Raw genomic sequence first — 71087 nt, 5'->3', positions numbered from 1 at the left:
TGCAGCAATGGAATGGGGCCTCTGGATCAAAACAGATCTGATGAAGTCACTCTCAAATCTGAGCTTGAAGCCATGATCAATAGAACGACAGAGCTGGAGGAGGAATTAGAATTAGAGAAGAAGGAAGAAGAAAAGGAGAAGCTAGAGATGGCTCTAAGTCAATGTCAAAAGCAACTTGAAACTTCATGGAGTCAGCTCAATGAGGTTGAGATGAGATTGAAAGAACTCAACAACATGTTGTCTGCAGCACAAAAATCGAAGCAAGCTGCAGAGGAGGAAGCAAGGATTACCATGAGAGGATGGAAGTAACAGAGTCAAGACTGATGGATGTTGAAGAGGAGATGAAAAACTTGCTCCGTAATGTCAAATTACTACAAGAAGAGGTTGAAAGAGAGCATGCTTTGTCTGTTGAAAATGAGGCAAAATGTCGGGAGCTGGAGGATGAAAATCTAAATATGAAAAGGGATGCCGAACTGCAGCATGAGATCAAGCTTCAGCGTGTGGCTGTCTCTGATGAACAGCTAAAAGTAAAGCAGGTTAGTTCTCTATGGCTTGTGGATGTTAGTCTATATCTAATGGAAAGCATGATAACTTGAGTAAATTATTGAGATGGTATTGCTCCTTTTACATAATTTATCAAGTTGGCCAACAAACCCACTACTACATTTTGAGTGGCAATGTTACAGTTGCATGTAGAGTGAGTTCCATCTGCATGAGAAAAGAGAGATGCCTCTCTTGGTACATTCACATCCTGTGTCTGGACATCTTATTTGGGTGCTTTTTTATGAGATATGACTTTAATCTCCCAGGTGAATAGTTATTTATCTATAGCCATCTCAAGGAAGATGAAATGATTATTTTCTAGTAACGCAGCATGGTTTTGATCTTCATATTGACATATAGCTATGTTAGAAACAGGAGGGCCGCATCAGCATCTTGTACTTAATTAGTACAAACCGTATGATTGGGGTACAATCTAAACAAATCTCAAATTTCACTGTAGCATTGAAGACATTCAAAGGTAAATATACAATTTCAAAGCACTTGACCTTTGATGTAATGTAATTTTCGAGCTTAAAAAGCACTAGCAGTGCTGCGATGGAGTGCTTCTAAACTGACTTAACCAGAAAATGCTCATGCTAGGCGGAATTTTTTATTTTTTTTCTGTGTGTTGTGGTGCTTTGAGCAACATTGCGCTTGTTGACACCATCGACTATCTGATAGGATCAGCTTACCAATGTTTTATTCATGCTAAATGGGCGATCATGACTTAGTCTGAATTTAGTTTCCTTCTTAAGTTCTCATTTAGTTTTGTTATGTAAAACAGGAGCGAGAGCTAGCGGTCGCTGCTAGCCGGTTTGCAAAGTGCCGGAAGACTATTTCATCTCTCGCTCAGCAATTAAAATCTCTAGCTGCAGTAGACGACTTCTTCGCCGATTCCAATCCAATGTGCAATCACATGGATGAAGGATTACTAAGCCCCGAAAACGAGTTGCACCATTTAAACCGCCCACCGGTCCTCATTTCTGCTGAACAAAGATGAAATAATCATGGTTTAAGATTTTCATTATTCAACTAGCTGAGGCAAGAAGATGAAATGAGTGAGGTGAGATAGGAAGAGTGTCTACTTTGATTTTTTGCCTTGTGAATAAACAACCACCATTGTAAATGCATTCATGACATCTCTGAAACCGACACTTGTGAATCTCAAGTATAGCGGTACATAGTCAGATTTTTGAATGATATAAGGTTTCAATTCCTTTATAGCATGTGGATGTCTAGATTGCTTAAAGCTGCCAATTGTCTTGTTTGGTGTTAGTGAGTTGTAGCAGAGGTTGTAAAGCTCATCTTGGCCCTTGGCAATCCCATGGCGGGCCACCTAGAAGAGTACACATGCCCCAACTTTCTTCGCCAGACAAAATAATTAGCGACTTTCGTGACCATTTTAGTTTGGTTTTTTATTTTATTTTCTTAGGAAAAACCTTTAGGTAGACCATTTGGCAACTTGGCATTCAGTTTTTCCACTAAATCAAATCAGAGGTGGAAAATAAAATGAAAAGGAGTTGCGTAGGAGCAATACGAAAACTAAACGGAAAAACAGTTTATCCTCTTAAACTTGCCATCCATACAGCTCTTCATCCTGCCATTTATGTATTCTTACTTGTCCTTCTTTGCTTTTACAATATCAAGTCCTTTAAGTGAATTTTTTATTGTGAGTAGTTCATAAACCATTTCATTTTGGCCTAAGACACCATCTATACTGGCAAAATGTGGATGGAACACAATGAGGTTTTAAATCAGATGCGTGCAAAGTTTGATGGATTAATTTTGAGTACGAGAGCACGTACGATTTTATTTCCGAAAGTTTTAAAGAAAAAAAGTTGGAAAAGGGTTGTTGGGCAAGAAATATAAAAAAAAAAAAAATGAGGTATCAAGTTTGGACGTCAATTATTATTTTTTTTTTTGCTCAATTCACAATGAGGTTTTAAACTAGGTGCGTGCAAAGTTTGATGGATTAATTATGAGTACAAGAGCACGTACAAATTTATTTCCAAAAGATTTTAAAAAAAAAGTTGGAAAAAGGTTGTTAGCAAGAAACGGCAAAAAATAATAATTAGGTATTGGGTTTGGACGCCAATTTTTTTTTTTTTTTGCTCAATAACATAATGAGGTTTTAAACTAGGTGTGTGCAAATTTTGATGGATTAATTTTGAGTACAGGAGCACGTACGAATTTATTTCCGAAAGCTTTAAAGAAAAAAAAATTTGGAAAAGGGTTGTTGAGCAAGAAATAGAAAAAAAAAATGAAGTATCGGTTTTGAATGCCAATTTTTTTTTTGCTTAATAACACAATGAGTAAACTAGGTGTGTGCAAAGTTTGATGGATTAATTTTGAGTACGGGAGCACGTACGAATTTATTTTCGAAAGCTTTAAAGAAAAAAAAAAGTTGGAAAATGGTTGTTGGGGAAAAAAATGAGGTATCGAGTTTGGACGCCATTTTTTTTTTTTTTTGCTCAATAACATAATGAGATTTTAAACTAGATGCGTGTAAAGTTTGATGGATTAATTTTAAGTACAGTACCATGAACGAATTTATTTTTGAAAACTTTAAAGAAAAAAAAAAATTGGAAAAGGATGTTGGGCAAGAAATAGAAAAAAAAAATGAAGTATCGGATTTGAACGCTAATTTTTTTTTGTTCAATAACACAATGAGGTTTTAAATTAGGCGCATGCAAAGTTTGATGGATTAATTTTAAGTACGGGAGCACGTACGAATTTATTTCCGAAAGATTAAAGAAAAAAAAGAGTTAGAAATGGGTTGTTGGGCAAGAAAAAAAAAAGAAAAAAAATGAGGTATCGGGTTTGGACTCCAATTTTATTTTATTTCACTCAATATACAATGAAGTTTTAAACTAGGTGCGTGCAAAGTTTGATAGATTAATTATAAGTACGGGAGCACATACGAATTTATTTCCGAAAGCTTTAAAAAAAAAATTAGAAAAAGGTTGTTGGGCAAGAAATAGAAAAAAAAAATAAGGTATCGGGTTTGGACGCCAATTTTTTTTTTGCTCAATAACACAATGAGGTTTCAAATTAGGTGTATGCAAAGTCTAATGGATTAATTTTGAGTACGGAGCACGTATCAATTTATTTTTATTTATTTTTATTTTTTATTTTTTGGTGTCCTAGGAACCTCCGTATGCCGCTTCGCGGTGGAAAGTAAACCCTGGGGACACACGTGGGAAACCACCACCCACGTGCTCCGGGTAAGGCGCGGCTAGCACTGAAGCAACAACGACGCCGTGGATCGAACTTGGGACCTCTCGTGAAAAGTTCCCTTGCTCAACAACCTACGCCACCACCACGGGTGGTCACGTACCAATTTATTTCCAAAAGCTTTAAAGAAAAAAAGTTAGAAAAGAGTTGTTGGGCAAAAATAGAAAAAAAAAAAAGGGTTAATACCCTGAAAAACCCCAAATTGGTACACTTACGACAAATTTACCCCAAACTATTTTTTTGACCATGAAAAATCTCAAACTAGTACACCTGTAACAAATTTACCCCGACTGATCATAAAAACCCTAAATTTGTACATTTATGACAAATTTACCCTAAACTATTTTATTCGACCACAAAACCCCAAACTGATAAATTTGCGACAAATATACTCTTCACTAAATTGAATTAATACCACAAAAAAATCATAAAAATTGTAAACTTTGACAAACGGATTGTAAAATCCCAAATTAGTATACTAGTCAATTGTCACGTGTCATTTAACTTAATAATTTGATAATGAAATTTAACAAAAACTAACATAGGGTAAATTTGTCACAAGTGTACTAGTTTTGGGTAAATTTGTCAAAGATATATCAGTTTGTGGTTTTTTGTGGTCAAAAAAATAGTTTGTGGTAAATTTGTCACAAGTGTACCAGTTTGGGGTTCTTCAGGGTATTAACCCAAAAAAAAAAATGAAGTATCGGGTTTGGACGCCAATTTTTTTTTGCTTAATAACACAATGAGGTTTTAAACTAGGTGTGTACAAAGTTTGATGAATTAATTTTGAATACGGGAGCACGTACAAAATTATTTCCGAAAGCTTTAAAAAAAAAAAGTTGGAAAAGGGTTGTTGGGCAAGAAATAGAAAAAAATGAAATATCGAGTTTGGACACCAATTTTTTTTTTTTTTTTTGCTCAATAACACAATGAGGTTTTAAATTAGGTGTGTGCAAAGTCTAATGAATTAATTTTAAGTACGGGAGCACATATGAATTTATTTACGAAAAATTTAAAGAAAAAAACAAGTTAGAAAATGGTTGTTGGACAAGAAATAGAAAAAAAAAATGGGCTATCGGGTTTGGACGCCAATTTTTTTGTTCAATAACACAATGAGGTTTTAAACTAGGTGCGTACAAAATTTGATGGATTAATTTTAAGTACGAGCACGTACGAATTTATTTCCGAAAGATTTAAAGAAAAAAAGTGAGAAATGGGTTGTTGGGCAAGAAAAAAAGAAAAAAAATGAGGTATCGGGTTTGGGTGCTAATTTTTTTTTTTTTTTGCTCAATACATAATGAGGTTTTAAATTATGTGTGTTTAAAGCTTAATGGATTAATTATGAGTTCGTGAGCACGTAAGAATTTATTTTCGAAAACTTTAAAGAAAAAAAAAGTTGAAAAAGGTTGTTGGGTAAGAAATAAAAAAAAATATGGTATCGGTTTGGATGCCAATTTTTTTTTGCTCAATAACGTAATGATGTTTTAAATTAGGTGTATGCAAAGTCTAATGGATTAATTTTGAGTACGGGAGCACGTATCAATTTATTTCCAAAAGCTTTAAAGAAAAAAAAAAAAAGTTAGAAAAGAGTTGTTGGGCAAAAAATAGAAAAAAAAATGAGATATCGGGTTTGGACGCCAATTTTTTTTTTGCTAAATAACACAAAGATGTTTTAAACTGGGTGCGTACAAAGTTTGATGAATTAATTTTGAGTACGGGAGCACGTACGAATTTATTTCCAAAAGCTTTAAAGAAAAAAAAAAAGTTGGAAAAGGGTTGTTGGGCAAGAAATAGAAAAAAATGAAATATCGAGTTCGGACGCCAATTTTTTTTGCTCAATAACATAATGAGATTTTAAACTAGATGCGTGCAAAGTTTGATGGATTAATTTTGAGTAAATGAGCATGTACGAATTTATTTCCGAAAGTTTTAAAGAAAAAAAAAGTTGGAAAAGAGTTGTTAGGCAAGAGAAATAAAAAAAATGAAGTATCGGGTTTGGAAGCCAATTTTTTTTTTTTTTTGCTCAATAACACAATGAGATTTTAAATTAGGTGCGTGCAAAGTTTGATGAATTAATTTTGAGTACGGGAGTACGCACGAATTTATTTCTGAAAGCTTTAAAGAAAAAAAAAAAGTTGGAAAAGAGTTATTGGGCAAGAAATTAAAAAAATGAGGTATCGGGTTTGGACGCCAAGTTTTTTTTTTGCTCAGTAACACAATGAGATTTTAAACTAGGTACGTGCAAAATTTGATGGATTAATTTTGAGTATGGGAGGATGAACGAATTTATTTCTAAAAGCTTTAAAGAAAAAAAAAAAGTTAGAAAAGAGTTGTTGGACGCCAATTTTTTTTTTGCTAAATAACACAAAGATGTTTTAAACTGGGTGCGTACAAAGTTTGATGAATTAATTTTGAGTACGGGAGCACGTACGAATTTATTTCCAAAAGCTTTAAATAAACAAAAAGTTGGAAAATGGTTGTTGGGCAAGAAATAGAAAAAAAAAATGAAATATCCAGTTTGGATGCCAAATTTTTTTTTGCTCATTAACATAATGAGATTTTAAACTAGGTATGTGCAAAGTTTGATGGATTAATTTTTTAGTATAGGAGCATGTTCAAATTTATTTCCGAAAATTTTAAAGAAAAAAAAAAATTGGAAAAGAGTTGTTGGGTAAGAAATAGAAAAAAAAAAATGAGGTATCGGGTTTGGACGCCAAATTTTTTTTTTTTTTTTGCTCAATAACACAATGAGATTTTAAACTAGGTACGTGAAAAGTTTGATGGATTAATTTTGAGTACGGGAGCACGTACGAATTTATTTCCAAAAGCTTTAAATAAAAAAAAAAAGTTGGAAAAGGGTTGTTGGGCAAGAAATAGAAAAAAAATGAAATATCCAGTTTGGATGCCAAATTTTTTTTTTTTTGCTCATTAACATAATGAGATTTTAAACTAGGTATGTGCAAAGTTTGATGGATTAATTTTTTAGTATAGGAGCATGTTCAAATTTATTTCCGAAAACTTTAAAGAAAAAAAAATTGGAAAAGAGTTGTTGGGTAAGAAATAGAAAAAAAAATGAGGTATCGGGTTTGGACGCCAAATTTTTTTTTTTTTGCTCAATAACACAATCAGATTTTAAACTAGGTACGTGAAAAGTTTGATGGATTAATTTTGAGTACGGGAGTACGTACGAATTTATTTCTGAAAGCTTTAAAGAAAAAAAAAAAGTTGGAAAAGAGTTGTTGGGCAAGAAATTAAAAAAAAAATGAGGTATCGGGTTTGGGCGCCAAGTTTTTTTTTGCTTAGTAACACAATGAGATTTTAAACTAGGTACGTGAAAAGTTTGATGGATTAATTTTGAGTATGGGAGGATGTACGAATTTATTTCTAAAAGCTTTAAAGAAAAAAATAAGTTAGAAAAGAGTTGTTGGGCAAGAAATAAAAAAAAAATGAGGTATCAGGTTTGGATGCCAATTTTTTTTTTTTTGCTAAATAACATAAAGATGTTTTAAACTGGGTGCGTACAAAGTTTGATGAATTAATTTTGAGTACGGGAGCACATACGAATTTATTTCCAAAAGCTTTAAACAAAAAAAAAAGTTGGAAAAGGGTTGTTGGGCAAGAAATAGAAAAAAAAAAATGAAATATCGAGTTTGGATGCCAAATTTTTTTGCTCAATAACATAATGAGATTTTAAACTAGGTATGTGCAAAGTTTGATGGATTAATTTTTTAGTATAGGAGCATGTTCAAATTTATTTCCGAAAATTTTAAAGAAAAAAAAAAAAATTGGAAAAGAGTTGTTGGGTAAGAAATAGAAAAAAATGAGGTATCGGGTTTGGACGCCAATTTTTTTTTTTTTGCTCAATAACACAATCAGATTTTAAACTAGGTGCGTGCAAAGTTTGATGGATTAATTTTGAGTACGGGAGTACGTACGAATTTATTTCTGAAAGCTTTAAAGAAAAAAAAAGTTGGAAAAGAGTTGTTGGGCAAGAAATTAAAAAAAAAAAATGAGGTATCGGGTTTGGACGCCAAGTTTTTTTTTTTTGCTCAGTAACACAATGAGAAGGTACGTGAAAAGTTTGATGGATTAATTTTGAGTATGGGAGGATGTACGAATTTATGTCCAAAAGCTTTAAAGAAAAAAAAAGTTGGAACAGGGTTGTTGGGTAAGAAATAAATAAAAAAAAAATGAGGTATCGGGTTTGGATGCCAAATTTTTTTTTGTTCAATAACATAATGAGATTTTAAACTAGTTATGTGCAAAGTTTGATGGATTCATTTTTTAGTATAGGAGCATGTTCAAATTTATTTCCGAAAACTTTAAAGAAAAAGAAATTGGAAAAGAGTTGTTGGGTAAGAAATAGAAAAAAAAATGAGGTATCGGGTTTGGACGCCAAGTTTTTTTTTGCTCAGTAACACAATGAGAAGGTACGTGAAAAGTTTGATGGATTAATTTTGAGTATGGGAGGATGTACGAATTTATGTCCAAAAGCTTTAAAGAAAAAAAAGTTGGAACAGGGTTGTTGGGTAAGAAATAAATAAAAAAAAAATGAGGTATCGGGTTTGGATGCCAAATTTTTTTTTTTTGTTCAATAACATAATGAGATTTTAAACTAGTTATGTGCAAAGTTTGATGGATTCATTTTTTAGTATAGGAGCATGTTCAAATTTATTTCCGAAAACTTTAAAGAAAAAGAAATTGGAAAAGAGTTGTTGGGTAAGAAATAGAAAAAAAAATGAGGTATCGGGTTTGGACGCCAATTTTTTTTTTTTTTTTGCTCAATAACACAATGAGATTTTAAACTAGGTGCGTGCAAAGTTTGATGGAATAATTTTGAATACGGGAGTACGTACGAATTTATTTCTGAAAGCTTTAAAGAAAAAAAAAAGTTGGAAACCAGTTGTTGGGTAAGAAATAGAAAAAAAAAATTTGAAGTATCGAGTTTGGACGCCAATTTTTTTTTTTTTTGCTCAATAACACAATGAGATTTTAAACTAGGTACGTGCAAAGTTTGATGGATTAATTTTGAGTACGGGAGCACATACGAATTCCGAAAGCTTTAAAGAAAAAAAAAGTTGGAAAAATGTTGTTGGGCAAGAAAAAAAAAAGGGCTAATACCTTAAAAAACTCCAAACTGGTACACATGTGACAAATTTACCCCAAACTATTTTTTTGATCATAAAAAACTCTAAACCGGTATACCTGTGACAAATTTACCCCGACTGACTATAAAAAATCATAAACTGGTACATTTATGACAAATTTACCCCAAACTAATTTATTCGAATGCAAAAATCTCCAAATTAATAAATTTGTGACAAATATACCCTCCGCTAAATTGAAATAATACCACAAAAAAATCACAAAAATTGTAAACAATGACAAATGGAGTGTAAAATCCTAAATTGGTAGACCAGTCAATTGTCACGTGTTATTTAACTTAATAATTTGACGGTAAATTTAACAAAAACTAACAAAGGGTAAATTTGTCAAATGTATACCAGTTTAGGGTTTTTGATGGTCAAAAAAATAGTTTGGGGTAAATTTGTCACAGGTGTACCAGTTTTGGGTTTTTCAGGATATTAACAAAAAAAAAATGAGATATCGAGTTTGGACGCCAATTTTTATTTTTTTTTTCTAAATAACACAATGATGTTTTAAACTGGGTGCGTACAAAGTTTGATGAATTAATTTTGAGTACGGGAACACGTACAAATTTATTTCCAAAAGCTTTAAAGAAAAAAAAAAGTTGGAAAATGGTTGTTTGGCAAGAAATAGAAAAAAAAAATGAAATATCGAGTTTGGACGCTAATTTTTTTTTGCTCAATAACATAATGAGATTTTAAACTAGGTGCGTGCAAAGTTTGATGGATTAATTTTGAGTATAGGAGCACGTACGAATCTATTTCCGAAAACTTGAAAGAAAAAAAAAATGGAAAAGAGTTGTTGGGCAAGAAATAGAAAAAAATGAGATATCGGGTTTGGACGCCAATTTTTTTTTTTTTTTGTTCAATAACACAATGAGATTTTAAACTAAGTGCGTGTAAAGTTTGATGGATTAATTTTATGTATGGGAGCACACACGAATTTATTTCCGAAAAATTTAAAGAAAAAAAAAGTTGGAAATGGGTTGTTATGCAAGAAAAAAAGAAAAAAAAATGAGGTATCGGGTTTTTTGGACGCCAATTTTTTTTTCCTCAATAAGACAATGAGGTTTTAAACTAGGTCTGTGCAAAGTTTGATGGATTAATTTTGAATACGGGAGCACGTACGAATTTATTTCCGAAAGCTTTAAAGAAAAAAAAAAAAAGGTGGAAAAGGGTTGTTGGGCAAAAATAGAAATAAAAAATGAGGTTTCGGGTTTGGAAGCCAATTTTTTTTTTTTTTTGCTCAATAACACAATGAGATTTTAAATTAGGTACGTGCAAAGTTTGATGTATTTATTTTGAGTATAGGAGCATGTACGAATTTATTTCCAAAAGTTTTAAAGAAAAAAAAAAGATGGAAAAGGATTGTTGGGCAAGAAATAGAAAAAAAAAATGCGGTATCGGGTTTGGATACCAATTGTTTTTTTGTTCAATAACACAATGAAGTTTTAAACTAGGTGGCGTGCAAAGTTTGATGGATTAATTTTAAGTACGAGAGCACGTACGAATTTATTTCCGAAAGATTTAAAGAAAAAAAAAGTTGGAAATGGGTTGTTAGGCAAGAAAAAAAAAAAAAAAAGATGAGGTATCAGGTTTTTTGGACGCCAATTTTTTTTTTTTTTGCTCAATAACACAATGAGATTTTAAATTAGGTGCGTACAAAGTTTGATGGATTAATTTTGAGTATGGAAGGATGTACGAATTTATTTCCGAAAGCTTTAAAGAAAAAAATAAGTTGGAAAAGGGTTGTTGGGCAAGAAATTTTAAAAAAAAAATCAGGTATCGGGTTTGGACGCCAATTTTTTTTCCTCAATAACACAATGGGGTTTTAAACTAGGTTCGTGCAAAGTTTGATGGATTAATTTTGAATACAGGAGCACGTACGAATTTATTTCCGAAAGCTTTAAAGAAAAAAAAGTTGGAAAATGGTTGTTGGGCAAGAAATAGAAAAAAAAAATGAGGTATCGGGTTTGGAAGCCAATTTTTTTTTGCTCAATAACACAATGAGATTTTAAATTAGGTGCGTGCAAAGTTTGATGGATTAATTTTGAGTATAGGAGCATGTACGAATTTATTTCCGAAAGTTTTTTAAAAAAAAAGTTGGAAAAAGATTGTTGGGCAAGAAATAGAAAAAAAAAATGCGGTATCGGGTTTGGATGCCAATTTTTTTTTTTTCAATAACACAATGAGGTTTTAAACTAGGTGGCGTGCAAAGTTTGATGAATTAATTTTAAGTACGAGAGCACGTACGAATTTATTTCCGAAAGATTTAAAAAAAAAAAAAGTTGGAAATGAGTTGTTAGGCAAGAAAAAAAAAAAAAATGAGGTATCGGGCTTTTGGACGCCAATTTTTTTTCCTCAATAACACAATGAGATTTTAATTAGGTGCGTACAAAGTTTGATGGATTAATTTTGAGTATGGGAGGATGTACGAATTTATTTCCGAAAGCTTTAAAGAAAAAAATAAGTTGGAAAAGGGTTGTTAGGCAAGAAATTAAAAAAAAAATGAGGTATCGGGTTTGGACGCCAATTTTTTTTTTCCTCAATAACACAATGAGGTTTTAAACTAGGTCCGTGCAAAGTTTGATGGATTAATTTTGAATATGGGAGCACGTACGAATTTATTTCCGAAAGCTTTAAAGAAAAAAAAAAAGTTGGAAAAGGGTTGTTGGGCAAGAAATAGAAAAAAAAAAAAAAAGGTATTGGGTTTGGAAGCCAATTTTTTTGCTCAATAACACAATGAGATTTTAAATTAGGTGCGTGCAAAGTTTGATGGATTAATTTTGAGTATAGGAGCATGTACGAATTTATTTCCAAAAGCTTTAAAGAAAAAAAAAGTTGGAAAATGATTGTTTGGCAAGAAATAGAAAAATAAATGCAGTATCGGGTTTGGATGCCAATTTTTTTTTTTTTGTTCAATAACACGATGATGTTTTAAACTAGGTGGCGTGCAAAGTTTAATGAATTAATTTTAAGTACGAGAGCACGTACGAATTTATTTCCGAAAGATTTAAAGAAAAAAAAGTTGGAAATGGGTTGTTGGGCAAGAAAAAGAGAAAAAAAATGAAGTATCGGGTTTGGACACCAATTTTTTTTCCTCAATAACACATTAAGGTTTTAAACTAGATGCGTACAAAGTTTAATGGATCAATAACCACAGGACAATCGATTATCCTTGTTTTTATTGTCCTGTTCAATATATATAGGCGCTCAATTTAGTATTTATTTACACTATGAAACACGGATTGAAACAACTCATTTTATAAATAAAAAACCAAAAATACCCTTCATAACCCATGAACCCCTTAATGCCATGAACTCCTTAATGCATTGACCTAAAAGAGAAATTATTGCATGGTCTATAAAATATATAGACGAACATTACAAGATCAATTATCCTGATGAACTTGGTCTACATAATTTATATGTCATGCAATGTTTTTTCCTCCGATTTCAGAATGTGTTAATTTCCATTGCCATTATCAACCAGAACGACCATCTTGATATCCTTTGCTTTTCGGGTGAAAGTTACCAAGAAAACAACATAAGAAGAAAAACTGAAGCTCTATAAATATACTGCTGCAGTGATTCTGGACACGGACATATACAGCAAATGAAGTTTTATTTGCAAAAAAAGGTACCTAGATCATGTACCGGTGATCTCTACAGATATCAGAACCAGTAGCTACAAGCATTTAATTAAGAAATTCTACATACAGAGAAAAATTGAAGGAACCATTAGCCAAAAGGAACTCAAATGCTCAAAACTCAGTCCCTAGAGAAGGCCATTTACAGGTGACGTGCTAAAAACTGGCTTGTCTTTGCTAGCTTCATACATTGCGGCGCCATTGCTACTGCTCTTCCTCCGAGGCTTCACCTCTCCAAGCATGGTTATGACATCCCTCATGCAGGGCCTATCTCTCGGTAGCTTTGCAGTACAGAGGAGCACTATTCTGAGCACCAAAAGCATCTCTTCCTGCACATGCTTGCAGTTTCTTACATTGGGGTCTAGAGCTTCTTCCAGAGCTCTGTTGTCCCTGATTTTCCTCCGTATCCACTCGACAATGTCAACGGATTCTCTGAACTTGAGGTCTAGAGGCCTTTTGCCTGCGATGAGCTCCAACACTACGACACGGAAGCTGTATATGTCTATCTTTTCGTCAACCTTCATGGTGTATCCGTACTCTGTCGGCGAACATCAAAAAATTGCAGCATTGTTAGCTAAGGAAAGGTGATGAGCATATGTGATACTTTCATCACTTTTTAGCATTGACCAGTAGCTATTTTGCAAGGGTAATACGGTTATTAACTGGGACACTGGAAAGATCTGATAGTTGATCAATTCGATGGAAGATTATGAGAGTAATAATCAACTTACCAGGCGCAATGTATCCATAGGACCCTGCCACTACCGATACTGTTTCGTTCTTTCGGAGCATCATTGGTGGTCCTTCAAGCAGTCTTTGGCTTGGTCTTAATGCGCTTCACGCGCGAGTACAGAAAGACTCCAGCAAGGGCCACTCCCGTACCTAATAACATCACCACAATGAGAAAGATAACAAAACCATAACCATGAGAGCAAAATAATCTAAATAGCAATACAATAGTAGTACTATGGAACCAAGCTAAACCAGTTGATTAACCAATAAACAGATACCAGATCTCATTTTCCCTAGAAGCAAATGCCATTATATGCTTTCTCGCTAAGGTTTGGGGAGGGAAGGGGAAGAAACAAAAGCCAAAGAAAATAACAAACTTGGAAAAAGGCTGTTCAGATGGTAGCATAAATCACCTAGGGAATTTATGGGTGAAACTGGAGTTCGGAAGAAGAGAACTAAGCTGACAATGACCACAACACGCTTCACGCAGTTTCCTACGGAGTGGGTCACTGGCGATACCCTCTGTAGTATCATGTAAGAGACCTGCACAAATTCAACAATTAAGGTTGGTATTTCCCCATTAAAAAGTGCTATTGAAGACTTGCATGACTGAAAAACAATCAATTCCTTCTCCTGCGTGTACTTCATTGTTCTTGCGGGCACGAACACTATGCACATTAGTGCAGATATTGTGGCATATCGTGATTAATCCGAAGCAGACAGTTATCCAATTCTATAGACATGTAAACAGACAACGTTATAGAGTTTGCTGATCCAATAAGAAGATCAACAATATCAAGGGATAATTGATCCGATGCGAGATGAGTTAAAAATCACTATTGCCCCACAGTGATTTTCAACTGATGTCACAATGATGGAGACAGCTGTTTTGTTTCTCAAAAGTTCCAAAAAATTTTCACTAGTGATGTCACAAATTGATCCTTTCGATTTTCTGCCATCCCGTAAATTTGCTTATCTAAACTCGATGTCCTATAGAGAAGACTCAAGGGGTTCTGAGTGCTTAAAGAAAGGGGTCACAGTAATAGATTTGAAAATGAATGCCAAAAGCAATTATGAATGAGGCACACAACATAGCTAAAGATTTAGATCGTCAAAGAAATGTGTGGCCCGTGACCCCAAAAAAAATGAAAATATTGCATTGGGCAAAAAGCCTCACCTGCTGGTATGCATGGAAGCACAACGCTGCAAGGAAGGACCTGGTTAATACCTGCTGGACATTTAATCCCTGTTGCGCCTGTTGTTAAGATGAGAAAAAAGGCATATCAGAAAAACTTCCATATACATAACCCTTTTGAGCAATTATTAAAGTTTGAAAGAACACTCACTGCGGCTTGTAGGGATGCAGGAGTGAACTTGAGACCTTCCGTGAAAAAAGTCACAGGGAATAATAAAACAAATGACATCACGGTTATAATCGAAAAGAGAGTTATATTGTCCAAGGATTCCTGTACATCAGCAAATTCAACTGCCAAAATAAGAGAACAATCGCATAATGTAGCTTCAAATACTCAATAGTCTGAAGATGAAGACAAAACGATTCATGATACCTCCTTATTGACCATGACATTCTTGCTGAGCACATCACGAGATTGATTACTCAGATTCGAGGCCATTGCGCTCCAAAACCCAGCCCTTAGAAACCATAAAAGCCAAAGTCATGCGCACCGAACAAAAATAAAAGACCTAAACTATGACTCTTCGACCGATGAGCTAGCTAGAATACATAACTGAAATCAAACATAAAGTTTAGGCTATATCCATTTTTCTACTCCTATATCTTTAGTATTTTACTAAAGTTTCTCACCAGTCAAAGGAAGCCTCTGTCATCGATGCAAGTGCAACTCCACCAACGATTGGTAACAACCCAGATGGTCGGAAAATGTAGGGGTCAAAAAAGACAAAAAAGTTAAAATGGGAGGCGGATATTAAATGCTACACCATGAATATCATTAGTCTTTTGAGATCATCAGAAAATTAAGAAACATGAACATTACATGTTAAGTTCAACAGGTAACCATATTAACTCGGCAAACTAAATGGTTGCAAAAAATGATGAGCTCTACAACAACTCACGATAAAATGGTGCATCATTTAGTAACCGAAAAACTACATCAGAAGTGAAAGTTGGAAATAAAGGGCAAGATTTATAAGTATTTGCACCTCCTCAAGAAACATAGCCGATCGATGGACAGAGAAAAATGGCTCCATGCCAACGGATTATCCGAACTCGGGGTCTAGAGGCCTTTTGCCTGCGATGAGCTCCAATAGTATGACACCGAGCGGACTAGAGCTCACGAGAGGGAGGCAGAGGGGCGTTGGTGTCAGAGTCGGGTTCAGGGGAGGAGGCGGCGTCGGAGTCGAGGGCGACGGAGTCAAACGGCGGAGGGGGAGGTGGAGGGCCGTTGGCATCGCGTTTCGCTGGAAGAGAGGCACGACTTCGCGGAGGGGGGAGAGAGAGAGCAAAGCGGACATCGCGAGAGGGAGGCAGAGGAGCGTCGGTGGCGTCAAGCACATTGAAATGAGAAAAGGGTTCTTCGGAATCATTTTTTTTTTCTTTGACGATTTCCGAATCAATTTACGCGAGCATTTTTTCTTCCCCTTTCCTTTGGTAGGGCTTTTCTCTGAGGACTGTATGGTTGCAGACTTTCAGTTGGTGACCATGGATGGACGAAGCAAGAGATATATACTATTTCTTTAATTTATTACTCCTTTAGGAGTTTCCAAGAAACTTCAACTAGTGGCTAGACTGGAACAAGTGTTTTAAATGTTTATTTTCTACTTGCTTAGTATATATTTGTGACAGTTGTTAATTAATGTATTTTAATTCCTAATTATCCGATGCAAAATTTGAGAAAAACGGTCTGGGTCGCGTTCCTTTATTTTTTTATTTTATTGAACAAGGACTACAATATGATTCTTTAGATATTGCGTCTTACCTCTCTTTGAAGGGAGAGCTCATGGAAGTTCTCTATAATGATTTGGGATTTTGGACCTTCAACTAATCACCCATTCAAGTCTATTCTTTGCCCCTACAAGTTATGAGTCGGTTTCACAACAATGATATTTTTGAAGTGATGGGGAATCAACACTTGTAGGATTCGGGAAACTGCGATCGTCCTTGCTAAGCATCTTGTCACCTACAAAGGAAAAGAGTGGTATTAATCAAGCTATGTTCAGGCATGAGATACACTATTTTCTTCAAAAGTCAGGTGATCCTTTTGTCTCAGTTCCTTTATATGTCCTCGTTTGCCGATGGCTTGCCCCACTTTGTTACTGGTCAGTGGCGTGCATGAAGTTTTAAGAGCGAACGCTTCTTAAACACTCTTGAAGATGACATCGTGCCCGATTGATATAAGATTAGCCCCCACATTGACTCTGTCTACCTCTGTAAGTTTCTTTCTCAAGGGCACGTGTGGAGCTGATTGGTCTCTGCCATGCTATTGGGTTTATGTAATCTACATTAAGTACAACATCATACGTTAGCATATGAATGAATAGTGCGGAGTTAGAACAAATGGGACCTGATGGCAATCCTCCCTTATTAAATCATATCTCGAAGGTGTGCTTTATTCCTCCACTAGATCATCGGGATTTGTCTTGCCACTTCATGTGCATTCTGAAGTCACAAGTTTTTATTTTTTATTTTTTGAGATGTATTGAAATTTTTGACTTCAACAAATTTTGGAGGGATAGTGCAGAAGCCCAGCCTTCAAAGAGATTTGATCATAGGGCAAATTTGATGTGCTTTCACATGCTCTCAAAACATGAAAATTTCTCGTGAACTTGCAATTTATTGAAAGGAACGAGTTATATTATTGAGAACGAGAAATCGAAATCTAAAAAAGTAGGAAAGACTCCTATGTAGAGGAATATGCAGATAATTAAACATGCCCCTACTCTGGGCAATTCGAACTCATTCTATCATCCAAATCCTCATCAATGACAATGGCAGTATCATTGGTTGCTTGGACATTTTTATCACCTTGAGCTTTGCCGGTCGAATTAACATTGGTGGGCTTTACCCGGTTCATTGGGTTTGACCTTGGAGGAGGACGTCGAGTCGCAAATACCTTCTCCAGCTTATCCACGCGATCTGACAAACGTTGCATTACATTGTTCAACTCGTTCATTCGACGTCCGAGGGGTGTCATCCCGTCGCTCTGTCCTTCGAGCGCCAACTTCTTGGTCATTTCTTCCACGCAATCTGACAAGTATTGCTTGATCATGATTGGGAGACGATGTAATATATAAGAATGACAAAGAAGATAGAACACTTACAGGGATAGCGAGGGTAGAAAGATACAAAAACATGCACATGCACATGTACATGTGAGGTTTAACTCCTAAAAGTGGATAATTCAATAATCAAAATACTAACAAAATTACTCAGAAGATTGAAGAACCTGAAATGCATGAGCAAGCAGGAATGGATGTGTATTTGACACTCAACTGAGACAAGGATTCTGCAAATTTAGACTTAGAAAACAAACATGTGATGACAAATGCATTTATTAATGAAAATGTTGATGAATTTGACTAATGCATGACCTAAGCTATTTTGAGATAACTAAGATGTAATGTCGATTCATTCTTTGTTGTGTTTTCTTTTAATGAGATGAACTCCTAAATGCAATATGGACACGACTCAGATAATGCTATGATTATATGCACTAATCTAACATGCATCGATGAAGTAACATAAAGTCCTAAATGTCATGCATGCTATGCTATAATGAATTGGCTATATGCAGTGATACGGGATCAATTCCTAAAGCTAGCGATATGATATGCCGAGAATGCTATGACATAAGATAGAATTAATCATGGACTAATCCTAGGATGCAAGTTATATGAAATGCTTTTTCTTTGTATTATATTTATGTTAACGAAAACAGCTAATTATATCCTAGGACCCTACATGTGACATACTGACTTTTGCTCAACGAATATCAACTTAGTGATGCAATGCTGACTTTTTTCATATTTCTCTTTTTACGATGTGCAATATGAATAATGCATGAAATGCAATGACTAATTATTCCAATATTCAACACATAATTATCAAAACTGTGATTTTAATGTGATTTTCTAGATGACGTGAATTACGTGATATAAAACACAAGTAACATTCTTTTTTCTCTTTTGTTTTCGATTAGTAAAAACCATGAACTACCCTAAATCTACGGATACTCTTAACACTAAAATGCCTTGCCCTATGAACTTGTGCAAAACTCTAAATATGTACAAGACAGTGACAAGCAATGTCGATGTATTGAAATACACGTTATGGTTAGAGTTCGATCTTAGTGCTTAAAGGTCCAAAAGGAAAGGATCGGATCAAATCGTGATAGCATAAGCTTCTATTAACTAATTACATGCATTTAAAAACCATATATTAAAATGAATTTAGACAAACCCAGCTTACCTTGAGCAAAGATTAACCTAAGACAATCGAAGCGAGGAAAGGCGCGACGCCTTCTGGTGGGTATTGGCAAGAGAGTGTAGCCGGTGAAGATACGGCAGCGAGGATTGACGACCGTTGTTCAATGCCGGAGTTTGCAAAAGGGGCTTGCCGAGGGAACTAGCGACTCTTGAACGTAATGGCAAGGACGGATGTTAGCTAGAAACGCCACAGACAATCGCCAATGTCGCTAAATGACCACCGGTGCCAAGCTGCTTTGCCAGGAAACCTGAAAGCTTGCAAGGAGGTCTAGAAGACCTACTGGGATAACTGGCCGTGGCTGGATTCGCTGGACTTCTCGGCCTAGCTGCTGTGCGTGATAGTGAGGCTCGTCAGCGACCCGACATCATGTCAGTCACTGCGCCTGGAAGTTGCGGCTGAGCAAGGCGGAGGCGCGGTAGCTGACGTCAGCATTGATGAGATGAATGACCACGTCAGGGCAACGTCGCGGATGGAGAGTAGGATATGGTGGCTTGGCTTACGGAGTGGTGGTGGGCGGCGGAGTGCGGAGGAGAGCAACCGCGGATGAAGATTTGCTCTTGAAATGATGATACCCACGGACGCTAGATGCTGATCACAACTTTTTCAAATAGACCTCTTTAACAACCGGGAGATGATATCGCATTTCTATGGAAAAATTTCCCAACAGCCCGTACGTCAATTGTGGGAAGAGAGATCACATCCGCTGATTTTTATCACCTTCCTTAGGGAAAAATTCAATGGCTCAATCTCTAGTTGCCTTCTGACCAATGATCGATCACCGAAATCTGAGTCTTCATCCCATCTCAAAAATCTCTTCCGTTTTGCTAGCCCATTATCAGATTCCCACCGAATTTATCTCTTTAGCGTTACCAAATTCCGCTGTTTCGTCTCTAACTATAAATATTCTCGCTTTGCCGATCGCGATTGCCTCTCTCTCCTTTTGAATTCTTGACCGAGATAAAGAGGTCGTGACGGCCAGCTATTTATGGGAGATGATCCTTCGTGCGCTTGTCCGTGCATCAGTCCATGGTAGCATCGAAGAGAAGTCACATCATGACTTAAGCAAAAAGAATACAAATGTGAATGATGCAAGTGATATTTTTATTATTTTTAGGAGTTGGATCAACTCTCAATTTTCTTATGTAACCTAAATAACTAAATAGGTTACCAAAATTCAGATGTCAATAGTCTAACTACCTAATTGACACCTAAATTTCCCTTTTACTCAATCTTCTAAAGAGATAAATATGATTTCTTAGAACTAGCCGAAAATAAAGGAATGCGTCGTAGATTTCATTTCATTGAAAGGCAATCAATGACACATGCCATCCGCAAACTGCATTTTGTCAGACGCATGTTTTTGTAATGTAAGCATGATTCTCGAATAATGTGGCAGGTTAGCCACGTCTCACACACGAGGTTGATTATGTACACATGCGTGAGACTTGGAATTAGATGGAGATGATTATTGACACTATTCATTTAAGTTTTAAATTACATAAAAAAATTAGGGATTGATTTTAACCCATAGCAAAAATAATCTTCATTCAACTACAATGCATAACTAGCATCCATTAAAACTTTAATTTAAAAAAATATTTAAAAAAGAAAAAAGGCGGAAGAGGGCCGGGCCTGGGCTGGCCCGGCTCCCTCTTCCTTGTTCATCTTTCCCTCCTTCTTCCCCTCGCGGGCCGGCCCACCTATTCCTTTTGCCAGCCCGGCCCCCTTCTCTTCTTCTCCTTCTCTCTTCCCTGCTCGGCTTGGACGGTAGCTCGGTGACAAGGGCAGAAGGACGACGCAACGAAGGACAGCGTACGTCAAAGGACAACGAGGAATGTCGCGAGTGACGCGGTCAGGACAGGCTGGCCAGCAACGGGCTGGCGTCGGGTACGGGGCTTGGAAGAGAGAGAGAGCCGTGAGAGAAAGGGAGGGAGAACAGAGTCCCGGCCAACTTCTACCCCTCCTCCGCCTCGAAAAAGTGGTAAGACCCGGCTGCTCTTTTTTTCTTATTTTTCCGATTTGGGTCGACTCCTCGAGGATCCCAGCTCGGAGGCGCGCGAGGCGAACGGACGTGGCCCGATCTATGGATCTCGCCCACCATTCGCCGCCGCCGAGCCGGGTAGAGAGCACCACCAACAGCCCCCGTTTGCCCTGCTTTGTGCCCTGTTTCGGCTCGTCGGACCGGGCTTCGTCGTGGTACGGTTTGTGCGAGTCCCAGCCCCCATCTATGTCGTGCTAAGCTGCATTTCGATCTCTGCTTATCGATTGCTAAGCGTCTCGGCACGGTTTGACTCCCAGTTAATTCAATAGTCTCCCTTCAGTCGACGCCCGTCATGTGTTTGTGAAAATGCCAGAACCGAGTTATGTAGATTTTCCGTGATTTTGGTGTGGTTCAAAGCGTTTGTTGGTTATTTGACGCGTTTGTGGACTTTCATTGTCATCTGTGGAGTCGTGCGCTGTTTCTTTTGTGAAAATTACATGAATAACTAACAGGACCGACATGCCTACATGACCTAACGGATGAATAACAATAACACCATCCCATTGATGATCATCGCTAGACCCATTAAACGAACGGGTGGGTCGGGTTGGGTTGGTCCGACTCAAATCGACTCATTTAAACCATTTATGACCTATATCAAACCCGACCTATACTCGACTTATACTCAATCTATTTAACTAAACTTAAAAAAAATTAAAAATAGTATTGCTAAAATATTTTTATACAACACAAATTTAATGGACAATTTTTATAATTTTTAAAATAATTATTTTTAAAAATTCGATTTTTTACTTTTTAAAAATTAATTTTTTTTTTTAAGAATATAGTTTTCTTTTCTTTTTCTCTTTTCTTTTTTGTTCTTCTTCTTTGCCCGACCACCGCCACGAGCGAGCCTCAAGCTTGCCCGGCTCGCCAATGTCTGCGAGCCTCAAGCTTGCTCGTTGGCGAGCTCAAGGCTCCCTAGATTGGTGAGGTTCGAGCCTTGCCAAACGTCGGCGAGGCTCAAGCTCGCCCCTCACCCAACGCCGGCAAGTTCGAGTCTCACCAAATCGGCTTGGCTCGAACCTCGCCCGGATTCGAAGCTCGAGCTCGCCCCTCACCGGATCTAGCGAGACTCAAACTCGCCAAAGCCTCACCCTGGCGTCGGCGAGCTCAAGGCTCACCTGGCTAGTCACCAGCCATCACCGTGCCGACCACCAAAAGGAGGAAGAAGAAAGAAAAAAAAAAAAAAAAAGAAAATTAAAATGAAAAATAATTATAATTTCGATTTTTATAAAAAAAAAAAATTGTAAAGTTAAAGAGAGAAGAGAGAGATTGTGAGGTTTTGGTTGAAAATGGGTTCTAAATCCAACATATTTAAGACCCACTTAAGACTCACCCATCTTAAGTTTTTAATTACTAAACCCATTTAACTAGTTTCTTCCAAAAATAAGTGATCTATTTATGATTTAAATGGGTTATATATGGATCTAAGACCCATTTTGCCACCTCTAATCATCACTAAACTAATAGGAGATTAGGGTTGATGCTAGTGGTACTCCATACTAATGGTAGAGACGTACAAAATACAAGAAAATTATCCATAAAGTTTTAAATTTGCCATGTTACGGCTAATTCAATCCTAAACATTTTGACAACTTGCCAATTCGTTCATAAATATTTCAATTGTGTTGATTTAATTCTAAATCTATTAACGATTTATCAAACTAATCCTAAACATTTTAACGAATTGCTAATTTAATTTTTTAAGCTAATTTTGGCTAGATCTAGCTAATTTTGGCCATTTATCGTTGAAGTAATAATCCATTCATTGTCAGCCAATTTAGGTGACAGTCTTCGAATTATTTATTGATTTTTTCTTCTTCTTTTTTCTTCTTGTTTCCTCTATTTTTACATAGGATTGAAGACCACTATGCGTTCGCCAACAACAGGTGAGTGTCACAACCCTTACAGGTGGCCCATGAGGGCACCGCATCCCGCCGGCCCTAACCGGTCACAATGAGGGCCGCAACGCTCACTATGGCTCGCAATGTGGGCAAAGGCTCACAAGTCACAACTCCCTCGCCAACCACAATGAGGGCTTCATAGCCCTCACACATGGCCATTCGTCTCTTCTGTTTTCATGGGTTTGAGGAATTTGGGCGCAACTAGAATTTGTTAAGTTCGGGTTGATTCCGAGCTATATGTGGACGGGTGATCTTCGGACCCAAGAAACCCGGTCCGAATTCCTTTTTTTAACAATATTAGAACTCATAAAAAGAAAATCATGAAAATTTTTAAAAGATTAATTAATTAATAAAAATCATAAAAAAAATTATAAATAAGAAAATTTTTATAAGATATTAAATAAAATTCATAGAAATTTTAAAAATTCAATAACTGCATAAAAATACAGAAAAATAAAATCAACAAATTTTAAAATTTTGGAAAATTCAAAAATTCATAAAAATTTGGAAAATCCCCAAAAATTCATAAAAAATTTGGAAAATCCCCAAAAAATTCAAAAAAAAAAAAAATAGAATTCCCCAAAAAGCTTTAAAATAGTTTTTGGATGATCTCCTCTTAAAAAGGGGATCCTTTTATATCTAAAATTGTGCCCAATTGTCCTTAGAGATGAATGCCCTTGATTACACACTTTCCTTATGTTAATTATGGTTTCCATTTAGCTTAGTTAGAGGCGGCATGCTCCTTATTTAAAAATGCTAGATTCTTGCTCTCCTAATGTAATTTGTTCAATGTCACTTTAGTTATTGATTGTTATGTTAATAACTGCGTACTCGCATAGTCATCTCACATACTAGTAGATAGATCTAAAATCAATCTAGACTACCTAACAGAAAATCTTTTGAAAGAAATAAGATTAGGTACCCAAATGGTACCGATTGTTTATTAGTGTAATCAAGTCCTTAATCTCAAACTCTCTGATTGTATAGAAAGTGAGGTACACTCACATGCTTCACTTAGTTTTTAAGCCTACTTCAATAGGTGAGTAGTGACTCATCATTGAAACATTTTTACGAACACATTAATATCGCACAAGATATGGATTTGGGAGAGCTCGCTCCTAATTATGCCCTTGGGCCCGTCTTTTAGATAATCTCACTAAACCTATTCTCTCTCCTGAGGGGTAGGTCACGACAAGAACCAAAGCCAAAGGAAGGTGTTTTTGGTGTGTCCTTGAATGAACCGTCTAGAAACATGTACTATTGGATTTCAATTGTCTTGATGGAGTCAAATATGATCCATTACATGCCATTAGTTTAAAGCTTTGTGGAAATAGATATGAATGACTTTGGTTGGTATGTGACTTTTGTTTTACCTAGCTATCCATATGGAAGCCGGACCTCCACATGATGTTATCGTTGCTCTAGCCAAACAACAAAAAAATGAACTTCTGTCAAGATTTCAAAAGAATGTGTTAGTTAATGAAAATGTGACTTCATGAGGTTCCTTGGTCGGAATAAAGATGGTCTATCTCTATCCACACCAGTGAGCTGCATTCAATGACCAATGATATCATCTATTTGTTACATCCAAAAAGTAAAAAGGAAAATAATTAGATAGTGAGAAATCATCGAAGAATTTTCACCATTACTTATCCTGTCTCAATCGATACTTATATATTGAATGAGATTCTTATAACTTATTGAAGCATTAGCAAGATATATATTGGATGATCCGAGAAGATGTTTTCTCCAACATCAAAATTGGTGCAACCCGAAGGAAATGAATCAAGTATTCAACACATAACTTTAACCATGCCTTGCATGTACGTTTCTGAGCATAAGCAGATATTCAGGACAAAAGACGCCCAATCATGAATCAAAATGCAAAATGTAATTTTTTAACTTTTTGGTGGCCGGAGTGCAAAAATGCAATATTGTGATTGACGTACTACATAGAAAACCTCATTTCCTATGTCAAGTTAAATCGAACGGCATATGCTTTTATGGAAATTATAACTAATTTACCTTAAATTCATTTCTTCCCCAAAATTAATTACCTTAAACCCAAACAAATCTTGACGCCGATTATGTTATTTCCTCTAAAATTCGTATCCTAATTCCAACACTAAACTACCTAGTAATGGTTTATAACCTCATGCGGTCCTAGGAGGAGACAAGACTTGTGCGAGGTTTTTCTCAACCGCTAAAGGAAGCAAGACCAACCCTTTCATGCTGAGATGTAATGTGGTTTATAAGTTTGGGCAGGTTTTTATCTTTTAGGTCAAGATTCACCCTAGAAAGTCTGGCATCACTAGGTTGAGAACCATCCGGGAATCGATCACCCATAGCTCAAATTAAAACTTTGACCAAAAACAAACACGTTGATGATCTACACTCCAACAGGTGAGCTGCCTATAAAAGAACATGCAGTTAGTGTAACTTGGATGTGTAGTCCCAGTTGGGGCTTCAAACACAAAAGATTTATAAATGAAATATTTCATTATGAAAATGCTGATCATTCACAAGTTTAATTGCTTTCTTCAGCAACTAATACGTACAATACGACTAATTTTCAACGATGTAAAACATAATCTCTACAGTTAATTTCCAACGACATAATTTTTCCATACCGAAGATTGCAACAATTGTTGATGGGCAGCTCAAGAAAAGATACAAAGCTGAAACCAAAAATAAGTTCGAACTCAATATAGCTCATCTATTTTATAGATAGAACAGAGATAATTGTCAACTGATCTAAAATTTGAACTGTTGAATGTACAAGTGCTTTAATGGTAAGTATTCTGATAGATAACTACCGCTGACTTTATTGTTTAATAGGTTTATAGATCCAACCCATTTGGATTTTTGTACTTTTCATCTTGATGATGATCCCAAGAGTATTATGTACAATCTGACAACTGTACAAGTGAACCGTTTCTGGTGGCCCAAACAATCATAATATTAGGGATAATTAGGCATTATTTCACAATAGCTCCCGAATTTGAAAATGAATCGGAGCTCTGATACCGTTGCACAATAAATCCCGAGCTCTGAAAAATTACGAGTTAATTCTTGAATTTTGATTTTTCTGCAATGGCTAATTTTTTAATCTACATCTCCGTTAAGTTTGTTAATTGAGTATGGATTAAATTATTTTTCTTTACAAACTCAACCGTATCATTGTTAACTTCATTAGTCATACATCATTTCTATTTTCTTAACTTCATTCACCATGTAGTAGAGATTATTCTAGTCAAGAAAAATGAGCAAGTCCCTATTCAGGGACGTTTAATTTGCGATGCAGAGGGAAAAAATAGTGACAAAAACAAAAATCAAAGCCCAAGAGGATAATATGTAACTTCTAAAAATCAGTGCTATTGTGCAACGCAGTCATAGTTTGGGAAAGTAATTTACGCCTAATATATACAAATTACAATACAGCTAATTTCCAACGGCACAAAGCATTCCTCTATGGTTAATTTGCAATGACATGAGTGTTTTCTCTTATTCAATGCATATGTATTGTTAGATTATCGTAGTTGCTATGAAAATATTACCGATAGTCATAAAAACTCATGACTATGTTAAATCGATGCATATACACCACATTGAAATGAATACTAGAAATTTAAGCAAGCGGGAACATATTCAATTGAGAAGAGTAGGTTGACACAATTCTATAATTGCCTGGAGCATAATGTAACCAACCCTACGAACCACATCAAATGACAACAGTCAAACAATCTGATCCAAACTAACACTGTATTACTTATTGCAATAAATGCCACCAACGGCTGAAATTTGAAGATCCTAACATTTTTTGCTTCAAGTCGTGATCGACATCAAGGCTCGTTAGGTTACGGGGAAGCGTAGGCAACTCTTTGAGAAAGTTGCAGTGTAGCAAATCCAGAGTCTGAAGTCTTGGCAAGAACTGTATTTCTGATGGAAGGCTCGATATACGAGTACCTCGAAGCCTCAGTTCTCTGAGAGAATAAAGGCACACAATATCACTTGAAAAGATTCCCTCCAAACTCCTGCACCAGGAGGCATGTACTTCTTCCAGGGAAATCAACTTTCCAATATAAGGAAATTCTCTTATGAAACAAGAATCCATTTTCAACACTTTCAATCTCCGCAGGTTTTTAGTTGAATCGGGCAAACTCGAAACACCCGTACCTGAAATATCCAACTTTTCTAATGAGTGCCCCAATTTGCCAATGGATTCCGGAAGCTTTCCAAGCCCACGACAGTCCTTCAAAGACAAGCGTCTAAGATATCCCAAGTCTCCTATTGACTCGGGGAGTTCAAGAATTTTCGCGTTATCCAAGGCTAGCTCTGAAAGAGCTTTAAGTTCACAAAATGAACCAGGAAAACGAACCAATGACAAGCAATTAGTGGCACTAAGAATTTGCAGTCGAACCAATTTGCCTATCGATGTAGGAAGTTCTCGTACAGAAGTGCCATCAATCAGGAGCTCTTCCAAAGCATTCAGCCCATCCATTTTCACTGGCAACATGCTAAGTTCAGAGCAAAACTTCAAATTCAAGGTAACCAAGGACTTCAAATCATTAATTGAAGAATCTAAATGAACCAATCGAGAACATCGCTTAAGGATCAGTATCTCCAAATTTGGGCAACAAGAGAAGCTGGGGGTAACTAATAGGTCCGTACAACCTTTAAGATTCAAGACTTTCAAACACTCCATCTGCAAAACAGGGGAAAAAAGTTCATATGACGTAGAACTCTCAATGTACTTAAGGGCAAACACGAAGACAACAACAAATGAGCTATAAACCCACCTTTATTCTATTCCAACCTCCCCAGGACTCTGTAACCTTACTCCAGGAAAGATCAAGAATGACTAGGTTCTCATTTTTCTCTAAATGCATGCTGATCGCATCTTGAGGGCACCCTTGCCACTGAAGCCACCGAACGTTCAACAAGGCACCTGCAAATTGTCTACCAATATTGGCACGACCCAAGCTGAGAAAAGTCGTGCTCGGCAGGATCTCACAGCCTGCCTCTTTAGTTTCCAGGTGGTCTCTTTTCTGTATGAAGGACCAAAAAAGTCAACAAAAGAAACGTGAAAGTCATCAGACAATGAAATAGTTACTATGGATGCCTAAACTCCCATGAGGTAAAGAAAATCGAAAAACATATAGAAGCTCAAATGCTACTTTTTTCCCCCAACGTACCCTTTTCCCCTTCTTCCTGTCCTGGGCTATGGCAGGACCGTACAATTCAGCACCTGTTCCTGGATCGTGGAAACGTTCGTGGACAATCTCCCTGGCAAGGCACCTCAGCATGCTGTGCATGCCTAACTTATTCTCGTCGATTTCTATTAGGGACATTTGACAAAGGACACTGACAGGATGATTAAAATGATGAGGCTGAATGATCGGATGAGGAAGATGAGGATGAGAAGGACGAGGAGGACGAGGAAGCTGACACCACACGAGTGAGGCAATCCGACAATCCACATCCGGGGGAAAACTTGCAAGATTAAGATACATCAGCTTTAGACCTTTACCTAAAGTATCATAAATTATACTCAGAATCTTCTGGTAATCTTCCTGAAATTGTTGCATGAGATCTTTGAATTTAATCCATTCTTCCAGTCCTTTATATTGCAAAAAAGAACCAAAAACTTTGACAAGTAGTGGAAGTCCCATCGCAGCCTTCACTATTTCAATTGCAATATTAACATAAGATCGTAGTTCATCGCTCTTTCCAGTTGCAGCATACTGCCAGAAAAAGTTGAAAGCTCGATTACCATCCATCAGATTAACATTGTAAGTATGAGCCAACCCTCGAGCAACAAACCCTTGAAGAACTCTGCTTTCTTTTGAGGTGACAATTACTCTACTTCCACAGCCAAACCAATCAAGCTCAGCTCCTACAAACTCCTTGAGGAGGGATGCCTTCTCCACATCATCAATAACAATAAGAACTTTCATACTCCTAAATATCTCTTTGAAAAATTGTACTCCTTCGAAAGCAGAAGCAACCTCATGCTCTCTTTTTAAAATATTATAGATCAACTTGGTTTGAAGATAGTGAACACCTCCAGGTTGCCGTGTTGTTTCTTCAATCTCAGCAAGAAAACTGCAAGCGTCAAAGCGAAGGGATATTTTATCATATATGATCTTGGCAAGAGCAGTCTTTCCAATGCCATCTCTCCCATGGATTCCAACAATTCGTACATCGCTTACTTCCAGTTCCAATAAATCCATTATTTTCGATTCTTCACTGTCTTCAAGCTCCTATAAAGGTACTTAAGTTTAGGAGAATGTTAGATAAGAGGAGAAATGAAGAAATATACAGATGTGGCACTGTAAGTTCCAGATGAAAATGCCATTCTCTGAGACATGTGCTTTGATTGTGCCTGCCAATCAATTATATGCCTTGCTAGTTGAGATGTTGTAACTAATATTTAGCTGACACAGAAGACAGGTTGTTGAAGATAAACTCCTCTGAAGTTCCTCCACACAATCATTCACTACATGCATCTCATTTAAGCTAAAGTTATGCGCTGTCTCTATTATGGAAAAATCTAGTAAGCAAACTGGCTTACTAAACATAAAAAAAGCCTAATCTGGCTTAACACACACCCGTTTCTTGTCCTTTGCAAAAGGAAGCACAGAAAGGTGATGACCAGCCTTATCAGAGAGCATCTCTGAGTTGCCACAGTGATAAATTAAGCAGGAGTTTACCATGAGATCTCATTTAGATGTTCAAGATCCATAATGGCTAAAATCAAGGGTAATTAGCTACTGAAAAAATTGAAGTATATGCAAGCTACTTCAGAGTTAAGACGATGACTTGCATTATCTTGGAGGTTCACTTCATGCGTTTGCCTTCCTTTTTATATCATATTCTAACTTTACAACGACTGTAAAAATGACGTAAAAATATTTCGTGGTAATTAGACTTTTTATCTATTTGATGTAAAACACACTCGAGCTGAAACTAGCTTCATCAACAGTTACAGTCTTTAGGAGAGAGTACTCGAGACGAGAAGAGAATGTGAGCGAAGAAATATACCAAGGTCCTGTCAGATAACATGGGATTATCACCAGTGGATAGATCCTCAGACACATGATTGTGTGCTATCATCAACTTAAACAAAATTTCTCCAACGATGGCTGTGATAAGTTCCTTTTCACTGCCAAGGCAGAAAAAATCTCAGTTCCAAACCATTAAAAGATCACTGAAACTTCAAATGGCTCATAAAAATGTTAACCCAACGCACTACATAATGAAATGGCAATCAATGAGCTAAAAGATCACTGAAACTTTATGCAGAACATAATTTACCTGATGTAAAGATATAAACATACACACTGATGTGTAGTAATTGTGTGAACGTTGCATAATGCTATTGCAGCAAGTATTTGGTCCAAACAATGGATTATATTCTCACAGTTTGCCATCGAGTGAAAATATCACTCAACCATGGGTTGAATTACAGAATTACACGATTATGTGGCTGAACAGAATGAAGTTTTAAAGATAGTTCACTGAGCCAAACTCAGATATGTAGTGTAAACAGGGTCAATTCGAGAGAAAGATTTGGCCTGAAAAAGGAAGAAGAGGGAATTGAAAATGTTAACCCAGTTAATTCCCATCAATAATTTCCTCTTTTTTTCTCTAGTTTAGTCCCCATAAAGCTTTGAAACAGGCTCGGTAACAATCATAAACCCAAGCAAGTGAGCAAAACAATTTAGAATACACCAGAGTCAACCAATATTTGCTTTTTTTGCTGGGAAAATGTCGTTGGGCTTCCTTTCCTGACATTCTCGACATTACCTCCGTCGATTGAGCAAATAAATCAGAAGAAACCTACAAGAAAAGAAGACAGATTTAATGCAACATACATTTTATATGAGCTTCGTTCCCATCCCTTGATTTTACCAGCCCCCACAAGAGCCGTCTCCCACAGCTTGACTTTCTCTCCCCCAAATTCCTGCTTGTGCTCGTCCAGGACGTCTCTGTAGCGTGATTTTTGGTCCAGCTGCACATCAGACCGTTCCACATGGTAGAAAACGGGCAGGATCTCTTTCTTCCCTCCTGATCTAGACGAATGCTCTACCATGAGTGCGAGCGTCTCAAGGCACTGAGGGCTATTAGCATAGGCTGTTGAAAAGATAGGTATGTAGATGTTGGAGCTGGAGACCGATAGCCGAAGTTCTTCGGGTAGAATAGATGGGATGTCGCCAACTCTGAAAACGCGAATTCCGTCAGCTTCCAAGCAGCGACAGAGGGAACCAACGAATCCAATGGGACTATCCGATCCAATGTAACTCAGGATCACATCATCTTGATTCAGCCTCGCTGGTTTATCTTCGATGAGGTCAGATAATTCAGCAACACTCGATTCTGCCCCTGATTTTAGCTTCTCCTGTTTTCTTGACTCGCCTTCTCGGCCAAAACTGGGCGCGACTTCTCTCCGTTTTCTGCTTCGGGAATCAGCCATAGTAGTTTCCGACTTCAATTCAATCTTTCGTCGTCCAGTTTTCACTCTACCTGGGTTTTTCAGAGAATGGCCAAGTGAACCGTTCGGGTTTGCCTTAACGGTCGTTCCATCCCAGCCTAAGAAGACAAATTCCACCAAAAAAAAAAAAACAAAATGTAATCATTTACGAAAATTCAAGAGAAATAACTGTACACGATATATTTACGAACTACGGAGCAATGGTACGATGATGGACGTAAGTTACTAAGGATAAATAATTTATAATAAATTCAAGTTGTTGACAGTATCCCATAAAAAGTCACAAACGTTAGGAAATTCTAGCACACGAGACTTTGAGGTAAATCACTTGTTATTATTTCGTTTGTTTCGCAAAAAATAACTTCAAGAAAAATATTTTCTGAATTTTTCAAGATTCAGTTTATGGAAAATAAATTGATTAAGGAAAATATTTTCCATTAATGAAAAAAAAAATACTTTCCTCTTTTCAAGTAGGGAAAATATTTTTCATATCTTCTTTCACCAAACAACTTTTCTTTCATTTTTATTTTTCTTTTCTTATTTTCGTTTTTCTTTTTTAATTTGATTTTTAAATTATTTTTCTTTTCTTTTGTTTCCTTTTCTTTTAATTATAATGCAACTTTTCCTTATTTTACAAGAAGATCGAGAAAATTAGTTAATTATCATGAATTGGACAATGAATGCATATAGCTAGTTTTGTCTTTGAAAGATTCCATAGCTTTGGCATGTAAACTTCTTAGACCGGAGCAGGTCTGTTAGCTTCTTCTCTTCCTCGAGCCCGAGGAAATCACCTGGTCTTTACGCCTTTTCTTGAGCTTCTCACTCATGGATATCTGCAATAACCACTTGGGGCTTCCATCAACTAAATGGCCCGATGTTTGCCGTTACGAAGCCTTTCTCAGTTTCAGAGGAGGAGATATTCGGGGGGGCTTCGTTGAATTTCTCTACGAAGGCCTCGCTGATTCAGGGATCATTGCATTTATCGATCATCGTGGGATCGAGGTCGGAGAACATATCATGCCTAAGATCTTACAAGTGATTGGGAAAACGCAGATCTGCATTCCCATCTTCTCCAAAGATTTCGCTTCCAGTAAGAGTTGTCTGAAGGAGGTAGAGAAAATGGTGGAGTGTGACAGGACAATCATGCCCATTTTCTACGACGTCTCCCCTTCGGTGGTCGGTGAACAAAAGGAGAGTTATCGGCAGTCCTTCCGCGACCATGTGGCCGATGGAGTGACGTCAACGACTATAAACAACTGGAAGAAGGCTCTGCATAGTGTTTCAAGAAAACGAGGATGGGAATTGGAGAAATTCCAGCACGGGTAATACGAAATCAAGATTTCTATGCTTCTTTCGACTTTTACAACGGTGGTCATCGAGTATGAAATTAAGAAAAGAAAAAAAGTCAATGCATCCGTTCTTCTGCTTGGTGTATTATCCGAGCTGTTGTTACTTTTCACATCTTACTCTTTCCTCTTTCCCTTTGGCAGGCAGCGTGAACTTATAAATGAGGTTGTTTCCACGGTCCGCCGGTTGTTGAGGAAGGATGACTTATATGTGACGGCACATTTAGTGGGGATGGATCAACCTGTGCAAGAGGTGATGAGAAAACTTGGTGTTGGCTATGAAAATGGAGAAGTAATTAAAGGGCAAATGGTGACAGGAAAACGTGTGGTTGAGATATCGGGCCTTCCAGGAATTGGTAAGTCGACTCTTGCCGCGGTTGTCTACAACAAAATCCATCATCTCTTCGAAGGTAAGAGTTTCCTTAAAGAGGTTGAGCAAACGAGACTCCTGTCTCTCCAAGAAGATTTAGTTAGTGGCCTCCAAAAGAGAGCATACACGTTCAAATCTCCTGCTGAAGGTAACGAATTTATCAAGTACAAATTTGGAGATCTAAGAGTTCTCATTATTCTTGACGATGTTAGTGATTTTAAACAAATCAATTCACTAGCTGGAGATCTAAGTTGGTTTGGTCCAGGAAGCAGAATCATTGTAATATCTAAGAGAAGTAATCTTGTTGACAACCATAATCAGGTGCATGTGACCTCTGCGGCGGCAAAGATGCTTGTAACAGTGTGATGACATCCTCATTGAAAAGTACAAGCTAAAAAGAAATGAATAGTGACCATGCTTTTCAGCTATTTTGTAGTGTTCTTAGAGAAAAACCTCTTAAAAAGGAATTCTCCTCTTTGGTATGTGAAATTATATCGGCTGTTGGAGGAATTCCTCTGGTTATTGAGGTGGTTGGTTCATTTTTACGTGGAAAGCCCATAGAATTTTGGAAGGAGGCAATGGGTAGATTGAAACGAGAGCCTTACACTGCGGAAGTAAAACGAATTCTGAAGAGAAGATATGAAGATTTAGAAAAAAATGCCCAAGAGATATTTCTTGATGTAGCTTGTTTTTTTGTGGGAAAGGACAAAACAATACCATCTTACATGTGGGAAGCTTGTGAATATGATCCTTATAGTGGAATCAACGAGCTTCACGACTTGTCTTTGGTCAAAACCAGAGAAAACAATGAATTGTGGATGAATAATCAACTAAAAGTCCTTGGGAGGGATATTGTCAAGGAGGAAAATCCAAGTGAACCTTTCAAGCGGAGCAGGTTATGGAATGAGGAGGATATCGAACCAGTATTGAATGAAAGGAAGGTAAATTTTGAAGACAAGAAGGTCTCTTTTGTAGTCTGAATTAAAGTACTTCTTTTGAATACTTATTCTATTTTCAGGGATAATTGTCAATGCACTTCTATTTCACTTTCTCATTTTGCCATTTTTCCAGGATTGGCAGGACTCTGCAAGTGAAGCCCTCAGTGCCACATTCGACAAACCCCATTTATTTCCTGAACGTAGATTCTTTTGTGAGTTCTCGAAGCTTAGGTATCTTAAAATGAACCACGCTATTGTCAAAGCATATAAGCAGAGTGCAAAGAGCTCCAGAGAGGATTTTTACCTTCGAAGGTTAAAGTGGCTTGAATGGCAAGGGTGCAACGATATCTCCAGTCTACTTGCTTTAGATATGTCAAAATTGATCGTTCTTGATTTGTCTGGGAGTACCTCCAGCCATTGGCAGTGCTGGACACCAATTATGATGGTATGATGACATAACTGTGCATTTTTTTTGCATCCAGTTTGACAGTAGCTTATATTATTCTCTTGTTTTGCAGCGGGCCAAGAACTTGAAAGTTTTGATCCTAAAAGATTGTCGTTTGCTAATGGAATCTCCATTTTCCCATGCTGCTGTGACCTTAGAGAGACTAAACCTGGAACGTTCAACATTACCTACGTGTGCTGTGAGGTCCATTAGCGAGCTAAGGAACTTAGTTTCTTTGAATATCAAGTTCTGTAGCTTCGTGCAAGAGCTGCCAAAAGATATAGGTTCCTTGGAAGCTTTGAAAGAGCTATACATCGATGGAACTCCCATTAAAGCCATTGATATCGCAGAGGGTTCCTATGGGAAGCTTAAAATTCTGAGTGCTTGCAACTGCGAATTCTTGTCTCTACCCAGTTCAATTGGTAACTTGAAATCTCTTTCGTACCTGGCATTAAACGAGACTAAACTGAGTGAGCTCCCTTGTTCTATCGGATTGTTGGAGAATCTCCAGACGCTATCTCTGAGAAACTGTAGGAGCTTGTGGAAATTGCCGGATTCCATTGGAGACCTCAAAAGCTGCAAGTCATGGATCTTTCAAGCACAATAGTTGACGAAATACCATCCTCTGTCAAGGATTTACAAAACTTGAAAGAACTAAAGATGGCTGGCACTCACATAAGAAAATTTCCTGGAGGCATTAAGAATCTAGAGAGTTTAGAAGAGATAGATTTCTCGGGCTGCAGAAATTTGAGAGGGAGTGCAACATTACGGGATTATCGTCTTTGCGGGTGTTACTTCTAGAACACACTGATATTTCTCGGCTGATTGTCACGGATCGCCAATCCTATAATCCCAAAAACCTCAAACTAGATGGCGATGTCCCCATCTCGATAATTGGAACTATCCAAGGGCATGGCATCGGTTCAACAGATGTGAGACTAGACCACCGTTCAAGGCTGACGGACATCATATCAGCATGCGATGATGAGTCAGAGACCGTAGCAATGTGGCGGTCAGACAGAAGCAAGGAAGTCATCGGTGGATGAGGTTTGGCTACGGAGGAAGTTAGCGCTCCTATCCCATTAAATCAAATTTGTAAATCATCAAGCATGTCAACTGATCTTCCTGCAATAAGGGCTATTAGGGGCATAGCCAAATTCGAATTTTCGCTTCTATTCTGAATTTTCAATTTACATTCTTCTTCCATTTTCTTGACCTTCACACTCGCACACTTTTTATTGTCTTGCACGCATGTCAATTTCCTGCAATTTTGTGCGTACATGTTAGCTTTGGTTTTGACTCGGTGTAAGTATTACACAGTTTATTTGATTGATTTGCAAGATAACTGCAAGGTCGTCAAAGTATGAGTTTTAGTTCCTTTCTCGATCGTTCATCTCATTAGTAGTCTCCTTGATCAATAGTAGAGGATGAAATCTTGTTCTTCTTTCGTCAATTTTAAAACTAGAACAAAAAAATTTGATGTTGCATCTGACCATCTAACAAAAATTCTTCAGAGGTACAATATGTTTGTGAATGTCGCAACTATATTACCCAAAATTGGCAGTGATTGCTTTTTCAAATCAACTTGAAAATGATTATTGCTCGGTTCTCTTAATCATTGATTTTATTTAACTAGTATGAAAACTATATATGCAATATTCTAAATATGGTTAACATAACATTCTGTCAATCAAAAGAATATCCACATGAAAAATTGTGCTTACGTGCACAATAGAAAAGAGAAAACTTTCTGATTCTGACAGAGTATTGTGATTAATCTAACTAACAAAAAATTAGTGTATTTTATTTCCAAGACTTATAATGGAATGTATTTAATGACACTTATAATCAATGAAAATATCTACTATATGATTAATAGGCTGGTTTTCTAAGACATTTTTAATCTTTCTTAATGAGAATTTTTAGGACTATATCTTGTGATATTATGATTCACATATGTATGATATATTATCCTTATCTATTAATCATGTTTCGAGTTTGTGTTATTTACAACATCCATATATGTTGGAAAATTTTAATTTGTTCAAAATCTGATGTTGCTTTTTAGGAATAATAATCTTGGATTATAGTGGATATATATAAATCCAAGGTTCAGCACGAGATATTCGTTGGTTACTTCTGTTATCCTAGTTTGAGTAATTGACCAAGAAGTGAACGTCTCTACCTTGTTCAATGTAAAGTCCCACAAGAAAGACACAGAAAAGGGCAGCTCTTTTTAAATCCGTGCAGCGGACTCAAAAAGGATTAACAACGATCTGAACAGACGACTCTTTCTTGGACGCGCGAAAGAGTCTGTTCTTCGGCCAGGTATAGGAGCAAGACACATGGAATTTAATTTATTGTGAATTTTACATCCAAGTGAGTTATTTATTTATAAAAATTGTGGGTTTGGACTTAATCTAAGGGAAACACTCGTGTGTATGAGCAATTGTAGCTCTAACTCTTCAATTATTGGTGAATTATTTGTTACTGGCTCTCTTTGTAGAATATGTACCAACTCTCGGACAGAACCATAATATCCGATATCATTTATTTTTCCTAGTTTATATCTCTAGTAATTTTGTATTAACTTAGGTTGCAAGTGATAACCATTATTTTTTTTTTCTGTCTTTCAATTTTTTTGTTCCTAAGAACAAGTTTGGAACAAAAATCTGTTTGGTAACGTAATTTTTTTTTATTTTATTTTAGGGACAAATTTTTAGCTTAGAAGTAGGTTTGAAATGAAAATAAGAAGTAGAAATTTTCTATTTTTCTATTTTTGGAAAAAAAAAAAAAAATAAGAAATAAAATTTTACTCATTGCTTACTCTTGACACCAATCGCCTACCGGTCCCTGCCGACCATCTTGGAGGAGATATTTAAGAAGGTCTATAAATAAATTTATGTTCCGAGAATAAAAGCTTTGTGTCGTAATCAAACATTAATTTTATTCAGAAACTCATCCAAATAATAGAAATAGAAAAATCTATTAATTGTCAGAAATAAGACTTGGAGATAGAATGGCATTCGCATTCTTTATTGCAAGATCCTGTCAATTTTCACGTTAATTTTACAACATTGAAGAAAAAGAAATATATTTAAAAAAAAATTGAACAACTAAGTAAATCCAATTCTTTCATAGTGTGAAATGGTATAAGTTACTCGGATTCATGTGACCTAAGCAATTCCACTTTCATCTCAGGAGAAAAGGCCAAAAAAGGTTGGCCCCAGCTGTGTGCGTTCATCGTCATACGGTGGTTGAAAGCATCGCTGCCAGCTTTTCCCTCTGTCCCTCCACCTTGCGTTGCAGGCGGGGGAGAAGACTGCATTTGCTAATCTTTAGATGCTCAATAGACATTAGTTTCTCTAATCTTTTGGAACTTAAAGTTTTGTTCAATGCACATGGGTCATGGAAGGATTGCCACAACGTATATCTTGTTTTCTCTGTGATAAATTAGCGGCTGCTCTGAAAATCTTACACAAACTCGGCCCCCAAATAAGATGACACCATCTCGACTTGCAGTTGTTACGTTGCCTGTGGTGAGCTCGTATACATCGTTTGACTTCCAAACCCGTCAGATTTAAAAATGGGGCGTGTGCACGAGAAATCAAATCATACATTGTAATGAAATACTCGAGTTAAGAATAATTACGTGCAACTGGGGTAAGATCACAGAGAGTGAATGAAAAGGTTAGTGGCATTGTTGGCCTTTGTATCTGCACGATGTGGTGGGCGTGTTGGGGCCGAGCTTTTGCGTACAGCGTAAACATCATAAGTCTTACCATGGTACGCGTGGATGATCGATGAGGAGCGACAGAAGTGCCTCAGCAACCAACGGCCACGACCCCTCATGCTCACTCATCGGCTGAACGAGTCAATGTCATGACTCTCGAATTCAACAAGGCTTTCTCTGTCCATCTTCACTTTTGGCAGAAGAAATTGGTAATCTGCAAGCTGGGCAAAAGCTTAGCTCGGCCAACAAAAAGAGAAATGCACACATCTTTTAGTACATACTCACAACATTTGATATTGATGTTCCAACTTTATTTTTTTTCCAGTAATAATTCAAATTTTTTCCTACTATTTATTATAGAACACGACCACGGTCACTCAACAACTCAATCGAGGTATATGCCATGACTCTTGGTTCACTTTATTCCTTTGCAGATGGAAATTAGTGCTGTCCAAGCTGAGCAAGAGCTTAGCTCAGCTGACAAACAGAGAAAAGCATACACATTTTAGTACATACCATTGACATTTGATGTTAATGCTTGAACTTTGATCTTTTTTTGTGATAATAATGCAACTTTTTTTTTTACAATTTCTTGGAGAACATGACCACAGTGCTCACCAGCTCAATCGAGTCATTGTCCTAATTTTCAGTTGCAACAAAGTTTTCTTTATCCATCTTCAATTTATTCTTTGGCAAATGTAAATTAGTACTGTCCAAGCTGGGCAAGAGTTTAGCTCTACTGACAAAGAGAAAAACATGCACCTTTTAGTACATACCCTTGACATTTGGTGTTGATGCTTAGACTTTGATCCTTTTTTGCGATGATAATTCAAATATTTTTCTATTGTTTCTTGGAGAACACAACCACGATACTCACCAGCTTAATCAAGTCAATGTCGTGTCTCTCGGTTCCAACAAAGCTTTCTTTATCCATCTTTACTTTATTCCTTGATTGATGAAAATTAGGGCTGTCCAAGCAGGGCAAGAGCTTAACTCGGCCGACAAAGAGAGAAAAGCATACACATTTTAGTACATACCCTTGACATTTGATGTTGATGGTCAAACTTTGATCCTTTTTTGCGATAATAATGCAAACTTTTTTTACTATTTCTTGGAGAACATGACCACAGTGCGCACCAGCTCAATCGAGTCAAGGTCGTGAATTTCAGTTGCAACAAAGTTTTCTTATCCATCTTCACTTTATTCTTTGGCAGATGTAAATTAGTACTATCCAAGCTGGGCAAGATTTTAACTCTACTGACAAAGAGAAAAGCATGCACATTTTAGTACATACCCTTAACATTTGGTGTTCATGCTTAGACATTGATCATTTTTTGCGATAATAATTTAAATATTTCTCTATTGCTTCTTTGAGAACACAACCACGGTGCTCACCAGCTTAATCAAGTCAATGTCGTGTCTCTCGGTTCCAACAAAGCTTTCTTTATCCATCTTTACTTTATTCCTTGATTGATGGAAATTAGGCTGTCCAAGCTGGGCAAGAGCTTAACTGGGCCGACACGAGAGAAAAGCATACACATTTTAGTACATACCCTTGACATTTGATGTTGATGGTCAAACTTTGATCATTTTTGCGATAATATTGCAAACTTTTTTTACTATTTCTTGGAGAACATGACAACAGTGCTCACCAGCTCAATCGAGTCAATGTCATGACTTTCAGTTGCAACAAAGTTTTCTTATCCATCTTCACTTTATTCTTTGGCAGATGTAAATTAGTACTATCCAAGCTGGGCAAGATTTTAACTCTACTGACAAAGAGAAAAGCATGCACATTTTAGTACATACCCTTAACATTTGGTGTTCATGCTTAGACATTGATCATTTTTTGCGATAATAATTTAAATATTTCTCTATTGTTTCTTTGAGAACACAACCACGGTGCTCACCAGCTTAATCAAGTCAATGTCGTGTCTCTCGGTTCCAACAAAGCTTTCTTTATCCATCTTTACTTTATTCCTTGATTGATGGAAATTAGGGCTGTCCAAGCTGGGCAAGAGCTTAACTGGGCCGACACAGAGAGAAAAGCATACACATTTTAGTACATACCCTTGACATTTGATGTTGATGGTCAAACTTTGATCATTTTTTGCGATAATATTGCAAACTTTTTTTACTATTTCTTGGAGAACATGACCACAGTGCTCACTAGCTCAATCGAGTCAATGTCGTGACTTTCAGTTGCAACAAAGTTTTCTTTATCCATTTTCATATTATTCTTTGGCAGATGTAAATTAGTACTGTCCAAGTTGAGCAAGAGTTTAGCTCTACTGACAAAGAGAAAAGCATGCACCTTTTTAGAATATACCCTTCACATTTGGTGTTGATGCTTAGACTTTGATCCTTTTTTGCGATGATAATTCAAATATTTTTCTATTGTTTCTTGGAGAACACAACCACGATACTCACCAGCTTAATCAAGTGAATGTCGTGACTCTCGGTTCCAACAAAGCTTTCTTTATCCATCTTCACTTTATTCCTTGATTGATGGAAATTAGTGTTGTCCAAGTTGGACAAGAGCACAACTGAGCCGACAAAAGAGAAAAGCATACACATTTTAGTACATACCCTTGACATTTGATGTTGATGGTCAAACTTTGATCCCTTTTTGCGATAATAATGCAAACTTTTTTTACTATTTCTTGGAGAACACGACCACAGTGCGCACCAGCTCAATCGAGTTAACGTCGTGACTTTCAGTTGCAATAAAGTTTTCTTTATCCATCTTCACTTTATTCTTTGGCAGATGTAAATTAGTACAATCCAAGCTGGGCAAGAGTTTAGCTCTACTGACAAAGAGAAAATCATGCACATTTTATTACATACCCTTAACATTTGGTGTTGATGCTTAGACTTTGATCATTTTCTGCGATAATAATTCAAATATTTCTCTATTGTGTCTTCGAGAACACAACCACGGTGCTCACCAGCTTAATCAAGTGAATGTCGTGTCTCTCGGTTCCAACAAAGCTTTCTTTATCCATCTTTACTTTATTCCTTGATTGATAGAAATTAGTGCTGTCCAAGCTGGACAAGAGCTTAACTGGGGCAACAAAGAGAAAAAATCATACACATTTTAGTACATACCCTTGACATTTGATGTTGATGGTCAAACTTTCATCCCTTTTTAACTTTTTTTACTATTTCTTGGAGAACGTGACAACAGTGCTCACCACCTCAATCGAGTCAATGTCATGACTTTCAGTTGCAAAAAGTTTTCTTTATCCATCTTCACTTTATTCTTTGGCGATGTAAATTAGTACTATCCAAGCTGGGCAAGATTTTAACTCTACTAACGAAGAGAAAAGCATGCACATTTTAGTACATACCCTTAACATTTGGTGTTCAGGCTTAGACATTGATCATTTTTTGCGATAATAATTTAAATATTTCTCTATTGCTTCTTTGAGAACACAACCACGGTGCTCACCAGCTTAATCAAGTGAATGTCGTGTCTCTCGGTTCCAACAAAGCTTTCTTTATCCATCTTTACTTTATTCCTTGATTGATGAAAATTAGGGCTGTCCAAGCAGGGCAAGATCTTAACTGGGCCGACAAAGAGAGAAAAGCATACATATTTTAGTACATACCCTTGACATTTGATGTTGATGGTCAAACTTTGATCTTTTTTTTTTTTAATAATGCAAACTTTTTTACTATTTCTTGGAGAACATGACCACGGTGCGCACCAGCTCAATCGAGTCAAGGTCGTGAATTTCAGTTGCAACAAAGTTTTCTGTATCCATCTTCACTTTATTCTTTGGTAGATGTAAATGAGTACTGTCCAAGCCGGGTAAGAGTTTAGCTCTACTGACAAAGAGAAAAGCATGCACCTTTCAGTACATACCCTTGACATTTGGTGTTGATGCTTAGACTTTGATCATTTTTTGCAATAATAATGTAAATATTTCTCTATTGCTTCTTTGAGAACACAACCACGGTGCTCACCAGATTAATGAAGTCAATGTCATGTCTCTCGGTTCCAACAAAGCTTTCCTTATCCATCTTCACTTTATTCCTTGATTAATGGAAATTAGCGCTGTCCAAGCTAGACAAAAGCATAACTGGGCCGACAAAGAGAGAAAAGCATGAACTTTTTAGTACATACCCTCGACATTTGGTGTTGATGCCTAAACTTTGATCCTTTTTTGCAATAATAATTCAAATACTTTTCTATTGTTTTTTGGAGGGCACAACCGCGGTGCTCACCAGATTAATGAAGTCAATGTCATGTCTCTCGGTTCCAACAAAGCTTTTCTTATCCATCTTCACTTTATTCCTTGATTGATGGAAATTAGCGCTGTCCAGGCTAGACAAGAGCATAACTGGGCCGACAAAGAGAGAAAATCATACACATTTTAGTACATACCCTTGACATTTGATGTTGATGGTCAAACTTTGATCCTTTTTTGCGATAATAATGCAAACTTTTTACTATTTCTTGGAGAACATGACCACAGTGCTCACTAGCTCAATCGAGTCAATGTCGTGACTTTCGGTTGCAACAAAGTTTTCTTTATCCATCTTCACTTTATTCTTTGGCGTATGTAAATTAGTACTTGTGCAAGCTGAGCAAGAGTTTAGCTCTACTGACAAAGAGTAAAGCATGAACTTTTTAGTACATACCCTTGACATTTGGTGTTGATGCTTAGACTTTGATCATTTTTTGCGATTATAATTCAAATACTTTTCTATTGTTTGTTAGAGAACACAATCACGGTTCTCACCAGATTAATGAACTCAATGTCATGTCTCTCAGTTCCAACAAAGCTTTCCTTATCCATCTTCACTTTATTCCTTGATTGATGGAAATTAGCGCTGTCCAAGCTAGACAAGAGCATAACTGGGCTGACAAAGAGAGAAAAGCATACCATTTTAGTACATACCCTTGACATTTGATGTTGATGGTCAAACTTTGATCCTTTTTTGCGATAATAATGCAAACTTTTTTTACTATTTCTTGGAGAACATGACCACAGTGCTCACTAGCTCAATCGAGTCAATGTCGTGACTTTCATTTACAACAAAGTTTTCTTTATCCATCTTCACTTTATTCTTTGGCAAATGTAAATTATTAAACTGTCCAAGCTGAGCAAGAGTTTAGCTCTACTGACAAAGAGTAAAGCATGAACTTTTTAGTACATACCCTTGACATTTGGTGTTGATGCTTAGACTTTGATCCTTTTTTGCGATTATAATTCAAATACTTTTCTATTGTTTGTTAGAGAACACAACCACGGTTCTCACGAGATTAATGAAGTCAATGTCATGTCTCTCGATTCCAACAAAGCTTTCCTTATCCATCTTCACTTTATTCCTTGATTGATGGAAATTAGGGCTGTCCAAGCTGGACAAGAGCTTAACTAGGCCGACAAAGAGAGAAAAACATACACATTTTAGTACATACCCTTGACATTTGATGTTGATGGTCAAACTTTGATCCTTTTTTGCGATAATAATGCAAACTTTTTTTACTATTTCTTGGAGAACATGACCACAGTGCTCACTAGCTCAATCGAGTCAATGTCGTGACTTTCAGTTTCAACAAAGTTTTCTTTATCCACCTTCACTTTATTTTTTGGCAGATGTAAATGAGTACTGTCCAAGCTGGGTAAGAGTTTAGCTCTACTGACAAAGAGAAAAGCATGCACCTTTCAGTACATACCCTTGACATTTGGTGTTGATGCTTAGACTTTGATCATTTTTTGCAATAATAATTTAAATATTTATATATTGCTTCTTTGAGAACACAACCACGGTGCTCACCAGCTTAATCAAGTCAATGCCATGTCTCTCGGATCCAACAAAGCTTTCCTTATCCATCTTCACTTTATTCCTTGATTGATGGAAATTAGCGCTGTCCAAGCTAGACAAGAGTATAACCGGCCGACAAAGAGAGAAAAGCATACACATTTTAGTACATACCCTTGACATTTGATGTTGATGGTCAAACTTTGATCCTTTTTTGCGATAATAATGGAAACTTTTTTTTACTATTTCTTGGAGAACATGACCACAGTGCTCACTAGCTCAATCGAGTCAATGTCGTGACTTTCAATTTCAACAAAGTTTTCTTTATCCACCTTCACTTTATTCTTTGGCATATGTAAATTAGTACTGTCCAAGCTGAGCAAGAGTTTAGCTCTACTGACAAAGAGTAAAGCATGAACTTTTTAGTACATACCCTTGACATTTGGTGTTGATGCTTAGACTTTGATCCTTTTTTTTGCGAATATAATTCAAATACTTTTCTATTGTTTGTTAGAGAACACAGCCACGGTTCTCACCAGATTAATGAAGTCAATGTCATGTCTCTCGGTTCCAACAAAGCTTTCCTTATCCAACTTCACTTTATTCCTTGATTGATGGAAATTAGTGCTGTCCAAGCTGGACAAGAGCATAACCTGGGCCGACAAAAGAGAAAAGCATACACATTTTAGTACATACCCTTGACATTTGATGTTGATGGTCAAACTTTGATCATTTTTGCGATAATAATGCAAACTTTTTTACTATTTCTTGGAGAACATGACCACGGTGCTCACAGCTCAATCGAGTCAATGTCGTGACTTTCAGTTTCAACAAAGTTTTCTTTATCCACCTTCACTTTATTCTTTGGCATATGTAAATTAGTACTGTCCAAGCTGAGCAAGAATTTAGCTCTACTAAGAAAGAGTAAAGCATGAACTTTTTAGTACATACCCTCGACATTTGGTGTTGATACCTAAATTTTGATCCTTTTTTGCAATAATAATTCAAATACTTTTCTATTGTTTTTTGGAGAGCACAACCGTGGTGCTCACCAGATTAATGAAGTCAATGTCATGTCTCTCGGTTCCAACAAAGCTTTCCTTATCCATCTTCACTTTATTCCTTGATTGATGGAAATTAGCGCTGTCCAAGCTAGACAAGAGCATAAGCGTGCCGACAAAGAGAGAAAAGCATACACATTTTAGTACATACCCTTGACATTTGATGTTGATGGTCAAACTTTGATCCTTTTTTGCGATAATAATGCAAACTTTTTTTACTATTTCTTGGAGAACATGACCACAGTGCTCACTGGCTCAATCGAGTCAATGTCGTGACTTTCAGTTTCAACAAAGTTTTCTTTATCCACCTTCACTTTATTCTTTGGCATATGTAAATTAGTACTGTCCAAGCTGAGCAAGAATTTAGCTCTACTAAGAAAGAGTAAAGCATGAACTTTTTAGTACATACCCTCGACATTTGGTGTTGATGCCTAAACTTTGATCCTTTTTTGCAATAATAATTCAAATACTTTTCTATTGTTTTTTGGAGAGCACAACCGTGGTGCTCACCAGATTAATGAAGTCAATGTCATGTCTCTCGGTTCCAACAAAGCTTTCCTTATCCATCTTCACTTTATTCCTTGATTGATGGAAATTAGCGCTGTCCAAGCTAGACAAGAGCATAACTGTGCCGACAAAGAGAGAAAAGCATACACATTTTAGTACATACTCTTGACATTTGATGTTGATGGTCAAACTTTGATCCTTTTTGCGATAATAATGCAAACTTTTTTACTATTTCTTGGAGAACATGACCACGGTGCTCACTAGCTCAATCGAGTCAATGTCGTGACTTTCATTTGCAACAAAGTTTTCTTTATCCATCTTCACTTTATTCTTTGCGTATGTAAATTAGTCTTGTCCAAGGCGAGCAAGAGTTTAGCTCTACTGACAAAGAGTAAAGCATGAACTTTTTAGTACATACCCTTGACATTTGGTGTTGATGCTTAGACTTTGATCCTTTTTTGCGATTATAATTCAAATACTTTTCTATTGTTTGTTAGAGAATACAACCACGGTTCTCACCAGATTAATGAAGTCAATGTCATGTCTCTCGGTTCCAACAAAGCTTTCCTTATCCATCTTCACTTTATTCCTTGATTGATGGAAATTAGCGCTGTCCAAGCTAGACAAGAGCTTAACTGGGTCGACAAAGAGAGAAAAGCATACACATTTTAGTACATACCCTTGACATTTGATGTTGATGGTCAAACTTTGATCCTTTTTTTGCGATAATAATGCAAATTTTTTTTACTATTTCATAGAGAACATGACCACGGTGCTCACCAGCTCAATCGAGTCAATGTCGTGACTTTCAGTTGCAACAAAGTTTTCTTTATCCATCTTCACTTTATTCTTTGGCATATGTAAATTAGTATTGTCCAAGCTGGGCAAGAGTTTAGCTCTCTTGACAAAGAGAAAAGTATGCACCTTTAGCACATACCCTTCACATTTGGTGTTGATGCTTAGACTTTGATCCTTTTTTGCGATAATAATTCAAATATTTTTCTATTGTTTCTTTGAGAACACAACCACGGTGCTCACCAGCTTAATCAAGTCAATGTCGTGTCTCTCGGATCCAACAAAGCTTTCTTTATTCATCTTCACTTTATTCCTTGATTGATGGAAATTAAGGCTGTCCAAGCTGGACAAGAGCTTAACTAGGCCGACAAAGAGAGAAAAAAATACACATTTTAGTACATACCCTTGACATTTGATGTTGATGGTCAAACTTTGATCCTTTTTTTGCGATAATAATGCAAACTTGTTTTACTATTACTTGGAGAACATGACCACAGTGCTCACCAGCTCAATCGAGTCAATGTTGTGACTTTTAGTTGCAACAAAGTTTTCTTTATCCATATTCACTTTATTCTTTGGCAAATGTAAATTAGTACTGTCCAAGCTGGGCAAGAGTTTAGCTGTACTGACAAAGAGAAAAGAATGCACCTTTTAGCACATACACTTGACATTTGGTGTTGATACTTAGACTTTGATCCTTTTTTGCGATAATAATTCAAATATTTTTCTATTGTTTCTGTGATAACACATCCACGGTGCTCACCAGTTTAATCAAGTCAATGTCGTATCTCTCGGTTCCAACAAAGCTTTCTTTATCCATTTTCACTTTATTCCTTGATCGATGGAAATTAGTGCTGTCGAAGCTGGATAGGAGCATAACTGGGCCGACAAAGAGAGAAAAGCATACACATTTTAGTACATAGCCTTGACATTTGATGTTGATGGTCAAACTTTGATCCTTTTTTGTGATAATAATGCAAACTTTTTTTACAATTTCTTGGAGAACATGACCGCAGTGCTCACCAGCTCAATCGAGTCAATGTTGTGACTTTCAATTGCAACAAAGTTTTCTTTATCCATCTTCAATTTATTCTTTGGCAGATGTAAATTAGTACTATCCAAGCTGGGCAAGAGTTTAGCTCTACTGATAAGGAGAAAGGCATACACCTTTTAATACATACCCTTGACATTTGGTGTTGATTCTTAGACTTTGATCCTTTTTTGCGATACTAATTCAAATATTTTTCTATTGTTTCTTTGAGAACACAACCACGGTGCTCACCAGATTAATCAAGTCAATGTCGTGTCTCTCGGTTCCGACAAAGCTTTTATTATCCATCTTCACTTTATTCCTTGATTGATGGAAATTAGGGCTGTCCAAGCTGGACAAGAGCTTAACCCAGGCCGACAAAGAGAGAAAAGCATACACATTTTAGTACATACCCTTGACATTTGATGTTCATGGTCAAACTTTGATCATTTTTTTTGCGATAATAATGCAAACTTTTTTTACTATTTCTTGGAGAACATGACCACAGTGCTCACCAGCTCAATCGAGTCAATGTCGTGACTTTCAGTTGCAACAAAGTTTTCTTTATCCATCTTCACTTTATTCTTTGGCATATGTAAATTAGTATTGTCCAAGCTGGGCAAGAGTTAAGCTCTCTTGACAAAGAGAAAACATGCACCTTTTAGCACATACCCTTCACATTTGGTGTTGATGCTTAGACTTTGATCCTTTTTGCGATAATAATTCAAGTATTTTTCTACTATTTCTTGGAGAACACGACCACATGCTCACCAGCTCAATCGAGTCAATGTTGTGGCTCTCGGTTGCAACAAAGCTTTCTTCATCCATCTTCACTTTATTCCGTGATAGATGGAAATTAGTGTTATCCAAAATGGACAAGAGCTTAGCTCGGCCAACGAAGAGAGAAAAGCATATATCTTTTAGTACGTACCATTGATGTTTGATGTTGATGCTCAAACTTTTATTGTTGTTTTAGATAATAATTCAAATCTTTTTCTACTGTTTCTTGAAGAACACGACTGCGGTGCTCACGAGCTCAATTGAGTCAATGTCAGGACTCTTGGTTGCAACAAAGTTTCTTTATCCATCTTCACTTTATTCCATGACAGATGGAAATTAGTGTTGTCCTAGCTAGGCAAGAGCTTAGCTTGGCTGAGAGAGAGAGAAGCATATAGCTTTTAGTACATTCCCTCAATGTTTGATGTTGATGTTCAAACTTTAATGATTTTTCAATAATAATTCAAACTCTTTTCTTACTGTTTTTGAAGAACACAACCAATTTCATTATTGTAAGTGAGTTTAATGTTTCTTAAGGTTTCCCAAATTTGCTCAATTTATGTTTCTCATTTGTAATTTTATGTTTAACACTACTTAATTCACAAGCTAATGCATTGTTTGTCAAAAAAATGGTGAAGTTGGCATGATTGGACCTAAACGACATCGTCTAACATATTTCTTGCCCCGAAACTAACAAATTGGTGCAAAATTATTTAGGAAAAAGTTTTTCAAACTCTAAACCTAACCTCTAAATTGAGGAACTGGGGCTAAATGCAATTTGACTAGATTCAGCTTGGCTAGAAATCGTGATATATTTTTCATGATCGTACTACTTAAATGATATTGTGTGACATGAGAATTAATTAAAAAAAAACATTTACCATTACCAAAGAAAAACACTTATGAACTAATGAAATATTGGTAATTAAGAAAGAAAAATATTTTAAAAAATTGACTATCACCGAAGAAAAATGTTTTGAAATGAACAAACAAAATATACGTCATAAATTAGATAAATTATTTTTTTAATAATTGTGCTTTTGAAAGCCACCAATTTGTGGCATTATTTTAGGCAAGACGGCTTACAATATTGCCCGATATCTGAAGACTAATCGAAGCCCAGAACATGTGGGTCTAGTGGTATCTTCTCGGTTCAAGAGATTTTAAATCATCTTACTTAGGTTGGGCTGGGCTGGGCTGGGAACTCATCTTATCAAACAAATCAAAAACGATGATTCAAGTGAGAAGCCCTAAAACACATTCCTATTATTTATTTGCCGCATGCTTCGCGCGAGGCTCTTAAGAAGATTATATTTAAAAGCAATAAATCACGCTAAATTCTATTTTGTTTCAAATGTTGTCCTTAAAAGACAATTCAATGTTCAGATATTCTCAGTTAACTAAATTTTGGGGGAAAAAAAGATATGAATTACATGGACATGGAGATCTTGATTCTAAGTCCATACTTCCTCTTATTTTACAAGAAAATTAAGGATATAGCATGAATTTGGCAATGAACTACATATAGCTAATTTTGTCTATGAAAACGCTTCCTATAAATAAGGGAAAATTCCAAATAAGGACTTGAAATGCCTTGTTTTCTCAAATAAGAGCAAAATAAACTTTATTTCAAATAAGGATATGAAGTGACCATATTGTCTCAAATAAAAGTTTGGAGTATCATATCAGTTTTAAAAAATGACATAATCTCTCAAACCAAAGGGCATTTTTGTCTTTTACTTTAAAAAAATTTCTATTAATTTCTTTTTTTTTTTTTTCTTTTTCCTCTTGCCTATGTTGACCGTGGCAAAGGTCGTTGGACTTAGGCAAGGGCGACCCTTGCCCGACGCCATTGCAAGTGACCCTCGCGAGATCCGATGAGGGTGGCCCTTACTTGAGGCGGGTAACCTCCGCTAGCCATTGATGGCAATGGTTGGGGAGGGAAGAGAAAAAAAGAAAAGAAAAAAAAAAAAAAGGAAAAGAAAAAGAAAAAAAAAATGAAAGAAATTTAATTTTTTTTTTTAAATATAGTTACAATTTTGTGACCAAAATACCTCTTCTCGGATGGCTGGAATAGTCACTAGCCAACCAAATGCCCTTATTTGAGATAATTTGACCATTTCAAGCCCTTATTTAATATAATGTTTTTCAAACCCTTATTTAAGAAGACGATAGCATTTTAAGCCCTTATTTGGAATTTTTCCTATAAATAATAGTATGTGCTTTTTTGAAATTTTTTTCATCTTGTAGTTCTTGAACGTTAGCTCTCATTTGATTCAGATTTTAGAGGGTAGTATCTAGGCTCAAAGTTTTGAACCAGTGTCAAACAAATTTCAGAGCAAAGGCAATTGTCATTCTTTTGAAATGGCAGCATAAGTAATCTTTATACTCTCAATGCGAATCCATCCCTCTCTCAATGCGAATCCATCCCTTGCTTTCATATTTTATTCAGAACAATCCTTTGGACCACCTACATAAATGAATTTTGCTGATGGACACAATCTCAGTTTGGCCTATAGATAGGCTTCGTGGTTGGGAATCTCTGCACTATCCCTCAGCTTTATAGGGAAAATTCCCAGGACAATGCTGCTGCAGATTTGTTTTGACACAAATGAATGCGGCTCATTGAGGAACCGCAAGTAATGGAGAGAAAGAACAATCAAGTTTCACAATGGAGCTAAAGGCAGCATCCTCCAGATTTAATCTTGATATCCTTGGCTCCTCATCAATGATCAACCCAATCCTTCCTCTTAAATCCATATGTTGCTGCAGATAGCTCGCTAGTCTTCATACTCAGTCTCTTCATCATCGTCCTCGTTGTTTTCTGCATATCTCCATCCCTTCACATTCTCTTGGTCCTCTTCCGTCTCTTCCCTATCTTCTTCCTCGTATATCTCTTCTTTAACTTGCCACGGTTTCTTCACCACATTAAAAAGTGACAGGAGTAGGGCTGGTGTCACCTTTCCTCTTAGCGGACTTTGCTGGAGACGTCTTCAAGTTCGGTTTCTGCCTGCTTTGTTTCTGGCTTTCCCCGTTGGCACGCTTTCTGCTGTAATTATCTTGATAACTAGTTTCATCCAATTCATGAAGCGCGTGGCATTCTCAGAATTCGCATCAGCCATGTACTGGCGATGCTCTCTTCTCAAGTGAAGTTTGAGCTTGCACTCAAGAATATAAGCCTTGCCAAACGTCTCATACAGACAAGCATAAGGGCGGTCAGGCGGAAAAGCTTTTGTAGTGATCTTCTCCGGAGGTGGTGTTGTACTTTGTCACCTCAACTGCTGCATTCTGTGTAATTATGTAGAAAGTCCAAGACACAGATTCACTATCCATGCCGATTCATGGCTAGCTAATTTCAGCTGCTTTACCTTCTACAAATGTTTTGATTTTTTTGATTTCTTTTCTTTTCCAGCTTCACTCAGTGTTTAGTATCTTGCTCATCTTGCCTCTCATTAGGGATCAAGCCAATGCTTAAATTTCTGTGCAATGAATGGGTTGCTAAGGCTCCATTTTTTTTTTTTTTTTTCACGAAAAATGGATGATTTAAAAAATATTTTTGAAAAGTGATCATTTGTATCTCTTAAAATAATGAATTAATATCCTGAAAACCCAAAACTAGTACACCTATGATAAATTTACGCTAATCTAATTTTTGACCATAAAAAACCCAAAACCGATACACTTTTGACAAATTTACCCTAAATTGGTATACTTGTAATAAATTTACACTTTATTAGTTTTCGTTAAATTTTATTGTCAAATTACTAAATTAAATGACACGTAACATTAGATTAATGTACTAATTTATAATTTTACTATAGGTTTGTCATAGTTATACCATTTGTGTGGTTTTTTGTGTTATAAATCTAATTTAACGAATGGTATAATTGTCATAAATGTACCAGTTTATGGTTTGTGGAAGTTGAACGGAGTAAATTTGTTATAGGAATACTAATTTAGGGTTTTTTTGTGGCCACTTGGGATAATTTTATTATATGCGTACTAGTTTAGGGTTTTTCGTAATCAAAAAATTAGTTTAGGGTAAATTTATCACAAATGTACCAATTTAGTGTTTTTTCAGGGTATTAACTCAATAATAATTAACCAATGAAAAATGTTTTCATCATCGACAACAATTTTTGTCTAAATATTTTTGTGGATGATGAAAATATTTTTTGTTCATTAATTTTTGTAAGCTATGCAAGTGATCCTTTTAGAAAAAATATTTTTCAAAATCACTCATTTTCTACAAAATAAATAGAACGTTATCCTTGCATTGCTTGATTTGCATCTACATATCTTCTCTTTTTTTTTTTTTGTAAGGTAAGTAGTTAATATAAGGGGGAAAGGTCAAACTGTACAACCAACCGACTCCAAAAACTAACACTCGGAATGAACATGCTCATTATGAGTATAAGGGAGCCGAGGAAAAAACCAAAGGGCAACAACCAAAAGGAGAGCCAGAGCCAAGAGGCAAACGACAAACGCCAAGCAAAATGACCTAGAAACCAACGAGACACCTAGCCAAGTGGTCTAGGATTAGGGGAGGAGAAAATAATAGGATCCAAATCCCACGAACGCTGCATCCGCCTGTTTCTAGTGGAGTCCTCAACATTCTTATAGGTAATAGCCTTATCCTTCATGACCCTGATGAGATGATTCTTCATGGCCGGAACAGAAATCGGCTCTCCCCTAAACAGAATATTGTTCCTGTTCTTCCAAATGATGTGGCAGAGTGCACCAAAGGAATAACAAGCCAGGCATTTAAAAAACTCCCTTCCCGAAAGAGCGGTACTATTCCTCCCAAGTTCTATTGATCCAAGGAAGATTGCTCTTGGAAGCCCAAAAAAAAGCAATACTCGAAGTAACGCGACAACCAAAAAAGAGATGCTCGATAGAGTCAGGCACCTCGTTGCATCTACATATCTTTGTGTGTAGTATACTATGAAAAGAGGAAGCAAGAGCAACTCTTTCACGCTAGGATGCCATGTAGGTTTAAACTTGGCCAAGTTTCTATATTTTAGGCCAATTTCACTCTAGTATATCACTAGGCCGAGAATTGACCCATCCGGAACCGAACACCTCTAGTTCAAATTGAAAAATTGACCACAAAAAAATCACGCTGATGATCTACAATCCAACACGTAACCTGCAGATTAAAAGAACGCAGCTAGTGTAATTTGGATCCGTAGTCCCAGTTCCGGTTTCTAATAAACAAAACATTTATAAATGAAACGTTTCATGAAGAAAATGACGGCCAATCATGAGGTTAATTGCTTTTCTTCAGCAACTAATGTGGACAATACTGTAAATTTTCATCTACATGAAGAATAATCTCTACGGTTAATTTTTTACTGACAGGCGCATTTTCGATACGATGATTGCAACAATTGTTGATGAGAAGCTCAAGAAAAGATACTGAAGCTGAAATTGAAATATTTTCGAACTCAATATAGTCTACATAACCGTTAAGTGTCATTTGAGAATTAATTAAATTATTTTTCTTGAGAATCTTAGCTAAATTAATGTTAACTTCATTAGTCACACATCCTTTCAATTTTCTTAACTTCATTCACCATGGAGTAGAGATTATTCTAGCAAAGAAAAATGAGCTAGTTCCTTTCGAGGGAACATTTAACTTGCTATGCACAGGGAAAAATAATAGTGACAAGAAAAAGAGCTCGAGAGGACAATAAGTAACTTCGCAAAATTTGGTGCTATTGTGCAACGTGGTTAAAGTTCGGGAAAGTAATTTACGACTAATGTGTACAATACGGCTAATTTCCAATGACACAAAGCATTCCTCAACAGTTAATTTTCAATGATATTAGCGTTCTCTCTTACTTAGGGGGTGTTTGGTTCGATTTTCCTGCACTTTATTTTGGCCTTGGGAAAAATATAAGGGTGTTTGGTTCGGCGTTTGAAGATTTCTTGCTAAGAAATCTTTGCTGAATCTTGGCGGCAGTGGGGACCTGCTTTGGGCATTTCAGCATTTTCGGCATGCTGAGGTAGGGAATTAATGAATTTTTCCCGATTGCCTATTTTACCCTTAAAATTTTATTGAAAGTCCACTTTTACCCATTCTAAACAAAACCCTAGCTCTTTCCACGTTTTCCTCTCTTTCTCCATCGACGCGGCTCTCTCTGCAGCGTTCTCCATCGACGCGGCTCTCTCTGCAGTGTTCCTCTCCCTGCAACTCGCACCACTCCATCCCGATTTGAATCCGAGCACCACTCCATCAAGGCCGAAGTTCGTCGCACGAGCGAGCGAGATCCGAGATCCGAGCAATCCGAGCACCACTCGGAGGTCCTCCTCTCGCGGATCGGCGACGGCTCCGCTTCCTGCGACGGCGACGGCTTCGGCTCTCCGCCCAAGGTCCAAAGGAGGCTTCGCGCGTGAATTAGGCATAACGGGGTGCTTCATCTGGGTTCGGAGCTCTCTCCTATCCTGCCATGGACTCCAGTAACGGCGCGTTGGGTTCGCTCCTTTCTTGTCTTTCGTTCTTGCTCGTTCGTTTCCGTTCTTGATGCAATTATGGGTTACGTCCGGCTGAATCGAGTGCTCTGTCTTCTCTGATTTGGGTTCCCATTCGCTTTAAGTTTTGTGGTCGCGTGCTGAAAAAGGAGGGGCTTTATTCTCGTAGCCGAATTTGGTGGGAGTCTGTAATTGAAGTTTCTATCTTTTTTGGTTTAATTCCGTTGTGTGTGGACTCTGCATTCTGGGTTTTTTTCTTTACGAGCTTAGCTGCTTTTTCCGTCTATTGGGTCCCGCCGTTTGTGTATCTTTAAGGGCAATCGTCGGTTGGTGTCTCTTAACTCTTTATCTGCTTGAATGATCCGTGTTTTGTAGTGATAATTGAACAGGGATTCTCATGTTGGGTGTTGCCCTTAGAGTGATTAGTCTTGAGGCAGCTGGTGCAAAGTCAGGCCACGATGTAAAATCGACCCCAACCATCCGTCCTCCTTGTTTGTTTGCATTAGTTTGTGACATTCATTCCCTGTTTCCGCAACAAATGGTCCACCTCCTAAGCCGTGGGAAAGAGCCGGGGTTCATCAGGTCCTGCGCCATTTAAGCCGCCATCATCTGGAAGCACTAGTGATATAGTGGAAGCTTCCGGAACAGCAAGACCCGGTGAAATTGTTTCGACTACTGATAGAACTATTCCTGTCAATGCAAATTCTATTGCCAGGCCGGTTCCCACCAGGCCATGCGAGCATCAATCCTATGGCAATATAACATAAGATGGTTCTCAGTTAATCTTTTGATAATCATTGCAGGATATAGTTCATTGGTGAGGGTTTGGGTGGTTAGAAGACTCAGAACAGCCAAATCGACTCGAGGGGGAATTCGAGCCTATTTTTCTGGGATTTTTTCCCCTTCTTTTTCTTTATTTTCTTTTTGTTTTATTTTATTCCCCCTTGCTTCTACGTTGCTTCTTCCTAATCATAACTATGGATTTGCTTCTTCTTTTAATAATTCAAGTCTTTCTCGTTTTAATTAATTAATTTATTTATATACTGCCAAAATTTAGAAGTCTCATGTCACGGCTAATAATCTTGGCCTGCCGATTACCCATGGTAAAATTTGGAGCAATCGATGTTATGCTTCCTTTGCTCTTCTTTGTAAGCAAGAAATATAGCTCACGATTCACAGTGTCGATTCATGTCAGTGTCGTACGTACATGATTAATTGATCGTGTCAACTTACTTGACATAAACACGATTTGAAAATTATTGAACCGACACGACACGATACAACACATGTATATGATGCCAAATCAACGATGTTAACACGAAACTAACTAATGAACACGGAGCTGACATAATATATCACTTAATTTTTTATACTATCTACCAATTGCAATAATTGCCAACAAAATATCTTAAAATATATGTGAATATTCAACGAAACATCACTTATGGAACAAAATCTTTCCATTTTTATATGCGATGCTTACTAAAAAAAATAACATCCACAATCAGTCGCTTTATTATTCACCAGATAAGTTCACTTTTTTTTGGCTATATCATTTTTATTTTTTGACAATCAATAGCCCAACTTTTTATTAATATATTAGAATGATCATTAATTAACGAAAATGATTAATATTTTAATAATTAAAAAAAATATTCAAAGTTGAAAACAAACTTAAAAAAATCCTTAGCCAAAAGTTGAGCTTTGCATTTAATCTATAATCAAATTCTTTTAATATAATTTTTAAATGAATTTATTAATATGTATCTTTTATATTATTCTCAACATGAAAATGTAAATGTTATATAGTCATTGTTTCTTTTTTACAATTTTAAAAATACTAAAACTAAAAAACTTAATTTAGTCTCACCAAAGGGCTTTTCAAATACATGTTTACCAAACAGTCTTGCATTTCCCTAAAGGGCTTTTCGATTCTGATTCTAAACGGTCTAGCATTTCTAAACCCTTTACTCAAAAGTATTTGCATTCTCTCAAGGGCATTTCCCCAAAGCTGAACCAAACGGGCCCTTAGTGCATGTGTTGTTATATTATCATAATTGCTATGAATATATTACCGACAGTCATTGAAATTCGTGACTATGCTACAACGATACGTATAAACCACGTTGAGAAGAAAGATAGAAATATAAGAAAGAGGGAACATATTCAATTGAGAAGATAGGCCAACGTCAGGGCCGGCTTGGACATATCCTCGAACATGGGGCGGGCATGAAAGGGAGGAACAATATCAACCCTTTTTGGACTCGGATTCAGGGGCAAACTAAAAAAAAAAATCATCAAATGGGCATTTGAAATTAACCACATTAGCCCACAGAAGCGGGGGTTCACAGGAATGAGCGTTTAAAATGAGAGATCCCTACTTGACTTCCGCAACGGCGATGGGAGGGTGAACTCGAAATGGATCGAGCAATGACTGGCTGTCCCGCGGTGTTCCCGAAGCGAGATCCTCGGGAAAGTGACGCAACTCGACACAAATCAAAAAGCTATGCACAAGACTTACCTGGTTCGAGGGGGAGCACTGCGGGGACGGCGCTTGAGGAACGGACTCTGGCGACGGTCGACCACCCTCTCGAGCTTCCTCATTGTCTGGTTCTCTCCCTCTCACTCACTTAAAACTCTCCCGAGCTCTTCCAATCTCTCTCCCTCTTTAGCTTGAACCCCAAAAGAAAACCCCCCGAACAAATGAGCGAGCCTCTCTCTTTTAAGGGCGACCGGCAGGCGCGAATGCCCCCTGCCACCGCTAGCTTTCTGGCCGGACTGATTCGACCCGCGGATCACGCCGCCATCTGCTCCATGGCGATCCCCTATCTCCTCTATTTCCTTCTTTTCACAGAAGCGTGGTTGGCATGAGGGAGTAAGATGACCGCGCGTGGGCCGGGGTGAAATAAAAGGAGATGGGCTGGCCCAAACGCAAAAGGGAGAAAAGAAAAAGAGATAGGTGGGTGAGCCCACACATGAAGAAAAATCCTCTACTCGGCCCCATTTGATTTTTCTTATACCTTTTAATGAAATCTTTTACTTTTTTTCTTTTTGATGACAATTTTTTTGGAAATTTTTGTCTATGCGTAATGGTTTTTAACAAAAAACATACATGATGCATTTTGATGAAAATTATCTACTTACTCTTTACTTCCTTTTTTTTTTTTTTTTTTTACTACTAATTATTAATTTTATATGCAATTAAGTCCTCAATAAAATAATAAAATTTTAGTGTCAACGGTACTCATGAATATAAGCCTTGCCAAACTTCTCATACAGACAAGCATAAGGGCGGTCAGATGACGCCAACCCATCAGAAGGCCCACTGGAAGGCGGAGAAAGTCCAACTGCTACATTGTGTAATTAGGTAGAAAGTCCAACTCACATATTCACTATCCATGCGGATTCATGGCTCAGCTGCTTTACCTTCCACAAATGTTTTGATTTTTTTTTTAATTTCTTTTCTTTCCCAGCTTCACTCGGTGTTTAGTATATTGCCCATCTTGCCTCTCACTAGCCTTTTTTCCCCCAAAATAATGACCCATTAACTTCCATAAAAAATAAAGAGTATCATTCTCAATCTCCTTGAGAGGTGCTAGCTCATATTGGTAGTGAATACGCCTTTTTGCTTTCCAAGTTAAATTAAAGGAGCCAATTTCTTAATTCAGATCACCCCCGGTGCAATACACATGCAATTGTTGGCTATGGCGAGTATTCAACGGTTTGGTCGAAATTCATACTCCCATGGGCTTAGTCCAATTAATTCTAGTAAGTTCATACCTCCCTGCTTAGGCCAGTCCAATTACAATGCAGTTTGTATGGGCTTAATCTACTAAATGATAATGCCTAACTTGCGAACTAATGCTATTTTTTTATAGGGATCGGGGCCAATGCTTAACTTTCTATGCAATGAATGGTTTGTTAAGGCTCTGTTTTTTTTTTTTTTTTTTTTTTTGGTGAAGGGGTTGTTAAGGCTTTGTTTGTTTCACAAAAAATAAATAATTTGAAAAATATTTTTTGAAAAAAATGATCGTTTGTATCTCTTAAAATAATTAATCAATAAAAAATTATTTTTATCATCAACAACAATTTTTATTTAAATTTTTTTGTAGAAAATGAAAATATTTTTATTCATCAATTTTTGTAAGCAATGCAAGTGATCCTTTTCAAAAAAAATATTTTTCAAAATCATTCATTTTCTACAAAATAAACTGAACATTATCTTTTCATTGGTTGATTTGCATCTACATATCCTTTCGTGCAGTAAATTATGAAAAAGGGAAGCAAGACCAACTCTTTCACGCTGAGACGCAATGTGGGTTTAAGCTTGGCCAAGTTCCTATCTTTTAGACCAATTACACTCTAGTAAGTCTCGTATCAGTAGTTTGGGAATTGACTCATCTGAAACCAAACACCTCTAGTTCATTTTAAAAAAATTGACCAGAAACAAACATGTTGATGATCTACACTCCAACACGTGAGCTGCAGATTAAAAGAACGCAACTAGTGTAACTTGGATATGTAGTCCCAGTTCCGATTTCTAATAAACAGAACATTTATAAATGAAATGTTTCATTAAGAAAATGATGGCCATTCATGAGGTTAATTGCTTTTCTTCGGCAACGAATATGTACTATATGGCTCTTACCAAAAAAACATATGTACTATATGGCTACTTATCAATGACATAAAGCATAGTCTCTATTGCGAAAGTAAGTGATTGAACAATAAAATGAACAAAATAAAGAAATAAATCGAACATCGGATTCATGTGATTTGATTGTAATGATTTACACCTACAAAGAGAGTAGTAACAAATTTTACTATAGATCAAACAACACAACAGAGGTTATAATTACACTCGAGTCACTTAAACACTCTTAGTATTTTCCAAACCCCAAGTACACCCAATAACTCATGAAGTGTTCAACCCCACAATTCCTCGCTAAATAATCTCTAAACCTCACGAATGAATTATAAAGCCTTATGATGAAGTCCTTTGCATGTCACCACCCACAGAACACCAAGCACTCATGCATGCGGTACTTTCACTAGATGATTGTTGACACATAAATTTTATCATTTTATTTAAAATTTAATTGCGTAGAAAATAAGGGTTTAATTTTTAAACCCTAGACAAAAAAATAAGTTTCACTAAATTGCATTGCGTATTAGCATTAAGAATATTTGCATCACTAATGATAATTTTTAAATTTTTCCAAAAATATTTTTCATCAAAAAGAAAAGAAAAAGAGAATAATAAAAAATATTAGTATTATCGAAAATTGTAATCATCAAATAAAGAGAGAAGAAAAAATGAAATCGAATAAAGCCGGGCAGGGGGCTGGGCTTGCCCGGCCTCCATTTCCTCCTCCTCTTCTTCTTCTTCCTTCTTTTCTTATTTTCCCGCGGACAGGCCCATCTACTTTCATTTCGGCCCGGCCCGCGCATGGGTCTTCTTCCTCCCTCACGCCCTCACGCTGGTTTTGCTTCTGCAGGAAAGAGACGTACAAACCGAAGAGGGAGGCAGAGGATCGCGAGGGCAGACGGCAGCGTGATCCACGGGTCAGGGCCAGGCCGGCCAGCGAGCTGGTGATGGCAGAAGCCATGCGCGCTGGCCGGTGGCCCTTAAAAGGGGGAGAGGGTGAGCGAGAGAGAGGGGAAGAAAGAGACCGACAAAGAGGGGGTTCTGGTTTTTCTGCAGATTTTGGCTGAGAGAGAGGGGCCTCGGTTTTGGAGAGGAGGGAGGAGATACCGTGAGCAATGGGCGTAAGGGACGGAGGCCGATCTTCTCGGCTGGTCTTCTCTCTCCAGAGAAGAACAGGGAGAGGAGGATTCAAGGGTTTCGTCTGGGAAATCTTCAGCCGTTGAAGGGAGAGAGCGAGCTCGAAGGAGCGCCTCGCCATCGTCAGTGGTCCGCCCGAGAGCCGCCGTCCGCCGCAGCCCTTCGCTGCAGCCCTTCCCCATTCAACCAGGTAGGTCTGCGGAGCATACTCGCTTTGTTTTCATGGGAGCTTTGGTTCTGCCAGTCCTTCGTCAGCGTTGTAATGCGTTATGGCGCCCTCTGTTAGGAACCCAGACCTGTGTTTGAGTCTTGATCGAGTCAAAATCTATCGTTTCAGTAGTGCATACCAATGCTCGTGAAAATGCCTGCATGAGATCTGGGTTCTATGAGCTCGTTGCGGCCAAAACTAGTTGCTCCTTGTTCATATCTATTCTGAATTCGATTAATCTGTCCCTGAGTTGATCTTAACTGTTGTTCGTGCATGTCGTGTCGATATGCACCCGAATCCGTGTGTCTAAATGAGTCCATAGCCAGTGCATACTAGATGTTCAATAAAATGCTTGAGTGAATGGCTGAAGTCCATGATCGTCGGATTGATGTTCAGAAGTTTAGTTTGATGATTGTTTACTTTTGTTTTGTTGAACTATGTCTGCTGTCATCTTTTCTCCGTATATTTTCTTGCGATTCCATGCCACGTCTACCATCTTTTTGAGCTACTGGAGGAAGGATCTCCACCGGAACTACCTTCCCTCGCCGACGAGCCCCCCACAGTTTAAGGCCGTTCAAGTCAGCATCTCTCTCTATTAAATGTGTGGCTTCGGTGAGGTTTTTTTTAAAGACTGTTTTGATCGTCGGAGTAGACGACTGGCAATAGGCCCGCGGCGGTTGGTGGCGCAGTCCGGTGGTTGGTTGTGGTTCGGAGAGTTTGGCCGTCTGATATAGAGCGGTGGCCGGAGTTCTGGATTTTGTGCGATGGAGTTGTTACTTCAGCCAAGGGTCTGCAGGTGAGGAAAGCTTCGGAGGAGTCGCGAGGTTGAAGAAGATGGCGCGGGGAAAAAGACAAAATAGTGAAGAAGACAAAACAGAAAAAGAAATAATAATAGAAAAATCATTAAAAAACTAAAAAAATTGAAAATTTTATTTCCTTTTTTTTTACTCGAATTGGGTCGAGTCCGGGTCGTTGGATCGCTTCAACGGGCCGGATCAGGGGATTTACCTGGTCCGAACCCGTTTTCCTGATATAATTTTATTAAATATTAAAAATATATTAAAATCTCATAATCCAAAAATTTTCAAAAATCTCAGAAAATATTAAAAAACTCAAATCTTCTTTAAAAAATCAAGAAAAATTCCAAAATTTTCAGAAAATTCCAAATTTTGGAAAATATTAAAAATTTTAGTAGTAATTAGAAAAATAAAAGAAATAAAAAAAATTCAAAATGATTATAAAATCTAGAATTTTTGGAAAATTCAAAAATTCAATTTTTCTAAAAATTTGAAAATTCTAAAAGGAATTTAAAAATTAAAAATCCTTAAAAAGATTTAAATTAATCTTTTGGGTTATTTTTTTCTTGAAAAGCGGGGAGTCTTTCAATTTAGAATCATACTCAAGATTAACCAAGCCCTTGGGGTTTTACCTTAGAGTTTTAATTGTCCTTAAAGAAAAATGCCCTTAACTGCGCGATATTGATACATTGATTTTAGCTTATCTTTAGTCTAGTTAGGATTAGCGTTTATCTTTTTCTTAGTGTTAATTATTTGTTATCCCATGAAATGTATTTAAGCTTTCCGTGGTTGATGATTATTACGATAATGATTGTGTAGCCGTATGATCACCTCACATGTTAGTGGATAGGTATAAATTCAATTTAGTCTGCCTGACAAATTTTTTTTTTTTAAATGAACAAGATTAGGTACCGAAAGAATACTAATTAATTAATCAGTATAATTAAGTTTTCAATCCTAGATTCTCTCATACCTCGCTTGGTTTCTACCTAACCTCAATAAGCCAATGGTAACCCCTTCTTTAGAAAATTTTCACACTCTCAATTTGAACACCCAATGTCATGTCAGGATGGACTTGGGAGAGCCTATGCCTAATCGTGGGCCATAGACCTATCCTTTAGATGATATCCCTAAACTTATATTTTCTCCCCTAAAGGGTAGGTTGCAACAATGATATAATCCAATGTGCAACAAACATACGTACGTACGTATATATATATATATATATATTCTATGAAAATTCAATTTGACCGAAAGTCCACTTTTCAATCTTAGTGGATGAAGACCTCAACACACATTATGAAAGCTAATATCCGAAAATTGGTCATGGACTCCTTTATGATTATTTTAAATTAAAAATTTTCGATTTAATTTTGAGCTTAAAATCGAGACATATTTTAACAATCTCTACTTTTAATTTTCAACGACATGAGCATTTTCCATACAGAAGATTGCAACTGTTGTTGATGGACAGCTCAAGAAAAGATACGAAGCTGAAATCAAAATACATTGGTACTCAATATAGTTAATCTATTTTATAGCTAGAAAATTTGTAGTTTGGAGATTATTGTCAATTCATCTAAAATTTGAAATGTTCGATGCACGTGCCTTTAGAGGTAAGTGTTGTGATAGATAACTAACGCTCACTTTATTGTTCAAGAGGTTTACAGATCCAACCCAGTTGGATTTTTGTACTTTTCATCTTGATGAAACCCGAGGATAATCGGGTACAATCCAACATTTTACTGGTGAATTGTCACGCCCCGATCCTCGGGCATGCGCACATCCTTCATTCTTGGTCGATTTTATAATGCGATATCCCAGGGACAATGTATCGTGGCCCTTTCATTTATTAAGCACATGCGGAGCGATTAAAATCCCAGACAATAAAACGATAGGATAGAAAAAGGGCCATATTTTTCATATTGAAATTTATAACCAAACTTTTATACAAAACACAAATCACTTCATAACTATTCACATCGAAATGAATTCTCAAAAGAAGATAGACTCTCGGCCCATCCAGTCATACTCAAGGCCCCTCTCGGGATTATCTTCTTCTTCCAAAATCCTTCTACTCGGGTTTCACCTCCCGAGTTCTCCTTCTCGATTCCTCCTCGGCTCCTCAACGGGGCTGAAATGTTTTCCCCAAACGGGATGAGACTACGTCTCGGTGAGTTCTACCCCACTAAGCCCGATTAGTAAACCATTATACTATAGGCTGCCTAAACACGCATAGGTCAGAAGACGTACCTTAGCATCAGATCCCACCTGCAAGTCAGTACAATTCACAATAGGCGCTCAAGCAATCACCTCACGGATCGAAGCATCGATCAAATCAACCTAGTCAATTACATGTCAACAAGACCACTCACGGTCATTTCCATCCAGTCAATCAATTCATAGCATCATATCAAAACAATGATCAATCGACCTAGTCGATTACATGACATCACGACCCATGCTTGGTCGGCATATTCAATACTATCTATAAAGTCCTATCAAATCAGGACTGCTCACCCAAAGCTGATAATAAGGTATACTTTGCTCACCCAAAAAAGGCCGGCATATCGCCCGAAGGTCGATATAGTATATCGATATCTTTGCTCACCCAAAGTGACATATCGCCCGAAGGCCGATATAGTATACCATATGCTCACCCAAAGCGATAATAAAGTATACCGCTCACCCAAAGCGACACATATCGCCCGTAGGTCGATATAGTATCTTGATATCTTTGCTCACCCAAAGTGACATATCGCCCGAAGGCCGATATAATATACCATATGATCACCCAAAGCTGATAATAAAGTATACTGCTCACCCAAAGCTGACATATCGCCCGTAGGTCGATATAGTATACTGGTATACTGCTCACCCAAAGCTGACATATCGCCCGAAGGCCGATATAGTATACCATATGCTCACCCAAAGCTGATAAATATAATGCTATTCAGTTATAACTAATAGAACCAATCACCGAGCCACATGCATTCTCCAAGGCGACGTACTAATCATCGAGCCACGTGCCTTTCATGATGATTCATTTCATTTCTAAAGTAATTATTCACAACCTTAATTCATACTCAATTTACCCAAATAATCAATTTAGGAACACATCCTAAATATCCACGATTAAATCAATTTGGCACAATTCAAAGCTCAAATAAATAAACGGGTTTGCGCCACGATACTCAGCATGAGATTTCGGCCGTCGACCATCTTATTCTTAATTTCTGAAAAATAATTAATTAATAATTAATTTCGAAAATTAATTACTAAACATTAAAAATTCCGCTTAGCTCAAAATAAGGCCCAATTAAATAAACGAACTTCACCACGGTCATCAGCATAAATTTCCGATCACGGGCCATCCCAGTTGAATTTTCGGAAAATAAATAATTAATTAATTAATTTCGGAAATTAAATAATTAACATTAATAATTCAATTTAACTCAAAATAAAGCCCGATTAAATAAATGGACTTCACCACAGTCATCTGCATAATATTCCGGTTCCGGACCATCTCCCTTGAATTTTCGGGAAATAAATAATTATTTAATTTAATTCCGAAAATTAATATTTAAATGCCAAAAATCCCACTTAGGCCCGAATCGCCAAATTGAAGCCCGATTAGGGGTCGGAAAATTCCGAGATGCTTCCATTAAATAGTAGACCACGTCTACTTGTTAATGCACAATCAATTTATCTAAATCACATCACAATTGGCTAATAATTGCTAATTTATTCTAATCTAACAACCTAAACATAATTAATTAAATCTAAACCAACCTTAAGCATAATTAGTTAACTAATCCAAGATTAGTGAGATTACTCACCAATTCGCGCGCAAATTGGATCAATCCGACGGCGGCGACGCGAGGAACGATTGTTCCCAAAGCGACTCGCGGATCCGGGGCCCGGAAACGGCCCAAAAGCGGGCCCGAAGCTGCTGAAACCCACTCCGTGGGTCTTGCTGGTCGGGGCTGAACGGAGCCGCTCCGGCGGCTAGGGCGGCGAGGGGAAGCCGGCGGAGGGCGAGGGGGTCGCGGGGGTGGTCCGGCGAGGTTGGGCGGTGGCCGGAGGTGGCCGGACGGTGGCTGGTCGGTGCGGAACAGGGGCTGGGTTGGCTGGATCGCGCGGAGGGAGGAGCGGCAGCGGCGACGGACGGTGGGATGGCGGCGGGCGCATGGGCGCGGCGCGGGTGCGGGCGGCGGGACGGTGGCGACGACGAGCTGCGCTGCTCCTGCTCGGGCTTCTGGTTCGCACGCGAAGAAAAGAAGGAGGAGAAAGAAGCTGGTTCGGTCGAGCGTGCGGAGGAAGAAGAAGAAAAGAGAGAGAGAGAGAGAGAGAGAGGAAGGGATAGGGTTGACCGGTCAATAAAAGAGAGAGGAAAGTGAGCGGTGGGGGGGAATCGCACGAGGGGAGGGGGAGAGGAGAGAGAGAGAAAAGAAAGAAAAAGAAAGAAAAGAAAGAGAGGGAGAGAGAGAGAAAAGGAGAAAAAGAAAATGCATAATGCCTTTATGCAAATTTTCCTTTTCTCTTTCCTTTCCATTCTATTTTCTTTTTGGTCTTCAATTTTCTTCCGATAATTTCTTTATTGAAATTTCGGACCCGTCCATAAATTGACGAGCGATGAGACAGGATCCTAAAAAATAAGAATTATGACGCGCTTGTAAATTCGATTCCCCGAAATCGAGTTGATTTCGTGGTTAAAAATCGATCGGACGTGATTTTAGCCAAATCCAACTAATTAGGTAGCTTTTAGGGATTTTACAGCTGATACATCCCTTAACGGCTTTACCCAATAGGTTAGTTAACTCTTGAGTGATCGGCTCGAGAGAAAAAAAATATAGGCACGTCGACGAAATGCCCATTTCACTTTATCGAAACGGTCGAATTTCGGATGTCACATGAATCATTCCCGGGGGACTAAACAATCATAGTACCAGGGATAATTAGGCATTATTTCACAATAGCTCCCAAAATTGACAATGTTACCAATCACTGTTCCGAACTCTCATACCGTTGCACAATAAATCCTGAACTTCGAAAAGTTACAAGTTAACTCTTGAACTTTGATTTTTGTCGCAATAACCAATATTTCAAGTTTACATAACCGTCAATTGTTATTTGAGAATGGATTATTTATTGTTCTTGACAAACTTATCTGAATTATTGTCACCTTCATTAGTCATACATCCTTTCTATTTCTTAACTTCATTCACCATGTAGTAGAGATTATTCTAGGCAAGAAAAACAAGTCCCCTTTCAGGGAGCAATTAATTTGCTATGCAGAGGGAAATAAAATAGTGACAAAAACAAAAATCAAAGCTCGAGAGGATAATATGTAACCTCTCGAAATTCAGTGCTATTGTGCCACATCGTCAGAGTTTGGAAAGTAATTTACGACTAATATGTACAATACGGCTACTTTCCAATGACACAAAGCATTGCTCTCCAGTTAATTTTCAATGGCATGAGCGTTTTCTCTTAATCAGTGCATGTGTATTGTTAGTTTACCGTAGTTGCTATGAAAATATTACCGACAGTAATTGAAATTCATGACTATGCTGAATCGATACATATACACCACATCGAGATGAACAATAGAAATATAAGAAAGAGGGAAACATATTGGATTGAGAAGAGTACGTCGACACAAGTCTAAAAGTTTTAGGGGTGTTAAGTAATCAACCCTACTAATAACGACAAATGATAACACTCAACTATAAATGATAACACTCAATTATCTGATCCAAACTAACATTGTATTATTTATCGCAATAAGTGCCACCAACAGCTAAATTTTGAGGATTCTTACATTTTTTTTGCATCACATCGGGATTGACATGGAGATTAATTAGGTTAGAGGGAAGGGGAGGCAACTCTTTAAGATAGTCGCAGTGTAGTAAATCCAGAGTCTGAAGACTTGACAGTAACTGGATTTCTGACGGAAGGCTGGATATACGAGTACCCCGAAGCCTTAGTTCTCTAAGGTGATGTAGATGGCCGATATCACTCGAAATGCCTCCCTCCAAACTCCTACACCATGAGGCATGTACCTCTTTCAGGGAAAACATACCTCCAATGTAACGCGGAAATTCTCTTAAGAAAGAAGTATCCATTCTCAGCACTTCCAATCTCCAAAGGAGATTAATTGAATCAGGCAACTTCGAAATACTTGTACCTGAAATATCCAACTCTACTAATGAGAATCCCAATTCATCAATGGATTCTGGAAGCTTTCCTAGCCCCCGACAACTCCTTAAAGTCAAGCGTCTAAGTTCCCCCAAGTCTCCTACTGATCCAGGGAGTTCAGTAATTTTGCGTCATCCAAGGCTAGCACTCTAAGAGCTTTAAGTTCACAAACTGAACCAGGAACGCAAACCAATGAGAAGCAATTGGTGGCACTAATAATTTCCAGTCGAAACAATTTGCCTATCGACGTAGGAAGTTCTCGTACGGATGTGCCATCAATTAGGAGCTCTCTCAAAGCATTCATCCCATCCATTTCCATTGGCAACATGTTAAGTTCGGAGCAGAACTTCAAATTCAAGGTAACCAAGAGCTTCAAATCATTAATTGAAGGATCTAAATGAACCAATCGAGAACATCGTTCTAGGATCAGGATCTCCAAATTTGGGCAACAGGAGAATCTGGGGTGACTAATAAGTCCGCACAACCTGTAAGATTCAAGACTTTCAAGCGCTCCATCTGCAAAACATGGAAAAGAGTTCAGATAATCTATAACTCTCAGTTTTATTTAAACAACAACAAATGAGCTACAAACCACCTTAATTCCTCTCCAACCTCCCCAGGATTCTGTAACCTTACTCCACGAAAGATCGAGAATAACTAGGTTCTCATTTTTCTCTAGATGAATGCTGATCGCATCTCTAGGGCAGCCTTGCCAATGAAGCCACCGAACGTTCAATAAGACATCCGCAAATTGTGCACCAACATTGGTACGACCCAAGCTGAGAAATGTCGTGTTCCGCAGGATCTCAAAGCCTGCCTCTTCAGTGTTAAGGTGGTCTGTTCCCTGTATGATGGACCACAACAGTCAAGTAGAGAAAAATGTGGAAGTATTCAGAGAATAAAATAATTACAATAGATGCCTAAACTCCCATTCGGTAAAGAAAATGCTCCATCTATGAAGGCAAATCAAAAAACAAATTGAGGCCTAAATGCTACTCTTTTTTTCCCGACATACCTTTTTCCCCTTGTTCGTGTCCTGGGCTATGGCAGGAAGGCACCTTAGCATGCCGTGCATGCCTATTTTATTTTCTTCCATTTGTATTAGGGACGTACGACGAAGGACCTCGATTTCATCATGAGGACGATCATAATGATGCCACATATACGAGGCAATCCGACAATCCACATCCCGTGTACAACGTGCAATATCGAGATACATCTGCTTTTGCTTTTGATTTAATGCTTCATAAATTCTGCTCAGAATCTTCTGGTAATCTTCATGAAATTGTTGTATGAGATCTTCGAATTTAATCCACTCTTCTAGTCCTTTATCGTGCAAAAAAGAACCAAAAATTTTGAGAAGTAGTGGAAGTCCCTTCGCAGCCTTCACTATTTCGATTGCAATTTTAACATAAGAACGTAGTTCATCACTCTTTCCGATTGCAGCATACTGCCAGAAAAAGTTGAAAGCTCGATTATCATCCATTGGACTAACATCATAAGTATGAGCCACCCCTCGATCTACAAAGCCTTGAAGAACGCTTTTTTCTTTTGAGGTGACAATTATTCTACTTCCAGAACCAAACCAATCAAGCTTAGCTCCTATAAATTGCTTAAGGATAGACAACCTTTCCACATCATCGAGAACGAGGAGAACTTTCATATTTCTGAGTATTTCTTTCAAAAATCGTACTCCTTTGAAAGCAGAAGCAACCTCATACTCTCTTTTCAAAATATCAAATATCAACTTGGTCTGAAGATACTGGACACCACCAGGTTGCTGCGTTGTTACTTCAATCTCCGCAAGAAAACTGCGAGCGTCAAAGAGAAGGGATATTTGGTCATATACAATCTTGGCGAGGGTAGTCTTTCCAATGCCATCTCTCCCATGGATTCCAACAATTCGTACATCTTTTACTTCCAGTTCCAATAATTCCATTATTTTCGATTCTTGCCTGACTTCAAGCTCCTATGAAGGTACTTAAGTTTAGGAGAAAGTTAGAAGAGAAGCAAAGAAATATACAGAGGTACTGTAAGTATAGACGATAAGGCCATTCTCTGAAACATGTACTTTGAATGTGCCTAACACATTGTAAGTTCATATGATAATGCCATTTCAGTGACAATTAAAGTGTTATTTGTCTTGAAAAAAATCTGGTATTTCATTCAACGACAACGCACATTGAGTTGAAATATCATTATAAAGGGACATTGTCATTGAAGAAGATTCTTGGTGTGAAAATTCCAACAAATACATTAACTAAGGTTCTCACCACTAAGAAACTGAAGATGTGCATTGCGTCAGTTAATTTCCATAGTTAGTGATGAAGAGATGGTCACATTAGGACAATTGGGGTCACAAAGACAAGTGAACACTATGAAAGACTATTGTTGTATTGAAGATCAACCTCCAAGTGAGAGATTGATGGAGTTGTAGAGTCAAATGGAGGAAAGTAATATTAAAGTAGAGAGGTTTTTAAATGCTAATGGCACATAGCAAATAAGAAAATAATGTTGCTAATGGCATACATGTTATTTTCAGCGTAACTCTATATATTCTAAACTCTTACTATATGTTGAGGCATCATCTTTTGTAGTTATATCTAACAACTACGCAATTGATATTGATACTAATAGTAAAGAAATTGCCCAAGGGTTTTCTACGTAAAAAATTTCTTATGTAGCATGTCTTGTTCCTAACATTTTTAATCCATTTAATTAAGCACTTCTAATTTAATTGTGTAATAAACAAGTCAAAAGAGATCAACCCGTTCACGACGGACTTAATATTTGTCTATAGACTGCTTGACCAATTTATGATGCGTATGCAACTAAGTATAACCCGAACACACTTGAGGTAACATGCACGTGCCGTGCAATTGGGTCAACCCTAGCGGTTGCCCAAGGCTGCGGTTATAGGAAAAAAGGTGAGTTAGTTGTTTCAGAAGGCAAATTATGGGATTTTTGGCTACTACATTATAGTTGCATTTCAAACGACGCTTCCATGAGTATATTGTTTTCCAGAAAATACAAAAGCAGACGAATATTATATACCAATATTTCTAATAGTCTAATTTTAGTGAAGTCTGTTTTGATGCATCAACTCTCCTTACCAAGTAAAAGGCAGGAGGTATTCTTGAATCACTAGTATTGTGAACTTAACACCAACTTTGCCATCTGTTTTGTGTAATAAAATGAACACCGTAGTAACATTTTTGTCTGGTGGCGTAAAATGACAAATTACCATTCGTCCAGCCATTCTACTCAAATCGACCATCAAACCGATAATCCAAGATATGATCTTTGGTGAAATTAACAAATGATAATTAGGAAGGGTAGAGTTGTCCCACAATTCTTTGTGGATTCTATTCTTGGAAAGGATAATTAGCTTCTGAATAATTGGAGTATATGCAAGCTACTTCAGAGTTCGGACGATGACTTGCATTATCTTGGAGGTTCAGTTCATGTGTTCGCGCGTTCATTTTTATATTATATTCTAACTTTACAACCACTGTAAAATAATGTAAAAATATTTCGTGGTGATTAGACTTTTTATCTGTTTGATGTAAAACACAATAAAGCTGAAACTAACTTGATCAACAGTTACAGTCTTTAGGAGAGAGTACTCGAAAAGAG

At 37.2% G+C, this 71087-nt stretch overlaps 6 protein-coding genes and 1 long non-coding RNA gene across 7 annotated transcripts in view; 3 read left to right on the top strand and 4 right to left on the bottom strand.

Moving 5' to 3' along the window:
- LOC120295791 (filament-like plant protein) overlaps positions 1 to 1553 on the top strand; it is a 2103-nt gene extending 550 nt beyond the window's left edge. The window contains exons 2-4 of the mRNA XM_039317364.1: positions 1 to 170; positions 248 to 536; positions 1310 to 1553. The exon at positions 1 to 170 is cut by the window's left edge and continues 171 nt beyond it. Of these exons, the coding sequence (XP_039173298.1) occupies positions 1 to 170; positions 248 to 536; positions 1310 to 1543 (693 nt within the window). The 3' untranslated portion in view covers positions 1544 to 1553. The remainder of the gene's footprint in view (positions 171 to 247; positions 537 to 1309) is intronic.
- An 11470-nt stretch (positions 1554 to 13023) lies between these two features.
- LOC104415548 (triose phosphate/phosphate translocator, non-green plastid, chloroplastic) lies at positions 13024 to 15035 on the bottom strand. Its single transcript, XM_039316251.1, has 6 exons — positions 14875 to 15035; positions 14653 to 14772; positions 14484 to 14561; positions 13720 to 13849; positions 13306 to 13456; positions 13024 to 13112 (listed from the first exon to the last, which is right to left on the bottom strand). Exons 1-5 carry the CDS (start codon positions 14938 to 14940, stop codon positions 13380 to 13382), a joined length of 471 nt encoding a protein of 156 aa, XP_039172185.1. The 5' UTR covers positions 14941 to 15035; the 3' UTR covers positions 13024 to 13112; positions 13306 to 13379.
- Positions 15036 to 26575: 11540 nt separating this feature from the next.
- LOC104452605 (disease resistance protein RPV1) lies at positions 26576 to 28953 on the bottom strand. The gene is made up of 4 exons (XM_039317363.1): positions 27914 to 28953; positions 27518 to 27766; positions 26773 to 27423; positions 26576 to 26701 (listed from the first exon to the last, which is right to left on the bottom strand). Exons 1-4 carry the CDS (start codon positions 28949 to 28951, stop codon positions 26576 to 26578), a joined length of 2064 nt encoding a protein of 687 aa, XP_039173297.1. The 5' UTR covers positions 28952 to 28953.
- A 628-nt stretch (positions 28954 to 29581) lies between these two features.
- Positions 29582 to 31268, bottom strand: LOC120295288 (disease resistance protein RPV1-like). Its single transcript, XM_039316300.1, has 2 exons — positions 30596 to 31268; positions 29582 to 29883 (listed from the first exon to the last, which is right to left on the bottom strand). The coding sequence occupies exons 1-2, from the start codon at positions 31192 to 31194 to the stop codon at positions 29697 to 29699; spliced, it is 786 nt and encodes a 261-aa protein (XP_039172234.1). The 5' UTR covers positions 31195 to 31268; the 3' UTR covers positions 29582 to 29696.
- A 769-nt stretch (positions 31269 to 32037) lies between these two features.
- On the top strand, positions 32038 to 34918 carry LOC104454889 (disease resistance protein RPV1). The gene is made up of 5 exons (XM_039317362.1): positions 32038 to 32534; positions 32703 to 33249; positions 33354 to 33890; positions 34000 to 34311; positions 34385 to 34918. The coding sequence occupies exons 1-5, from the start codon at positions 32038 to 32040 to the stop codon at positions 34916 to 34918; spliced, it is 2427 nt and encodes an 808-aa protein (XP_039173296.1).
- Positions 34919 to 54089: 19171 nt separating this feature from the next.
- LOC120295417 lies at positions 54090 to 55481 on the top strand. Its single transcript, XR_005552787.1, has 2 exons — positions 54090 to 54463; positions 54836 to 55481. It is a non-coding gene; the product is annotated as an uncharacterized LOC120295417 (long non-coding RNA).
- Positions 55482 to 67551: 12070 nt separating this feature from the next.
- LOC104454881 (TMV resistance protein N-like) overlaps positions 67552 to 71087 on the bottom strand; it is a 4994-nt gene continuing 1458 nt past the window's right edge. Inside the window, exons 3-5 of the mRNA XM_039317360.1 lie at positions 68467 to 69420; positions 68064 to 68295; positions 67552 to 67967 (exon numbers count right to left, since the gene is read on the bottom strand). Coding sequence (XP_039173294.1) covers positions 67552 to 67967; positions 68064 to 68295; positions 68467 to 69420 — 1602 coding nt within the window. The remainder of the gene's footprint in view (positions 67968 to 68063; positions 68296 to 68466; positions 69421 to 71087) is intronic.

Source organism: Eucalyptus grandis, chromosome 7, assembly GCF_016545825.1.
Source record: "Eucalyptus grandis isolate ANBG69807.140 chromosome 7, ASM1654582v1, whole genome shotgun sequence".
NCBI lineage: Eukaryota > Viridiplantae > Streptophyta > Magnoliopsida > Myrtales > Myrtaceae > Eucalyptus > Eucalyptus grandis.
Note: the sequence above shows the minus strand (reverse complement) of the source record. Positions and strands in the feature narration are given on the sequence as shown.

Bases quoted from the DNA above. Each gene is read 5' to 3' on its own strand.
- LOC104415548 (XM_039316251.1), bottom strand. From the start codon at position 14,940: ATGGCCTCGAATCTGAGTAATCAATCTCGTGATGTGCTCAGCAAGAAT. The intron at 14,562-14,652 runs GTGAGTGTTCTT...TCTTAACAACAG, and splicing joins CTGCATCCCTACAAGCCGCA to GCGCAACAGGGATTAAATGT. The intron at 13,850-14,483 runs GTGAGGCTTTTT...GAATTTGTGCAG, and splicing joins GCTTCCATGCATACCAGCAG to GTCTCTTACATGATACTACA.
- LOC104452605 (XM_039317363.1), bottom strand. From the start codon at position 28,951: ATGGATTTATTGGAACTGGAAGTAAGCGATGTACGAATTGTTGGAATC. The intron at 27,767-27,913 runs GTACGTTGGGGG...TCCTTCATACAG, and splicing joins ACAGGAAGAAGGGGAAAAGG to AAAAGAGACCACCTGGAAAC. The intron at 27,424-27,517 runs GTGGGTTTATAG...CCTGTTTTGCAG, and splicing joins GAGGTTGGAATAGAATAAAG to ATGGAGTGTTTGAAAGTCTT.
- LOC120295288 (XM_039316300.1), bottom strand. From the start codon at position 31,194: ATGGCTGATTCCCGAAGCAGAAAACGGAGAGAAGTCGCGCCCAGTTTT. The intron at 29,884-30,595 runs GTATGTTGCATT...CTGCCTTGGCAG, and splicing joins GAACGAAGCTCATATAAAAT to TGAAAAGGAACTTATCACAG.
- LOC104454889 (XM_039317362.1), top strand. From the start codon at position 32,038: ATGGATATCTGCAATAACCACTTGGGGCTTCCATCAACTAAATGGCCC. The intron at 33,250-33,353 runs GTGCATGTGACC...CATGCTTTTCAG, and splicing joins TTGTTGACAACCATAATCAG to CTATTTTGTAGTGTTCTTAG. The intron at 34,312-34,384 runs GTATGATGACAT...CTTGTTTTGCAG, and splicing joins GCTGGACACCAATTATGATG to CGGGCCAAGAACTTGAAAGT.